General features: G+C 43.1%; 1 protein-coding gene across 1 annotated transcript; it reads left to right on the top strand.

Moving 5' to 3' along the window:
- Positions 1-896: 896 nt before the first annotated feature.
- NOB1 (NIN1 (RPN12) binding protein 1 homolog) lies at positions 897-59,238 on the top strand. Its single transcript, XM_086945609.1, has 9 exons — positions 897-1,313; positions 22,426-22,558; positions 23,718-23,851; positions 23,993-24,064; positions 26,957-27,088; positions 33,145-33,399; positions 39,887-39,984; positions 40,333-40,477; positions 57,934-59,238. The coding sequence occupies exons 1-9, from the start codon at positions 1,245-1,247 to the stop codon at positions 58,201-58,203; spliced, it is 1,308 nt and encodes a 435-aa protein (XP_086801735.1). The 5' UTR covers positions 897-1,244; the 3' UTR covers positions 58,204-59,238.
- Positions 59,239-72,089: the final 12,851 nt, after the last annotated feature.

Below are 72,089 nucleotides of genomic sequence, written 5' to 3' on the forward strand. Positions count from 1 at the left end.
GATTTAAGATGTGAGGCTTTATGAACTGTTTTTATCCTTTTCTATCCATATAAAGACTTAGATGCTGAGTGTTTTTACTTCTTGTGTATCAATTATCGTTCTAAATTGAGAGTCTTGGTAAGTGGTTTAATACTTGTTTTAGGGAATCTTGTGTATGTTTTAACTATTTATTCTAATGTGTTTTAATGGATTTATTTTATTGTTTGTATTTGTCTTTTATGATTCTATAATCGAAATAAAGACTCTATGATATGAATAATAATATCAACGGCTTAATATAGTGTACATACAAAAGTTAAACTTAAAATTGAAATTTTAAGCCATTCTGTAAATGTGAAGGAATTTGAAATTGGAGGAGAAAAACTAAATTGATATGCCCAGATTGATTTGTTGGAGCAGTGCAAGTGCCTCAAACAGATTATCGTAAGTGTCAGTGTAAATTATGGAATTGTGTGGGGGTTGCGTTTTTCAAATGATTATAGATTTGCTGCCACATAATCCACCATCTGCTCCATAATCAGCAAATTTTAACAACAAAAATGTTTTTGTTTCTCCTACAAACAGTTCAAAAGCTAATAAAAGCATAGCAACATGCGTTGCAGCTCTGTAGAAGCCATTTGCAAAGATTGACTGGTCATCATTCTGTTGGTTATTGTTATATTTTAGAGGTAAATTGGAACTAATGGGGTGCAGCCACTGTCCAGGCTGTATTAACAAGAATAAAATTGGCAAAATAATAACATTATTTTCTCATAATATGTGCTGGACTATCTCACATAATTTGTCTTTTCTTGACGCTTAAATTACTTAAAATATATAGGTTATTAAAAATAGGATTAAGGACCACTGCCTTACATTATTCAATGTGTTTTGGAACAACTTCTATCTGAAGAGCCCTTTCTTTGCATCCTCAAATAGAGCCAGATGGCTCCACGACCTGCCCGTAGTAAAGCACTTACATGAACCGCCAGGGACAGTAAGTGCTATATTAATTCAACTACGAATCAATAAATAAAATGAGATTTAAAAGTCTGTTTGCCCAGTAGCACTTTGTACTTCCACACACTCCGTGAAGGACTTTATTATTATTCATCGTATGATACCGCTGGGTGTAGTCCGACTCTTCTATGTCTTTAGAACCGATGTGCGTATTGGGTAACTAATTCTCGTGTAACCAATTGGAAATCTGCCGTCTCCTAACAGTACGCGGCTTTGGATTGGCTGAGTCTCAGGCGAAGGGCAAGATGGCGGCGACCCTGGTGGAGCATGTTGTTGCAGACGCAGGGGCTTTTTTAAGAGGTGCCACGCTTCAGGTATGGGGGTTTCTCTGAGGTGACACAGCAATTGCAATACTTAAGACAATGACTGCATATGTACACTTTCAGGAGCCGCGCTTCAGATATGGGGGTTTCTCTCTGGTGACACATTCGTTGCAATACTTATGACAATGACTGTCTTTTGTAGACTTTCAGGAGTCGTTTACCTGCACGCGTGAGGAAGCCCAGCAATAATCAGGATGTCCAGTGCGGGCAGAACGATCTCAACCTTTACTGTGCATGGCGAGCCCGCACGCCACTGTCTCTGAGCTCTAATATACTCTTCTAGAGCCCCTGCAGTTTGTGTGGATCCCTCCACTTTGAGTTTCAGCACAGTTACTTGCACCTGCGGTCCGAGAATGGCTTCCCAGTCTCTGAAGATCAGAGCGTTATAGCATCTGGGTTTTGCTCTTGCAATCGCCAGGCTCCCCACTGTCTCTAATCGATCACTACACTCTGCCATCAGTCCCATACACTGTAGTTTGCAATCAGTCCCATACACTCTGTAAGGTGGTATGTCCTTTTGGTGTAGACTGAGTATCTATAATGTTATTAAGTGACTCCTACCTTCCGATGCGTTGTGTTATGGTCCTGGTTATTACAATCAAGTGCATGCCGAAGTTGTAGCCCTTGTTCACCCCAATTGCACCAATCTGATGATAGTTCTGAGCAGTAGTTTTGAATATGGTGGACTTTTTGACAATTGCGTCATCCGGCACACTTACTGTGCCCCATCGCATTCTGAGAAGCCCCTTTCCGTAACGTAGAGTCGTCGCTCGTCTGCCTTTGCCGGCCACCGTTTAAGGAGCCTCCAGCGTTCTCTTTGTGTTGCGCCTGCGTTTTATGATGAACACCTGCATTTTGTGACGAGTCCCTCCACCCGAACAGCATTTAACGAGAACCTATCCTGCAACCTGCGAGAGGGACCCCGTGCATATTGTCAGTAGTGCCCCAGCAGTTTGAGGGTTGTTTCCTGGAAGGGTAAACCCAAATGACGTCACTGTGACCTGGGTATAGAACAGTACATTGGAACAGTGGTCCCAGGAAACAATTTATGAACACACAAGCTACAATTATTAAAGATAATCAACAAAAATTAAATAGAAGAAACGTGGTATACTTAATGAACAGTGTTCTTTAATCACACTGAACATATATTGGTTCATAACATTTGTTTCCACAATGTCAAACAAGTACAGTGCCCCAGGAGGAAAAGTGGGGGAGAGAGGGTGAAGGTATTCTGGTTGAAGTGAGGTTAGGAGGGTGAATAAAACAAAGTGCGAATCACAAAATCTGTCGCTTAAAAAGCAAGAGGGCTAATATTTAAAGCCATATTCTTCACAATATATCCAAACGTTATATAGCCATGGTTTAAAACAGTAACACAGTGATAAATCGATGTTGGTCAAGCTGGCTAATAATATGGATGTTTCAACCCCTACAGAGTAGTAGGTTGTTTGCTCCCTTACGCCGGGGTCTTCCTCAGGACAGGAGTGAAAGGAAGGGGGGGGGGGGGTGGTAGCATGAAGAGCCCCTAACAGAGGGCTGGAGAAAGGAGTCATGGCACTTGGGCTCCAGAGTGAAGAGAGAGAGCAAACACTTGAGGGGGGGGGGGAATATCAGTTCATGCAGCGAGGGAAGTCCATGCCGGATTAGTCAGCCGGGCCTTGAATTCCATCCAATTCTGATATATACTCTGAGTCGGGCAAAAAACTCAGTAGATTGTAGTCTCACTGCTCACAGGACACGTCTCCGTTCGTGGTAGGGATTTCTCCTCGGAGAGACCCTTGCCTTTGTCCAAGGGTCTCTGAGCCCAGTCCAAACCAGTTTTGTCCTCACTGGTGCAGTATGACCACAGGGAATGGAGACATCACTGTGCAAGGGAGACAGGCCCTATTCAGGTGCAAGGAAATCTCCTCCCATTACTCAAAATTCAGCCAAGGTCTATTCAGCTTAGCTCTGTGTCATACGGGAAGGGCTAGGCGCACCTTTACCCCCATGGCTGTCTACAGTGAATACACATCCCCAGCCAATCCAAAACCAGACAGTCAATACACAAACAGGCAGCGGGTCACAGGATGATTAAACAAGAAAATCCCCACTTTCTAAAAGTGGCATTTTCAAACACACAATTTTAAAAAAACATATTTACTAAAATATGTATTATTACATTCTGAGTTCAGAGAGCTTACACTTTATTTCCCTATCTTGTCCCAATGGGAAGTTATACTTGTAAGATGTTACAAAGCAATTCCCATTCTATCCTATGGGGCAAGAAAACCTTTCAATAGTGAAAAAGAAAATTGGCAGTATTTCACTATCTGGACATGTCACATATACCAGTACATGTCCTAGCTTTCACATACACTGCACCCTGCCCATGGGGGTGGGGGGCTACCTTAGGCCTACCATAGGGGTGTCTTACATGTATGAAGAGGGAAGGTTAGGGCCTGGCAAGTGGGTGCCCTTGGCAAGTCGACATGGCAATTTAACAACTGCGCACATACACTGCAGTGGCGGGTCTGAAATACCTTTTCAGGGCTACTGATGTGGGTGGCACATTCAGTGCTGCAGGCCCACTGGTAGCATTTCATTTACAGGCCCAGGCACACTTCCGTAAACCCTACTAGGGACTTACCAGAAAATCAAATATGCCAATCATGGAGAACCAATTGTAACAACAATTTACACAGTGAGCACTTGCTTTTTGACACTAATCAGCAGTGGAAAAGTGCCCAAAGCATCTAAGCAAGCAAAAACAAAATCCAGCAAAGCATCAAAAATACAGGCTGTAGAGGCAAAAAGGCAGGGGAAACCACACCAAAGATGCTGAGTCTAACACATGTCCCCTCCAGCTGAAAGATGGGGAGAACATTACTCTTATCGTTCAATGTTGTCTTGTGCTGCACCTGTTCTATTAAAGTGGTTAATGCTAATCCAAGTTGGAAATAAACTAAAGTGCCTGATGCTCTTTTTTACTACACTATGTACCTATAACACATGTTATGTGTCTAACTCCTGAATTTCATGTTTCGTTATTGCACTTTTTACTCTAAAATGAATTTATTCTACTAAAGTGACATGCTAAAAACGTCTAATGATCTTGCACTTGTTACTCTCATTAAACTTACATGTGCATTACTTCTTCACTTCTTCTTTACGGGGTGAGTACTGTCCGTTGACCTTATACTGCCCCATGTACCATTATTGCACGATCCCCTTAAAGAATCTTGTGCTATTACATTTACTCTATTAAAGTGACGTGCTATTCTACACTAAAGGATAAACTATGGTGCTTGATGTCTTTAGTTACACGATTTGTCCTGTGTGACCTATAAGGCGGATTCTTCGCCTGACTTCCATATGCTCTATTTATGAACCTGACCGTAACAAATAGCTGGAACTAAAATGGATCTATTTACACTGCCTGTCATTGCAATTTGCCCCCATGTTCTTTTCATTCTAGTCTCTACCAGATATCTCATTCACCTATCCAATTTATATATTTGTTAAAACTTCCTGTAATCGGGTACACTGATTTCTCATTATAAAGTGCCATAATTACAACCATGTCCAAAGGATCCCAGAACAAATGTGCTTTGTAACCATCCATGGTTTCCAACATTTTGAAAGACTGAATCTTCTCTTTTTTTCTTCTTTCTTATGAGGACTTGTACTCAATAGCTAAAGATGTACATAAAGTTCAGCATCTGTATTATGTCCTGCTGGAATTTCTGTACCCATCATGATTATTAGTTTTGAGACTTCTCTTCTCAATTCTTGCTCCCTGTTCTCTCCTCCAAAAAAGTTTCGGTATCTGCTTAATTCCTAAGTTACCGAAATCTTTCAGGGAGCGATCGTGCACATTCTAGAAATTATTAGCCATTGGGTAACTCATGTCTCCAATTTTGATAGCCCTCATGTTGTAATATTCGTAGTTTCAGTTTGTTAATAGTTCTGCCTACATAATATTTATTGCAGCTACATCCAAGGGCATATTCTATGATTTCAGTCTTTCAAGTAATTCTTCCTTGTATTGTTCTTTCGCCATCTGATGTTGCAAATGTTTTCCTATTGATCCCAAACTGGCAAGCTCTACATGGGCTACATTCTATGAAGCCTTTATGTTGCTTGTTAGCCATTTATTTTCTCTGGTTACTTCTAAATGACGCCTTATCAGAATATGGTTTAAAAAAAGTTATTCTGGGGCTTTGATCCACCACATCTTTGAGATTCTCTTTTCGCAATATGTTCCAATTCTTCTTCAATATTTTCTTTACTGTGGGATGTGCTGAATTATATCCAAAAATAGTCTTTTCGTTTCAATTTTCTTTTTATCTTCTTTTTTTTTCTGTTGGATAGAGTACCTGTGCTTGTGTCTTTTTTCTGACTCTTTTCACTGGCATCCTGTAATACACTTCTCGGGTAGCCCCGTTGGATGAATCTTTCTATTGTTCCTCTTATTTCTTTTTCCAATTGTTCTTCTGTTGACCAGATTCTTTTCACTCTCTAGCATTTGGCTATATGGAATACTCCATTTCAATGCTGCTGGGTGTACACTGTTGGCATGTAAGCCCGAGTTAGTGGCCATGACTTTTCTGTGGATGGTTGCAACCAGATCTCCATCCTGGACATCCAATTTACGTCCAAAAACACGCAGTGTGTCTTACTGATGGGCGAGCTAAGTTTAATGTTGATCTCCTTATTGTTTAATTTCAAGATGAACTCCTCCAGTTCTGTTGTCTCCCCATCCCACAAAATGAATAATTTGTCTATGAAACACCTTTTATATATTCGTTGCTGCCATGCCCACTGCTGATTTTCCCTGTTAAAATATTAAAATAAATATCCTTGGGTATCTTCAGGTGCAGTTGGTTCATTCTGTCCCTGGAAAGTTTCATATCGCTCGCACGCAGCTAAGTTTAATGTTGATCTCCTTATTGTTTAATTTCAAGATGAACTCCTCCAGTTCTGTTGTCTCCCCATCCCACAAAATGAATAATTTGTCTATGAAACACCTTTTATATATTCGTTGCTGCCATGCCCACTGCTGATTTTCCCTGTTAAAATATTAAAATAAATATCCTTGGGTATCTTCAGGTGCAGTTGGTTCATTCTGTCCCTGGAAAGTTTCATATCGCTCGCACGCATCCCTGTGTAAAGATGAGGGTTGCTCGTTTCTCCAACTCCTGTGTTGTCCATATCGCAGTGCAATGAAACAAAAGAGGGACCCTGAAACCTAAACAGGATAATGGGAACAACCCACCAGGGCGAAATAAATATCGAACAACATGGAAAGGGAGTTCCCAGAGTAAAAAGGACAAAAGTTCAGATACTCAGCAAAATACGCCCACAGAACAGCTGAATATTTTTCAATTTTATTTTTTATTTTTAGTCTTATAGAAAAATATATGTCAAATATAAATAGTAAGAGTCAATACATAATACTTTTACCTATCTCATTTGTATATAAAATATATCATATCATATTGTCTGCAAAAATACATATGAAAAGCACAGCATCAGCCCAGGAACACAACAAGCACTAAATAATGGCGAACAGATCAATCACTCATTTTATCAACCGCAAACTCATTCTCAACCCACTACACACAAACAGACTCAGACAGAAACAACAATTCATCAATCATATTAAAAAAAAGCGCCTAAATGGGCTGATGCTGTGCTTTTCATGTGCATTTTTGCAGACAATATATATTTTTTATACCTATGAGATAGGTAAATGTATTATGTATTGACTCTTACTATTTATATTTGACTCATATTTTTCTATAAGAGTAAAAATAAAAATTGAAAAATATTCAGCTGTTCTGTGGGCGTATTTTGCTGAGTATCGGAACTGTTGTCCATATGGCAACCTGTCTTGCAGACATTGCAGCGTGGGGCACAGACGTAAGCAGTTTTTTGCCAGCGCGTAGCGGTGGCACGCGCTGATGCTTCTCTGTGCCCTTCACCTATTTGCAGCCAGGTACACTGATTGTGGTGACCTCTATAGACCCTCTTCCATGAAGTAAAAATATAATTGCAACATTATTGAATTGAACAAGGACAGTCATTGTGAGGCCGGGCCTTTCAATACACGCTATCCGTAGCGTACAAACATTTGCATAAGCAGCTGCACCGTGGTGCAGCTCATCGTCCCTGTCATCTCTCCCCTTCCTCTCGTTGGGCGCCCGGGTGCGTCCCATGTGAGTAACTGTTTGTTTTCACTCTTCACCTCCTGAGGTGCACACGTATCCCGATGACAGGCCATTCATCCTTTCAGAAGTCCCTATATTTTTAGGTCCTGAAGAGACCCCTCATCCCTACAGGGGTCGAAACGCAGTCGGCGAAAACAAAGCGAACCATCCCTACTACAGATTTCTTTGGAAAATATTTGCCTGGAAAACATTTATATTGGTCACAAATTGTTGTAGGCTCCATGTTCCATGTTCACTGGGTACACAATGAACTGTTCATTTTGTAATTATTTTTCATATATATTTATATATGGAAATTATTTTTCATATATATATTCATATAAAAGCTACTATTGTCTACACTTATACCTATACTGAGTTAATATAGATATCACTATAACCCATTTGTTTATTGCGATTCAGCATAATAGTATTACCATTCCCAATGCTCTAAATATTTCCACAGGAACCACTGTTTCTGCTTATAATATACGTACCCTGGTTACGTTGTGAGTAGCGTTCACATGTAACTCATTTTCGACTGTCTTGAGTTTGGGTTCTACTGGCAGTCTCAGTTCAATCCCCGGGGTTGGACAAAGAATGTCTGTGCTCTGCAATTTGTACCTCGGACCTAGTTAGCTGAAATGTGTGACAATGATCTAAGTTTTAGTTCATGACTTAAAATATCAGGCACCTTTTCCTCTGGCTTCAAATGCACTGCCACTTCAAGAACCAGATGCATTTTCCAGTCCTCAAAGTGTCTCCATATTAAACAACTCCCTAGAGACCGGATACTTACCATCTAGCCTCAAAGTGGCAAGAGTCAAACCGCTTTAAAAAAAACCAGGGGCTGATGCAACTAATCTAAAAAAAACTATAGGCCAATCCCCGTTACCCTTTGTTTCGCTAAAGTTTTGGAACAGCATTTTCTGAAAACACTTTAATCTTTTCTGGAAGATTCCCACCTCCTCCAGGGACGCCAAGCTGGGTTTCGAGCACGTCATAGCACTGAGCTGGTTATGCTCTCCGTGCTTGATGAGCTTAGAGTTCTGGCTGACAGGAAAATACCTTGTGCCCTGATATTATTAGACCTATAAGCGGCATTTGATACTGTCCGCCACACCATATTACTGGGCAGACTTGCCACTTTAGGCATCCAAGACCAGGCTCACCAATGGCTTAAATCCTTCCGGTTGGGAAGGCCCCAAAGGATTCAACTGGGCGATGCAGTGTCTGATCTGGGTACACTTGACTGCGGAGTCCCCCAGGGTTCAGCCCTGTCCCCACTCATTTTCAATGTCTACCTACAACCACTGGTAACCGCATTAGCAAATATGGGTTGTAACATTTTCAACTATGCGGATGATACCCAGCTGCTGCTTAGCATTGATAACACCGTATCTGCTCAGCTTCAAGCACAAAAGATCCTCCGTTTTACTGTGAGATGGATGACAGCCAACTCACTAAAAATTAATCCGGATAAGACAGAGGTTCTGGTCATCCCCACAAGTGAATCACCTTGGAGTGACCGGTTCTGGCCCCAAGACCTAGGCCCTACTCCCAGTCCTTGCCCATCGGTAAAAAGTCTTGGCATAAAAATTGATGAGGCACTTTCAATGGCCAACCAAATTTCATTGGTGGTTGGCACTTGTACGAGTCTAATTAGACAGCTTCGTAAACTGGTCCCCCTTCTTTCCACCTCCACGCTTCACACAATTGTTTCAGCTGTCATAATCTCAAGGTTGGACTATGGTAATGCCCTTTACCTAGGTCCCCCCCAGTATCTGGCCCATCGATTACAGGTAGTTTTAAACGATGCAGCCAGATTGATTTTCAGATTGCTTAGGAAAGCGCATGCCACCTTACTGTTACGTAAGCTGCACTGGCTCCCTATAAAACAAAGAGTCAAATTCAAGAGCCTCTGCATAGCTCATAAAGCTATATATGGCTTAGCCCCTGTCTACATAAAAGAACGCCTATAGGTTTACACGCCGGGACGTTCATTGCGATCCTCAGAGGCACAACTCCTGTCATGTCCGCAGTACAAACTCTCCTCTAAAGGGGGGAGATCCTTTTCGGTACTGGTTCCTCAGCTCTGGAATAAGCTACCTGACCAGCTCCGTAAAGAATCCAATTTGCTCCAATTTCGGAAATTACTTAAAACTCTCCTTTTCAGAGAAGTACTAAATACAGTTTAACTTTCTCTTGAACTGGCTTTTACTATCCATGCAGTAAGTTGTTTTCTGGTCTTGAGCGCTAAGAGATCTGTCGGTGATTTAGCGCTATACAAATCCCAAATAACAATAACAATACTGATTCGCAGTTCAAGCATCCAGGTTGTGGAACATACACTCTGAAAGTTCTCCCTGAAAATTAATTTGTCACCTTCAGAAATGGATGTGAAACTCAGCTTTTGTGAATTCTACTCTCATGCACTTCTTCAGACCAGATATTCAGGTCACCAAATACCTTAATTCACCCAGGGTATTACATCAACCAGTGGTGAATGTTTTTGAGTTTTGTACCAGATGTGGTGGTCTGACGTTTTTGATACCATAACCAAGTATCCTATTATTCGGGTCCTGATATTTGTTTTTATGATATACCTCTAATTGATTTGGTGAAGTATCTTAATAACTGCCTTGTTTTCACAAATAAAATGACTTGTACAGACCAAAGTTTAGCATGACGTTTATTCAAATTACACTCCGATGTGCTGACTTGGAGATGGTCAATGAGCATTACCATTTAGATGGATTGCCATTTGCCCTTCCAGTCAACAGTCCTTACCAATGCTTGCCACATATGCATAAGAGAGGCTATTGTCAATCTCCCTTTGTCATGAGAGAACAAAACGTAGTGCACCTTTTCTGTACTGAAAACAACTGTGGTTCGTAAAAATACAAACTAAGTGGTTCAACTTGACTTTCAATTGACAAACTAGTACTTGGTAACTCATCCGGATAAATAGAATAACATGAAACATGTTTGTGGTGTTGTTTGAATTCAGATGGAAAAGCTCAGTTGTGAGTGTGCATGCTGCTACACGTTGATGAACATATGATGTCTGGAAACTATGCTACCTCATTTTAGTTCCTTGATAAGTGTCCACAGAGAAGAGGTACTTCTCTTTATTAACTTATATATGAGATGTCATCAGTGTCTCCAGTCTCACCACACAGGGCAGATCTGACAGATGATGAACATTCTAAATCAACTCCCAAGGAGTGTTCCAACTGCAAGTGGTAAAAGAAGGGAAAGGAAGATACCAAGAGAAAGAAGGAGGGAAGATACCAAGAGAAAGGAGGGAAGTATAATGAATATAGGATAAGGCAATTGGTAATACATAAGCTAAATCACAACACATCTCGTTCCCTAGAGCAGAAGCAAAAAGAAAACCAACATATAACTCTAAAGAGCCAAAGTGTAACACCTAGAGTAAAACACAAAACGTACATAGTGTGCAACCGAACACACTTGGAGCTAAACTAAAACAAGGTAGATAAACTTCACATTGACTTTTATTCATAGTCCGTCAACCAACTAGGAGGACGTGCTTTTTCTCCTTTCTGTTGTTTCCACTTTATTTTGGCTAATATTGTGTTGGTGGTATGAGTTATTTGTAATCTTCCTGGACAACAGGCTAATTTGTTCATGCTTCACGTTTTACCGTCCTATAGGATTACTGATTTGTTTTATCTTACAAATTGTAAATGGATGAGCACATTTGTTAAATGTGTTCTTACTCCTGAAGGTTTTCATTTTACTACTGCTGACTGTCCTATTCTCCATTTTTGATCTCATACCAGGATTTGTATTTTTATTTGTGTTTGTGGACTGAGTCTGTCATAGGTTCTCTGTCTTACCCATACAGGTTGGCCTCCATTGAGCCAGCTGGGGGAACGTTTGGAACTAGGTCTCCTCCTTTTAAGAGCTGTGAGGGGCATAACAACTGTAATGGAGTTAGTGGAAGCGTGGTATGCCCACAGTGTGTCCCTTAATGTCTAGTGTATGGGTTTGCTTGTAGTATAAGCCAATTGGTTGACCTCCTTAATCATTTTATTTGTTCTTGCCATTAACCTGTTGGCCTTGGAACAGTAAAAGAGTGATATGTTGGGGATACCTTCTTGTAAAAAAGCATCATATAGGAATTCTATTAATGACTTTATGCTCGTGTTGCTTACAAATTTGGTGTTGATCCAATGTGAATGGTAGTCAATTAATACAAAGATGAATGTGTGAATAATCCCTGCAATGTTGGACCCTCTAGATCCCAACTTGTCCTATGGTTTAGACTAGATTTTCACTGGGGTAAGTCGTGCTCTGCGTGTCACCTTGGTTGTGTCACTGTACCGACATGCAGAACAATCACTTACTTTGTCTCCCACCATCCTATCCATGTACGGAAACCAGTACTCTGCCCTGATCTTCTTTTTCTTTAGGTTTCTTCCTAAATATCCTACCTGCGTTCCCTTAAACTTTCAGGAGGTATAATTCTGTTAGCTTTTAAAACATACTCTTCCTGAATAGATATCTAATTTCTTATGTTCCTGTATGGTTGTAATTGTTCTGGTAGTGATTTTAATTTTTAAGACCACCCTTGAAAGATTATTTCTTTCACAGATAGAAGGGGCAGCATCCTTGCTGGTATTAACCTCCCATTCTTTTTAGGTCTCGGCTGGCGAAAGTAGCGCGCATGCGCTGCTCTCGTCATACGTGAGCTTCCTGGAATCAATACAGATTCCAAAGCTCTCGGAGGCGGATTTCAAGCCCAGCCCATCTTCCTCATTGGCTGGCGTCATCCTGCATACAAAACGCAGGCTCACAATTGAAAAGGATGCGTCTTAGTCCCTCCTTGTTGCCACCTTGTCTTCTTTTGGCCCCGCCCAGCGGGATTGGATCTTTTACCGGCAGCGTGACACACACACCTTCATTTGTCCCTACGCACTTTTTTTCTTCTCACTCAGCTTTGGAAAAGGCAGCTGCGTGTTTATTTTCGCATTGCGCTTGCACTTAAAGTGAAAGCTGGATGCGAAAGGAAACACGCGGCTGCCTTTGCGGTACAGCGCTTGTTTTTTCGTGGAGTTACTATATAGAAAGAAAGCCAATGCCTAAAATGGAATGACCCACTGCCCCATGCTCTAATTCGGGAAGCAAAATGCACTCGCACCAGCTTTGTCCTTTCCCTTGCTCACTATCTCTGTCTCCCCTTCACTCCACCATTAGCTCTGCCCAGTCTTCAATATTATTTTATAAGAACTCGGAAAGTCGCTACTTTCTAAGTTTGCTAAATGCAACTTTCTAAGGAATTCTCCAATCCTGCCATGCATTGTAATACACTAACAGGCTGCGCGAGGCATGTCGTCTTTGCTGCTCATTAACCTGCTGCGGGCGCTGCCTGCCAGCTGACTGCGACCGTAGGGAAACATTCCACTGCGCTGCTGGGTGTGGGCAGCGTGTCAACAGATCTCTGGGACGCCGGAGCTGGTTTGTCAGGTTCCAAGTCAGGGCTTTCGGGACCCACTGGTCCCTTAACACAGACAGGGAATGGTAGGGTGAACACAAAACAGCATTTTTCTTCCCATTCTAGACGAGGTACGTATGTTTTCCTTTACCTTGCTCGTGCCAGCTCGTGTCCGTGACTGCCGCGTTCATGTTTGTCGCAGTTGCAACATGCCCCCTGCAAGGTCTGTGAGGAAAAAGAAGTTGGTCCAGGTTGGTCCTATTGAGTATTGACAATGTGGTTTTGATCGATGTCTGAAGTTCCATAAAGTGTTTTTATTTTTTATTTTACTTAGTGCTTGAAAACAGCCCTCTCTGGGAGCTCCACTTTTCCTTACATTGAAGCGCTTACAAGTCCATGAAGTGCTTTATAAGTGAAACGGGCACAAGTGCAGTGACTTTATATAGCGCAGAGTAGACGCTCTGTTGTTTTAGGTGCTATAAATACCCGATAGTGCCCGTATAACCGATTTGTGAAGATGAAAGCATGAGTCAGGCCAGGTGTGGCCTGTATGTCCCTAAATTGGTGTAAACCGAATGAACGACCACACTAACATCCTACATCTACCAGGACTTTAAAACGGATGTATGACGTTACAACGCATACTTTTACAACGCCTACCTTTACAACGCGGTTTTTACCACGCATACCATTACAACGCATAATGCTTTTAGGCGCTGGATAGTGAATAGTTTAATTTACTATTCCAACTCCAGTCCCCGTGGATAGTAGGGAAGGTTATTGGATAGTAAATTAACCTATACCCTGTCCTAGAGCGCCCCCCAGAGCAATGCGTTGTAATAGTTTGCGTGGTAAAAGTTGCGTTGTAATGGTAGGTCGTTGTAAAAGTTTCGTTGTAAAGGTTGTATACCCTTTAAAACACACTTTTCCCCTCAGAGTTTTATATAGCGCAAACTTGAAAGGTATCAGAGTGCTTTACATACCACCAGTTGCGTTACATAACAAGCATTGGAAGTGCAATAGGTCTCGCCTTTGATTAAGTTAAAGCTATTTGCTTTGGTAATGGTATTGTATAGCAAAGCAAATGGCTTTACCTTAATGAAAGGCGACACCTATTGTATTTTTAATGCTTGTTCTAGTATAGCAGGGATGGTAATAGATAGGATGGTCTCATCAGGACGTACACATTCATTCATGAGATCAGTAACAGGTAACCTAGATAGACAATCTGCTGCAAGATTCTTTGCTCCTGGTATGTATTCTGCTCGGAAATTATACCCCGGTAGTCCTAGAATCCACTTGGCTATATGTGGGTTAATGTTTTAAGTGCTTTTTGTAAATAGTAATGGTATAAAAGGTTTCTGATTCGTTCTCAACTGGAACGGTAAACCCCATAAGTAGAAGTTGAAATGAATGATGCCCCAGAAGCATACTAATGCTTCCTTTTCTACATTGGAGTAATTAATTTCTGGAGTTTTGAGTTGTCTAGAAACAAAGGCTATAATGCTTTCTGAGTCTTCTACCACTTGAGTTAGGTTAGCCCCCAGGCCGTGGTTACTGGTGTCAGATGTTAAAAGGGTCTCACAGTTAACATTAAGTTTACCAATATTAGGAGCACTCAATATAGCCTCTTTATCTTTTGTGAAAGCTGTGGTGTGAGTATACTTTCATTCATATGATTTACCTTTTTAAGAAGCCAGCTTAAAGGTTGTACTGTGTCAGAGAAATGTCTTACAAATTTGTACATATATTCCTCATGTCCCAAGAAAGACTTTTGTCCTTCTTTGTTAGATGGAGTAGGAGCACTTTTTATGAAATCATATAAGTTGATTTTGGGCTTAAAATCTTCACTGGACATGGCGTGTCCTAAGTAATCATCTGCTGTTACCCCAATTTTGCCATTTTCATTTTTTTAATGGTTGTCAGCTAGTTGGAGTTCCTTGTGGTGTTCTCTCGAAGAACTGTATATCAAAATGTAGTCTTGGAAGTATAGTGTGCCTTTGCAATCTTTTAATATGTGTTGCATCTCCCTTTGGAACACCGCAGAAGCAGATGTTAGCCCAAAGGGCATACTGCGTTTGTGATATGCTCCAAAGGGTGTAATAAAATAAGTAAGTGGTTTAAATAAATTGTTGAGTTCACAAAAAAATTTAGCTTTGTTTATCAAACTTAACATTTAGTTTTTCTGTCCACCCAAAATTTAGAATTTTGGTCCATAAGGTCTACACCTAATCTGATCTCATTGGAATTGTTTTTGTTGGCAATAACTATCGGGGCGAGCCACTTTTAAAACTTGAAATATAATTTGGCAATTTGCTAACCTTTTAACTTCATCGCCGCAATCACCCCTCTCACTCAGCCGAGTAGGCGCTGAGCTGCTACATGCCCACGGAGGCTGCCGGCCAAATTGAGTGGCCATCTTGGGGAGGTACGCAGGGTGGCGGGCTAGACTTTGTGATGCGCTCTGTGCCAGCATTAAAGAAGACTGGCATGCCTCCGCGCAGCGGATGCGCTGACGACGCGCCGAAGGAGGGCCAAAGGAAAGCCCGTCTGCACCCGTCCGATCCCAGACGCCACGGACCCTGCTCAAAACCATGTAATACCTACTCTCCCCACTCATTTATCATGTTCATCTGATTTTCTACTCCACATTAGAGCGGTAGAACTTGCCAACCAACGCTCAACCATTAGCTGACTAAAGACGTTCCCTGACCTACTGGGAGGTCCGGTGGCTTGCAGACATTGCTCTTTCCAGAGCAACCTGCGTATATCTCATGTGTTGCCAGCTCGACTTCAAAGATTCTTCTCCTCGGAGGACACATCTTATATTTTATGCAATGTGCGCTCTCTAGCCAAACGCCCTTTTGAAATCTGGGATACGATCACCTCTCATTCAGAGATCTACTTCCTTACGGAAACATCCCTCAAACTATCCCATCATAGACATTGCCATTCCAGAGAACTATAAATTCATCCATCTCGATCGGGTGGGGAAAATAGGAGGGGGAATAGCCATCGCTTTTAAAAACCATCTTAGCATATCCTGGATATCCACTCTAATAGACGAGAGCCTAGAAATAGGCATCTTTAAAGTTATTATATCCCCCACGGAAAGTTGGCTAGGAGCCTTAGTCTATCGGCCTCCTGGCCCAAGAGCAGATTTTGTGGACACACTAGCAGACTACATAGCGATTCATGTCCTTGCGTCTAATGCATTTCTGATGTTGGGGGAGTTTAACCTCCATTGCTAATCCCATACAACACAGGAGGTCAATCAACTCCTCGCAGATCTGGAGCAGCTAGGCCTCTCCCAAAGATTAAATGGTCCAACTCATCAGGCAGGCCACACCTTGGATTTAATTTTTTCCAATACTGACCGCTCGTATGTGATCCCCGTGGCCTCTCACCTGGACCGACCACTCCATGATCAAGTTCTCTACCCCCAACACCAGCCTTAAATCCACCACACAGATAGCGGCCAGAAAACAATCTTCCCGCAGGCCCTGGCATAAGTTGACGCCAGAGGCCTTCAACAAAGTATTTCATGCTGAGATACTAACACACGACTAAGACGCATCCATCATGCTGGACTCCTTTAATAAGGCTTTTGTAAAATCCTTAGACATGACTATCCCGATAAGTAACAATTCTAGACCAGTCGCCAACCGAAGCTCAGCAAAATGGTATTCCACTGAATTAAGGCAGGAAAAATCTTCCTGCAAACAACTAGAGAGACGTTAGTGAGCGAGTAAGTCCTCTCAAAACAGACGAATATACAAACTAGCCCTAGTATGCAAACAAACGCCTGTAAAATCCCAGGAACTTTGTGATTCCCTAGCCACTTTTTTTCAGGAGAAAATTTCAATCATCTACTCCAACTTCCCCCCACTTGATACGACACATCCACAAGCCCTGCCCTGCCCTGAAAGATGTACAAACAGGACAACCTGCTCACTTGATTGTTTTGCCCCTGCCACACTTGAAGAAATAACCAAAGCACTAAATGTGGCTAAATCAGGTTCCCCTATAGACCCATGTCCCCCTAAAATTATGACTCTCCTGTCCCACAGTTGTGCCCCGGCTATTAAAAAAATATTCAACCAGTCCATCCAATCGGGAATAATCCCTACTTCTTGGAAGAAAGCGTTTGTCCGTCCTATTTTTAAAAAAACCCTGGCAAACCCACAAGAGCTCGGCAATTACCGACCTATTTACGTGCTCCCACTGTTGGCCAAAATGCTGGAAATCATTGTCAACAGACAACTAAGTAGCTATCTGGAAACCAATACCATTTTGGACCCCTCGCAATCAGTGTTCCGCCCGGGCTTCAGCACGGAGACGTCCCTGCTAGCGTAACTGACTCCCTGAGGATGACTGTAGATGCTGGAGGATCAGCCATACTGATTCTTCTTGACCTCTCCGCGGCCTTTGATACCATCTCTCACATGAGGCTTGCGGAGAGGTTAACATCCTATGGCATCCAGGGCTTAGCCCTCAAATGGCTTCAAAACTTTCTGACGGACAGGTCCCAAACAGTCATCATGGGCCCTTTCCATTCGGACAAAATATCTCTGGACAAGGGTGTCCCACAAGGCTCCATTGGCTGAGGTAGTAGAAGCACTGGGTTTTGAAACTACCTACTACGCTGATGACACCCAGTTACTGTTTACCATCGGCCCAAATCCAGAGGCAGATAGGCTCCGTTTTCCCAAAGGCATACTAGCAATATCCAACTGGATGACAAATAATTGCCTCCAATTGAATCCCGGAAAAACGGAAGTAATGTTACTGGGAAAGGCCTCTGCTGTTTGGTCCAACGAATGGTGGCCTTCGCAGTTGGGCGTCCCACCGTCCCAAGACAGTGTCAAAAACCTGGGCGTAAAACTAGATCGCTCACTATCAATGCAGGATCACGTAGCAGCCACCACAGGTTCTTGCTATTATAGCCTCCGATTACTCCGGAAAATCCTCCCATACATACCAACAGACCATTGCAGAACGTTGGTCCAAGCGATGGTGATCAGTCGTTTGGACTACGGGAACACCCTATTTGCTGAGGTGGGGGTAACACTTCTAAACAAACTGCAGATCATTCAAAACACCCCCGCCAGAATGATCTTAAATTGCCTGCAGGCCCTCCATCATTGCCTCTGTTAAAAGCCCTACTCTGGCTACCGATAAAAAAAAAATCCATCTTTAAAATATGTTGTCTGTCCTTTAATGCCTTAAACGGACGTGGCCCTCAATATTTTACAAAAGAAATTGAACAAATACATCCCTGGACGTCTGTTGCGATCCGGCTTAGCGTGGTTGCTCAGCATACCTCGCATCCGTCTCAAACGCACGGGAGGGATGGCCTTTTCATATCTAGCCCCCAAGTACTGGAACAATCTGCCTAAATCTCTGAGGAATACCCCGGTATACGCAACCTTCAGGAAACAATTAAAAGCTTTCCTTTACTAATATTTCACTTCAGCTCAGTTTTCGTTATCAGTGATGTTTCTCTAGGCAGCGCCGAGATGCTCCAGGGTGATTTGTGCGCTATATAAGAGCAGATAACATAACATAACTTTTTATACCTCCAGTTGCAGGTCATATGTGTAGATAGATTAGAGGGCATGGATATTATGCCACAAGACAGGAAGTGCAGAATAAACAGAAGGAGGACAATCTCTACATCTGCCAATGTCCTGGTAGAGATGCAATGCGGTCGAATTTGCAAGGAGGAAATTGAAAACAAGGCTGAATAGCTTAAATTACCACCAATCTTCCTGAGTCAATGGCTGGCTGTCAGCTGGACAATGAGCAAGTGTAGTAGCGTCCTGTACAGCAACCACTGTCGATACAGAGTGAACCAGCGCGGCCTGACACCCGGGGAACTTGAAACGGCAGCAGTCAACACCCACCTGACAAAAAGGCTTTAGTGGCACCAGGAAGCAATAGAAACACCCAAACACCTCCTGCAGCTGAAACCTCCACCTCCGAACAGAAGGCACAGCAGACTAGGAAGCGTCCTAGTTCCTCAGCAATCGCCAACTCCTCAAGATCTACCATAACTCTAACTTCAGCGCAAAGAAAACTGCTCACTTCAGCACAGGGGGCTATGACTCGGTGCTGAGGTTAACAGCAGCAACTGGGATCATATGCAAGATTTAGTTGGGTTCCTCACTCTGCTCCACTCACCTCGGCTTACTTCAGCGCAGAGGGTTACAGCTTCAGTCGTGCTTCTCAGACTCCGCATAGCAAAGCAACAATGCAGCTCACCTGGAGATGTATATATCGATCCTCTGCACAGCTACTTCCAGCTCTGCCAAAAATGTTATGAAGCGACAAATGACCTCCGCTGGCGAACGAAGACTAAAGTTCCTCATGGCGGCATACAGCTGTGTAAATCAATCAATCAATCAATCAATCACAGACATTTATATAGCGCACTACTTACCCGGAGGGTCTCAAGGCGCTAGGGGGGTGGGGGGGGTGCTGCTACTGCTCGAACAGACAGGTCTTGAGCTTCTTCCTGAAGGAGAGGTGGTCTTGGGTCAGGCGCAGGTCCGTCGGAAGGGAGTTCCAAGTCTTGGTGGCCAGGTAGGAGAAGGACCTTCCTCCTGCTGTCGTTCTCCGGATGCGGGGGACGGCGGCGAGGGCGTGGCTGGCTGATCGGAGACGTCGTTTGGGAACGTGGAAGTTGATGCGGTTGTTGAGGTAGCTGGGGCCTTGATCGTGTAGGGCTTTGTGTGCGTGGGTGAGGAGGCGGAAGGTGATTCTTTTGTTGACGGGGAGCCAGTGCAGGTCTCTCAGATGTCCGGAGATGTGGCTGTGTCGTGGGATGTCGAGGATGAGTCTGGCTGAGGCGTTCTGGATTTGCTGGAGTCTCTTCTGGAGCTTGGCGGTGGTTCCGGCGTAGAGGGCGTTGCCGTAGTCCAGTCGGCTGGTGACGAGGGCCTGGGTGACCGTCTTCCTTGTCTCGGTGGGGATCCATTGGAAGATCTTCCATAGCATGCGCAGGGTGTTGAAGCATGACGAGGAGACGGCGTTGACTTGTCTGGTCATGGTGAGGGAGGAGTCCAGGATGAAGCCCAGGTTGCGTGCGTGGTCTGTCGGTTTGGGTGCGCTGCCCAGGGCGGGGGGCCACCAGGAGTCGTCCCAGGCGGAGGGCGAGGAACCCAGGATGAGGACTTCCGTCTTGTCTGAGTTCAGTTTCAGGCGGCTGGTCGTCATCCACTCGGCTACGTCTTTCATCCCTTCGTGAAGGTTGGCTCTGGCGGCGGCGGGGTCGTTGGTCAGGGAGAGGATCAGCTGGGTGTCGTCAGCGTAGGAGATGATGTTGAGGTTGTGTTGGCGTGCGATGGCTGCGAGGGGGCTCATGTAGACATTGAAGAGGGTGGGGCTCAGCGAGGATCCTTGAGGGACGCCGCAGATGACTTCGGTGGCCTCTGACTTGTACGGTGGTAGGCGGACTCTCTGTGTTCTTCCGTTGAGGAAGGAGATGATCCATTCCAGTGCTTTCTCCTGGATTCCGACGTTGCTGAGGCGCCGCACTAGGGTGCGGTGGCAGACAGTGTCGAAAGCCGCGGAGAGGTCTAGGAGGATGAGGGCCGCTGTTTCTCCGTTGTCCATCAGGGCTCGGATGTCATCGGTGGCAGCGATGAGGGCGGTCTCGGTGCTGTGGTTAGCTCGGAAGCCAGACTGCGAGGGGTCGAGGGATCCATTCGTCTCGAGGAAGGCGGCCAGCTGCTTGTTGACAGTCTTCTCAATGACTTTGGCTGGGAACGGGAGGAGCGAGATGGGGCGGTAATTCTTGAGTTCGGTGGGGTCCGCCGTAGGTTTCTTTAGTAAGGCGCTGAGTTCGGCGTGCTTCCAGCTCTCCGGGAAGGTGGCGGTGTCGAAGGAGGTGTTGATGATGTCCCGCAGGTGGGGTGCGATGACCGCGTCAGCCTTGTTGAAGACGTGGTGAGGGCAGGGGTCGGTCGGAGATCCGGAGTGGATGGAGTTCATCATGTGGATGGTGTCTTCGGTGCTGATCGGAGTCCAGGTGCGGAGGGTGGTGGTGGAGGGTGGTGGTTCGGTTGTGGAGTGCGTCGGTTGAGTGCTGAAGCTGTTGTGTATGTCCGCGATCTTGTTGTGGAAGTAGGAGGCGAGGGAGTTGCAGAGGTCTTGCGATGGGGTGATGTCGTTGTTTCCGGCGTTGGAGAGCTCTTTCACGATGTTGAAGAGTTCCTTGCTGTTGTGTGCGCTGTTGTCCAGCCGGTCCTTGAATGCAGTTTTCTTAGTGGCGCGGATGAGTTGGTGGTGCTTCCGGGTGGCAAGCTTGAGGGCGGTCATGTTGTCCGGTGTTGGTTCCCTTCTCCAGGCTTTCTCGAGGGCTCGGCAGTTCTTCTTGGAGCTCTTGAGTTCGTCGGTGAACCAAGGGGCCTTCTTGCTGCCGGGTCTGCTAGGCGGGGTCCTCAGTGGGGCGAGTTCGTCCGCGCAGTTGATGATCCACTTCGTGAGGTTGTCGGCGGCCTGGCTGGGGTTCGCTGGGCTGGCGGGGGGGGTGCTGGCTCAGGGACGCGGCGAGCTGGTCGGCTGTGATCTTGTTCCAGCTTCTTCGAGCAACCGGTTGCTGGTGGTGGATCGTCGTTCTTCTGAAGGTGAAGTGGACGCAGCTGTGGTCCGTCCAGTGGAGTCCAGTGGCGTGGCTGAAGGCGATGTGTTTGCTGGATGAGAAGATGGCGTCGAGTGTGTGTCCGGCGAGGTGGGTGGGGGTGGATACCAGCTGCTTGAGTCCGAGGTTGTCGAGCAGGGTGATGGTGTTGCGGTCGTTGTTGTTCTCCAGGTGGAAGTTGAGGTCCCCCAGGAGGATGTAGTCGGCGGAGGGGAGGGCATGTGGGCAGCTGATTCCTGCAGTCCAAAGCTCTCCAACTACCCAGTTCTCTAAAAAGAGAAAACGGTCATCCGGGAGATAACACTGACTGTCACTGGGCCTCAACAAGGACCGAATTGTTCTCAGAAATTTCAGCATCAATGCATCATGAGTGGCGAGATACACTCACAGAGGTGAAGACAATGTGTTGTCTCCTCCACAGCATCCCGTGATAGTTGCCAAATGGAAAAGAAGATTCCACGAAGAGGTACGGCTCTTTATTAACTTGTATACAAGATATCCTCAAACAGTGACTCCAGTCTCACCACACAGGGCAGATTTGACAGACCATGAGCATTCTAAATCCACTCCCAAGGAATGTTCCAACTGCAAGTGGTAAAAAGGGGGGAAAAGGAAGATACCAAGGGAAAGAAAGAGGGAAGCGTAATAAATATAAGATATGGCAATTGGTAATGCTTAAGGTAAATCACGTCATCCCTCTACTCCTTATTTTAACCAAATGTATATTGTTACTCAATGTTTTTTTCATGGCATTTTATTTCTTTCTCTGAATAATGTTCTCTGAATATGTTTGCCTTTTAGGAAATTGGTAAAAATATTTACACCATCAAGGATGTGGTCAGCGAAATACGTGACAAAGAAACTAAAAGACGTCTTGCTGTCTTGCCATATGAACTCCATTTTAAAGAGCCGCTGCCGGAGAATGTAAAATTAGGTGGATTCTTTTACTCTGAGTTGTATTTTTCTTTCCCCTTTTTGCTAGTCCTATCTTCGCTTTCTTATTTGTGATTTATCTTGTTTTGCTGATAATATCCAATAGCAAAATACATTTTGATATTAATCCCAATTCCCTGCTAAAACGTTTTTTCTAATTGTCCAGCAGGTAAATATGACCAGGTTGTTGTACAGCCAACTAAGATTTTAAGCCTTACACATACAGTGTTGAGAGACCAAACGTTTTAGTTTTGCAGAGAGGCAAGAGTTGATTGGGTAGATGGGTTGGATAAAATGTTAAAAAAGATGTGGAGAGTAAAGGAACATACAAGATAATATAGCAAGGCAGTAAATGGGATTGGAAAGGACAGTGAAGATAGATAAAGATGTAACAAAGCTTGAGAGTACAAGGAAATGAAGGTGTGTGCGTATAGCGGAAGAGGACATCTGATACGAACAGAAAACCGTAGGAGGAATGTAAACTCAGAGCTTTGATATGAGGTACGGAGTAAAGGAAAATGAATAAGAATCTGAGTAGGTAAGTAAAGAGCAAAGGGAGAATTTGTTGAAGGCAGTTAGAGAATACAAGTCAAATTGGAAAAGGAACGTTGATAGTAAGAGTTGGAGAAAGAGACGATGTGAAAGCTAGAGAAGAGTTAAGATAAATGGGGCGAGGAAGGTAGAGGATAATATGAAAAAGACGGTACAGCTGCGGAAAACTGCAGACCAGGGTAGGTAGTGATAGAAAATTGGTTATGGTGCAGAGTCCAGGAAGGTAGGCAGGGAAGATTGGTTGTGGGTAAAGGAAAGTAGGCAGTAGGGGGTAAGGACGAAAGAGGTGGAGGCAGGTAAAAAAATAAGACAAGGAAAGATAAAGTAATGTAGAGTGTGAAGGGAAATGAGTGGGAAAAGGTAGTGGGCCATTGGAAAAAGAAAGTAATATGATGAAGTAGATAGAGTGAAGAACACTGTAAGGAATTACATTAATTACTGAAGGGCTGTTATCACTTCTCTTTGAAGTGACATTTTAAACAAATTGTGATTTTCTTTTATTTGGGGTGCATGTCTTTAAGAAATAACCTTACAAATCGTAATTTTTTTTGTATGCAGCAGTTGTTAGACTTTCCATAGCAAACATGAATATCTTTGTTTCCCCACAGTGACAGAGTTTGCAAAGAAGACAGGTGACTATCCCAGCCTTTCAGCCACTGATCTGAAAGTGCTGGCCTTGGCTTACCAACTGGTGGCTGAACATATTGGTGTTGATCATCTGAGACAAGAACCAGAACAGAAGGTGAGGCAGTGGAGTAAAAAACATCTCAGCTGAAAATGTTTCCCTATATTCACTGCTTGGAAAAGGATCTGTACACTAATTGCAGTTTCCTGCACAGCATTTTCAGTTGCCTTGTAACAACACACTCATTTTTGTTTGCAGATTACAGTGACTTCAACAGTTCAACATCCAGAGGCCCCTGTGAACCTGGCTGGCTTTCACCTCCCTTCCAAGGTAGCAACATTTAGATGTTATTTTTACATTTTGTGTTTATTCACCCTTTTTTCCTTAATTTTTAGTCTTGTGTGAGAATGCCTCAGATCTTGCAAATTTGTGCCTGTGACTTTACCGTGAAAACAAAACTCCGTTGTTGGGTCAAACTGTTGGTCATATTTAAGTTTTTTGTATTTTGAGTTTATCCTTAAAAGTAGTATATTTGCTTTTGGAATGAAATCCCTAGGAATGAACAAAAATATCCTCCTTTTCTCTTACCTTGGGTAAATGGCCTTTTCAGCAGGGGTGTAGAATTTATTAAAATATCTGCTTGTCCATGGGGTAGGTTGCTTCATAAATCTACTTGTCCTGTAACAAAATCCACTTGTCCCTTTGGTGCCATGTAGTGCAGCAACACATTATGGCAGCAATCTCATTATATAAGAGCTGTTATATAGTTTCTCTGACTATGCCAGGGCTCATACCATAGTAGTGTTTGAATACTAGCAATCCCTTTATGTTGCCACGTTTCTGCAGATCTACATACTGGAACTGAAGGTAGTGGTAAGCAATAGTTCCAGGGTTAGAATGCCCTTTTGAGTCTATGCAAACCTACTAACTTGCATGTTTGAAGGGTTTTCAACAACTCTTCCCCAATCTTTTCTAATACTGAGAAATGTTGGAAATTTACTCCTGATAATGGCAGGCTTAAATCGTCTTCCAGAGTTGGGGGAAAAAAGTGGTTGGAGGGAAAATGAACTTGCGAACACTCAGGTTTTCACATGAGCAAAACTACACATGCATATTTGTTCATGCTAAAATGCAGTTCACAAATATTTTTTAGGAGTACAATTTCTTGCTCTACTTCTGTAAATTCTTGTGAATGTACGAAAGCCATGTAGCCAAAAGACTATCAACAAAACCTTCAAGAGAAAAACCAATACTAAAACTTAGTTATAATGCAGTAAGTGACATATCCACGCACAAATATCTGCGCAGAAGGTGGAAAGTCACATAATGGCAAAGCATTATGAAAATCAAAAATAGAATGACCAATAAACAACAGTACAGTAAAACAATAAACAGTATAAAAAGTATATCACATTGATAATACAGTTTTAAAAAGGTGATGATTCATTCCGGGGACGACTTCGCACCCGAAATCCATCTCAAATGCAGGAACCATCTAGAATTCACACTGACATGCCATATACTTGAAACGTTAATAAAAGTCAGTTGAAAGTAATTCAGGAAAGAAAACCAAGCAAGGAAGATGGGAGCAAACTGACATATGTGATATGAACAGCAAAGCGTTCTGGTAATAAAATGGTAACCACATTTTCAGCTTAAAATATTTAAATAACTTAGTAGCTTGACAGAAAGAGCACATTTAAGCCGAGCATCCTTGATTTACCCAAACGATGGAAACGTCATTCCAGCAAATCCATAGTTAGCGTGCATGAAGAATATTGAAACTGACTTCAAATCCGTGTTGAAGGTCAAGAAGGTGTTGGTAAAGAAATATTGATGTAAAAACTCTTCAAGGGTAAACGCTGCAGTGAAGAATCATCGAAGGAAAACATCAATAATGTAACGCTGGACTCCGGTGCCAACTCAAAATGGAGTCACATTTACGACGTCCAAACCGGGTGGCTCAGGTAGGAAGACACTCCAGGAATTGTCATGCAGCTGGGGTGATGCAGAAGGAATTCGTCACACATGCAGGAACATTGAAGCAACGTAAATAATAGGTAAGGCTGTGCGCCGTGTAGAGCTCGTGAGCACATTTGAAAAATGACAGATGCCATTATTTAAACTACCGCATGGCGGTTAAAACGCTCACTGTTATCAAATCTTATCTGGGCTCCTAAAAATATCAAAATTAATCACCAAGAACGCTTGAAGATGGTCCCACAATGTCAATTAAAACACACGCATGTTGAAGTGAAATGCACTTAAAAGTCGGAAAGATAAAACACACTGCCAGATGAGCCCTCTGCCAAATAGCTTTGCCACGTACAGCTCGTTCCTCATACTCAGCAATTAAGTATACTAGTGAAGACAACAAACATAGCTGAGAGGAATACAGTTCTCCTGTCGACCACAGGGAAAAAGTAAAGATGAACTTTAGGCTGAGAGGAACACAGAAAATTTCAAACTTGCAACTGAATATGGCGAATTTTAATTGCAGGAGCAGGAAAGTATGGACATCCGTTCAGAGCTTGCAGGCAGGTAGCAGAAAAAGGCAGGCAGGTAGCAGAAAAAGGAAGGCAGGTAGCAGAAAAAGGAAGGCAGCAGCAGAACAGCAGGCAGTGAAATGAAATGCAGCAGGGACTGGCACGTTTGGGAAGTGGGTGACCGGTGAAGTGGTCCTGGTGGGACTCTCAGGGGTGCCAGTATGTTTTTAGGAGCATAGTAGTAGTTGTAAATTAAACAGTTCATTACCTTAGTTACTTCAGGTTTAAAATTTCAGGAGTCCTTCAGAAGACACATGTAGGTTCTTTAAAACGTCGCCATATGTAATGATGCAAATTAAGTCCATTGATGCCAAGGTATAGATGAGGATGGTATTTATTGAAGATGGTAATAATCAAATAATCAAGTCCTGTAGATTATAGTGCGAGCCCCAACAGTGCAGCTCCCTTGCTTCTCAGCCCATACTCCCAACTGATACTCATCCTCCAAGCATCCCAAACATTCCATTACATCACATGCACCAGCATTCCACAACTCATCCACTCTGGCTGAGCAACAAGGCAGGGAAGTAGGAAAGATGCATGGCACCAAATACAAGATACCACACACTTCATTCCTCAGAAGCCTTCTGTTGTGGGGTTCTGTGTTATGCATTTTTGTTTTCCTAAGTGGTGTTTGAGCCAGACAAAAACCTGAAGTACTCCTCTTATTTCCTAGCCGAAAACAGAATCTCCCTCACTGTTGGGAAAGGACCAGAGGTTTGCTGGACCAGAAAATCCCGAATTTGGATCTTTCATATTCTGGAGAGACCCTCTCCCCAGCATCGAAGAGGATCTACAGGAGTTGCTGGTATGAGTTGAAACTGAAATGTGTTGCCCTGACTGCAGCATTGGGAGTAGTGATAGTTAAGAATTGAACAAAAACCCTCGGAAGGCATTTAAGGCATTTAAATAAACTATGTTGATATTTTGTTCATGGCAGTCAAACCATTTCATTGTTTTTCATTGTTTTTATGTATCACACTTGGATCCACTCTCCAGTGACTGCGGAAAATGATACTTTAACTTCCAGTGCTTTACAAATGTCAGCTGTGATTAGAGCCTCTGCTACACTCCACTCTAGATGTCTTTGCAGATTGTCTTTTCTTTCTTTGCTTTCCACCATTGAAGCCAGTGTGAAAACTACCAGTTAGGTTTGAAATTAAGCACATTGTTGTCTTTAGCAGGTATGCACAACAAAGGTAGAGGGTGGCTCCCAGATTTTACATGGCAGCCAGTGACCATGTACATACCATCCATGGAGTTTCATTGTTTGTAAATTTACTTTACATCGTTGTTCCGAAAATCTAGCAATGAACCCAGAAACCCTTGGTCTGTTGGGTGACTTGTGACAGCCGGAAACTGCTAACTCAGAACAGGCTTCTAAAGTATTCTAATTTGCTCCACTATGCAAGGCCATCAAAAGTAAACGAGACACCTCACATATGGAAAGGAAATTATTTTACAGATAGAAGAATAGATTCACTACATCTGTACGGTAACCTACTGGGGACAACATGAAGGGTATGTCCTGGATTCCTGTTAACATTGTGTCAACAAGAACATAGATGTGCGAAAGAAGTCTTACAACAGAACATCGCACACCCACCAAACAGAGATTGGGTAGGACTTAAAGTGGCTGTTGTGAGCACAACAGCACCCAACACACTAGCACAACCTCCTGCATTTAGCATACATCTGTGCAACCAATGCAGTGTAGACGTGCCATATAGTTTGGTGTCAACGTGCCTCCCTAACCTTTCCACTAAGTATCGGACATGAACATCCAACACAACATCCTAATCAGGATAGATCTCAACATAACCATTCCCAGGTTTAACCAACTATGTCATCAACCTGCCGATTAGATTTGTAGAAGGGTCTATACCCAATGTGTTAGGTTCACCCAAATCGATACAAAAGGGGATGATGGACGGAGCGTTTGAGCAAATCAAACACTCACCCCCAGTCAAATGATCTGGGTTTAATCCATCTAAGTCTAGAGAAAATCCCTGGAATAGTACTAGAGATTGCTGTCTACAGAGGACAGATATACTAATATGTCCACAACACCCATAGGCCCATTATTAGGGGACACACCAACAACCAAAGTATGACGTTTACGATCTTTTATTAAAATAAAAATATGGTATTAAATTTCAGAAAAAATCAATTCTTCTGAAAACATACAATTCTTCTGGGAAAATACAATGTCAACAATGTAAATTACATTTCATACTAATATAAATTATTAAAAAGACACATAAATAACATATTCTAAGTTTTTAAAAAGAAAATTACATAAGGATCTAAACGCGGAACATATTAAATACAGTACAATGATATCAGTAACACAAAATATACAAAACAAAAACCCCACTGGTAATACTCGCTCGAATTTTGTATCAACTGATCTATGGGATCCAATAGCCTTATTAAGTTTGCATTTTTATACCACCATTATTAAATTTACATACAGTTGGTATTTTCTAGGCTTTGTTGGATTCTCAATTTGTTCAGTGCGTCGACGCGTTTCGGTGTTAATACCCTGGATACGGTCACACCTTCCTCAGGACAGTTAATATTGGGGTCCTCAGTTTCGCAAAAAAAGTTTCTTTTTGTGTATTAAAGAGATATCTATCATTATGGTACACCAGAGATTTTGAATTATGTACTAAGCATTAGCATCTGCAATTCCATCCTGACACAATTTTTTTCTTTACATGTCATAAGAAAATTCATATATATCATTAGTTTTACTGTGAATTTACATACTCCTCACTGTGGGTCGGTCTCGCACCTCAGGTAAATCACTATGGTCTCCACATTTTGCTATGTAAATATCACCAAAAAGCGAAATTGCGAGATTGCAAACAATTTCTATGTTGGCATTACCGACATGTGTCGTGCTGATGAATTAATACAACTTCACATTAAAACACAACTTTATAAGCCTCCAAACCTCCGTAATACTTTGGTTAATGATATTTTTGGAAAGGGTATATATAGGGAAACCCCTTGATTCCTAGTATCTTTCTGGATAGTTGAAGGGCTCCACAGCTGATCTGAACTGGTTTTACTTAATAATTGATGTTGACAGCCAAAAGTCTTCTCACACTATGATAAAACAACATTTAGCATGATATTTGATTTTTTTGTTTTTGTTATTTTGTTCTTTGGTTAGATCATATATATTGCTAATCTTTAGGGATCTTGACGAAAAGGCACGATAGTGTACTTAAAGTCTCCCTTGGCAACCAGTTTCCCAGGATTCTGGAAATGTCTCTTTATGTTGCGAGTTATGGATCATTTTTATCTTTCAAACATAATTTATTATGACAATTACTTTTCGGCCTTATCTTGCTTTTTGTTCTAATTATTAGCACTTTTGCCTACTATCTGGCTTACCTTCTACTAGTGAGTTAAGCCTTTTCATTTATTCCATGTGTTAGTGACTATTCTTGTGGTGCCTTCCGCTCTTCGGATTCCACATATAAATACTTCACGGGTATCTGTTGTTTAGAAATGGGTATAAAGCTAACTTAATTTCTATTCATGTGAATTATACCCCACCCCAAGGTTCTTAGCATTTTGTTATTTGGCTTACCTTCTCTTTAGTTTGGAGACGATTTCCCGCACTTGTCCTTGGTTACAGGGGGTGGCTGTTTTGGGCGTTTATCAGCGGTTCCAAAACCGGATATGTTCTATGGAGAAGAGCAAGGTTGTAATAGCTCTACTCCTTTTGATATTATACATTATATTTCCTAATACCGGTAAACTTTTGAGGGAATACGCCAGAAAGCTACTCTCATGTTCGCCTATTTTAGTTAATTTATTTATGCTTCCTGGATTTAAGCTCGACATCTATATACTCATACTTGAGTCATAAAGCTCGCTCGTAGCATGACCTTATCTTTCTACTAGGTTCTTGGCTTTCAAGATTACCTTCAGGTTTAGTTAGGTATGTTCATTCCTTCCATTCTATTAGTATAACCCCCTTGTATTATCTGGTTCCCGTTTCGAATCTAATTGTTAAGTAAAAAACATTATATTGCCGATAACCTTACTACGCCTAACTGCGCCTGACGGATTCCACACTGTCTTAATTATATGAAGTTCCCAGGTTCCTGTAGACACACAGCCTACTTTTAGGGGTCGGGGTCTTACTAAAGACCATTCGGCAGTACCGACCTCACTCCTCTATCACCCCCAGGATTTTTTTACACTCACCTGCCGTCTTTACGCGCCGTGCTTCCCCTCCTGTATACCAGTATTACAAAGATGATCGGACTAGGAATTCTGCCTCTATTTAAACTGAAGACTGTAATATGGCTCAGCTGTGTTGTGCGCGGTAATCCTACGCTACCTTCTCGCGTATGCCTGCTGTTTTGTTAAAAGCACGCAAAACCGCGGCCATCTTTGAATGGGTTTGAAGACATGGTTCACGATGAATTTGAACCAGTCTATGGTATTAAATCTCTTTCATACTGACTACTCTATAGTATATCAATATTATAACTTCTATTTATTTAATGTCCCCCATATCCGCTATTGCTGACACAAACTGGCGTTTATAATTATTTATTTACTCGCACAATTTTCGCGCATGCGTGCTGTTGTTTATTAAAAGCACGCAAAACCGCGGCCATCTTTGAATGGGTTTGAGGTCCTGATTCACGATGAGTTTGAACCTGCCTTTGTTATTGAATCTCTTTCGTGCTGACTACTCTGTAGTATATCAATATTATACCTTCTATTTATTTAATATCGCCCATATCCGCTATTGCTGACACAAACTGGCGTTTATAATTATTTATTTACTCACATAATTTTAACAGATAGTGGAGGTAATTATTTAAATGTTAAAATGGGGTTTTGACAGACTACGGTATAATGTATGTATTATGCCTATGCTTTCTTAACGCTCATGTGTTCTGTTACGTGTTGGCAACCTCTATTTTGTGGCCATCTTTATAAGGTTGTGCTGTCGTGATACATGGAGAGCTTGTTCCACTTGATGTCATTAGGTCTATTTTGCGTTGGCTAGTATGTATGGAACAATTATTTATGCCTTCGTTCGGCTGATTTCCCCTTATCCAGTATTCAGACACCGTTTATTGTTTGTTAATTTTAACTTAGTGCATACACTTTTATAGCCAATTATAATTGTATAATGTACCTCTAAGTCTATGAACATTAAAGGGTATTGCTAGTCTATGTATGACAGGAGTTCTAATTTCGCCTGGATTAAAATTATTAATTTTTCTTATGTATATTAAATCAAAGAGTCCCAGTCCTCTCTTGTGTTCAAACCACTTTTAATGGTATTGAACTTTACCATGTACCACTGTTCTTGTTGTTTCCTTCTTTTTTTACTATCTCCCATTCTGGTCTGTTCTTTGATTTTCTCCACTATGACCCATCTAATATCCTTGTCTATGGGATTTTTTTCTCTCCAGTGGTTCACTAGTGGGGCATTTTCCTTGTTCAGTCTGATTGCTGATTTGTGTTCCCCTATTCTTACTCTAAGTTCTCTTCTGGTTTCCCCTATATATCCTAGGCCGCAGGGGCACAAAATCAAGTAGATCAAATTGAAGGGTATGTCCTGGATTCCTGTTAACATTGTTGTCAACCAGAACATAGATGTGCGAAAGAATTCTTACAACAGAACATCGCACACCCACCAAACCGAGATTGGGTAGGACTTAAAGTGGCTGTTGTGAGCACAACAGCACCCAACACACTAGCACAACCTCCTGCATTTAGCATACAGTGTAGACATGCCATATAGTTTGGTGTCAACGTGCTTCCCTAACCTTTCCACTGAGTATCGGACATGAACATCCAACACAACATCCTAATCAGGATAGATCTCAACATAACCATTCCCAGGTTTAACCAACTATGCCGTCAACCTGCAGATTAGATTTGTAGAAGGGTCTATACCCAATGTGTTTGGTTCACCCAAATCGATACAAAAGGGGATGATGGACGGAGCGTTTGAGCAAATCAAACACTCACCCCAAGTCAAATGATCTGGGTTTAATCCATCACCATTCTTTAGCTCACTCAGCCACCCCAGTTCAGACATGGCCATTTGCAAATCAGTCTGACCCTGTGCCTCATGGGAACAGTCCAGCCCGAACTGCCAAGCCATGTCTTCCCTGGACCGGAAACAAGCATCCTGGGACCGGTTTCGGTTTCATAATCCTCATCAGCCTGGCTATCTTGAATCCAGTGGCCAAGTGAGCAAGGGACTCACGTCTGAGGCACAGGGTCAGACTGATTTGCATATGGCCATGTCTGAACTGGGGTGGCGGAGTGAGCTAAATAACGGTGATGGATTAAACCCAGATCAGTTGACTGGAGGTGAGTGTTTGTATTGTCAACGCTCCGTCCATCATCCACTTTGGTTCACCCAACACAGCCCAAATAAGGAAGGTGATGCCTATCTAGACCTCAGAACTTGCGTTTAGTTTGCACACAAACAAACCTGCCAGGCAGTGTGCGAGACCGATATCTCCAGGATGGAAACATCCTTGCGAGACCTATTGCTGACCCTAACTCATTTATAATCTAACTAAGATATCTTTACAGTGCTAGCTACTTAACACAGCTCCGAATAGACATCAGGCTTTGGTCAGCCATGGAATCTGTTTGTGGTGTGAAAGGTACCAAACTCGATCAACGCTATGAAGCCATCTCAAAGGCAGAAGATTTGCAATACAAATACATAGGCCATGTCTTTTTCAGAGGATAATGAAGAATAAAAACTGATGGAAGGTGTAGATTGGAGAGGAGATATGATAAATGCTTCTATATGCACGAGTCCCTCTGGCATTTACCCTCTTTTCCGTCCATAAACAGAGCTCTCCAAGTGCAGCAGTGAGTGTGGCGATCCGCAGGGAGCCACAGGAAACAACCGATGACCTTGGCACAGTTCTGGATACAACAGGCACTGACAGCGAGGAAGAAGACAACGAGGAGGAGGAGGAGGAAGATGATGATGGGGGAGGATGGATCACTCCCAGTAACATTAAGCAGGTCCAGCAAGATATGAGATCTGGGGAACCACCCATAAATGTCAAGGTCGGCTGCCTCACTACTGACTTTGCTATGCAGGTAAATGGACCTTAATTATGAACGTCATTCGGGGAGATTACTGTTGAATGTGTTACCCTTGTTGGAAAGCCTTTTGGGAGCGTGGTTGTGACTTGAACAAAACTTGGATATATTTTTTTATTCTTTCTCCTATTTGTTGCATGTGATAAATGTGTACATTTGTATTTTGCAGCCTTGCTCAGTTGAACTCAAAGTAATAATGTTCTGTTGCTACCCCTAGTTTTACGTGTGAACTAGAAAGAAATGCTGCTTCTGCACAGAAAAGTACATTAACATTTCACCATTATACTAGATTTGTTTGTTGAAATGTGCCTGCAGAGAAGCCCAGTATATTACATATTTGCAGAATATTCATTCAGTAAAAACGACTGCTCCTATTCAAGATCTTAGTGACGTTCTGTACACCAAAAGGGGTAATATCTCACAATTCTAGGCCTGATAACTGGGGAATATGTTGAGTGGTCCTGGTCATTACATCTCATAGGCTGTGTAACCCTTTCACTGTAATGTTTTCTCTGTTTTCCCATACATTTTATGACAATTATTTATGTCATAAGGGCAGCGAAAGGGCTACAAAATGCTATCAAGCTATAATAAATACTACCTACTCTGGGAACTATTATTTGCTTACAGAGACATATCTCACAGCACGACTCGCAAGGATACACTTCACTTTGGTTACACTTCTCATTGTGTACAAGTACATTGATAAGGAGCTTTGAATCGGTTGAGTGTAGTGGTTATTTAAATTAAAACATGATTGTGAACAGCTATCAGATTGTCCCATCCTCCATCAAGGGTATTGTATTCTATAATACTATTAATGTAGTTTTTACTACCCCGCGTGGGGCTGCTGAAGCTCGAGAGCTAACGCCGATATCACTTTATACCATGCAGACTGTGTGGTTTGTAGAGTGTTGTCTTTGTTATAACCCTTTATAGGAAGGGTTTCCATGTTGTGCGATATAACCACTGAGATCTGGTTATTATGTTATGGGGTGTTGGCCATGTGATGAAGAAGTGTCAGAGAGAGAGCAAGAGGTAACTTATTGACCTGCGGTACACAGTCTGCTGGCAGCTTTGATCAACTTTATAATTCCACACAGGGATGTTTGGGGAATAGCTTTGGAGATCTGTCTGGTTGGATTGCATTAGAGTCAACTCTCATATCATGGTGATAAAAAGTGTAGTAGATGTATAACTGAGATCTGCAGGGTGGACTATGTTTGTCCTTCGGTTGTTAGTGTGTAAAAGACCGTACCAGTTATTACATCTCTTCTAGTAAGTATGCAATGGACAGTTGCTGTAGGCAGACAGGCGTATAACCCTGGATGAAAATTACATTTATAGTGGTTCTGACTTAAGTCTGAACATCCCGGTCCATATGATATAAATGTTCATTATGTAGCCTTGCTTGAAGTATGTTTCACTGTGGGGCATTGGAGTGCAGGATGATAGTGCGGTAAAAGACCAAAGGAGATAAACGGTCAGAGGCTAGACAGTAGGAGAGCATAATGTAATGTGCAGCTAGGGAGTACTATTTCTTTACTCTGCCGAATTGTCATGTCTGCTGTTGCATTCCGGGTGGTGTTCAGTTAGTACATTTTACATTGTGACTCTAGAACAGATGTAAGTGAGGGTCGTGTTACAAGTGTAACCTCGCAACTACAGAATCTTTATTGGTCACTCGCTGCTATAACTTAGCGATTTGAATCTCACAGATTTTTCACCTTGACAATGAAGAATCTGCCTTCCATTGTTCTCAGGTTAGTAAATCGAATAACATTCATGGTGTAACATTAGCACCTGGCTTTACAACACGATAGACAACAGTGTTGTATGAAGAACTATGTAAAAATAAGTTGTTACTATTATTGCTGGTCTAATTCTCTTGTCACCTAGTATCAATGACAAGAACAATGTCTCTTTCATGCCTTTTGAAGTTACCCCACTACCTGTGATATTCCCACCTCAACATTTTCAGCAAAAGCTGCTGTGGCATTGCTGTTGCTCATACGGGGAGGGCTGTGCACTAGAGACAGGCCGCCACCCTTACTGCAGTGCGCTCAGAGACCTTGGAATATCCATGTTAATGGCGTTGATAAGCAGGGTCAGAAGGAATGTGTGGTCCTTTGACAAAACCGTAATGTCCAGAATCCGTCTATAAGAGAGCGCACAGATGCTGTTCAGCAGACAGGACAATCATTACGATAGAAAAATGCAGTAATATATAGCTCCTCTACTTAGCCAACAAGAGGACATAAATCCAGTCAAGTGGGCCATCAGCAACGTCCCCTTCATGTTTTATCTACACACTTCAAGCTACAGTTTCAAATCAACCAGGGGCTCATATGCCAGGAGATCTACTTTTTGTGTCACCAGCCCCGCTAGTCCACCCATGTTTGGGGGCAACAGCTTCCATTGTGAGAATGAGGCTGTATCTAGTGAAAGTGGTATATCTGTGCCAGATTTCAACAGCCAGAGGATACCCAGCAGGGATAGGGACACCTAGTTAAGGGGCTAGCCCACATAGGGACCTGTGATTGCCAGGAGAAGCAATAAGATATTTGTCGCACTCTGCCTATGAGCTTATTATGTTCTGTTCATGTTCCTTCTTACCTTTTTTTCTTTTTTTGCACATAGGTTCCCCTTTACATACAATGATGTAGTACTGGAGGCCAAAATGTAGATGTTAGTATTGTGTAGTCAGTGAAGGCGTTATGCTTCTCATTGTGCTGTGAGCCCACGCTTGCTTATTTTTAAAAAAATAATAATAATAATAATAAACATTGACCACTTACCTTTTCCTCTGGTTCTCTTCCTCCATCATGTAACGAGTCACTGTCGTCATCTTCTGGGCCACCCGATCTCATGAGTAGACCCATTGATGGTTGCTGTGTTGTGCAAAATGGCTCAGGGTGCAATAGGTTTGCAGCTTGTTGTAGAGTCCTGCAGGAATTCTACTCTGAAGACATCAGAATCCCGAGTCGGGGATTTCAAAGACCCTATCTGATAACAAGCTCCATTGAACATTCAAAATCTAGCGCTGATGTGGGTAAAAAATGGTGCCCTAATACTTGGACACATGGCAAATGTACCTAAATGAAAAACCCATCTGGTTAGTCTTGGCACCCGTCATTTTTTGTGTTGTACATATCCAGAGTCTTTTTTTTTTCCCCCCAGCACCTGCACATAATTTTACTTTTGTACGTAAGGCCATAAATGACCACAAAAATAAATGGATGTAGCTTCGCAATGAGGTACAACAATAACTGGGCCATGAACAGTGACCGCACTTGCATGTACAAATGTCAAGATGTTCATGCATAAGGGAGCCTACCATAGAGATGTTTATTATGGCTGCTTCCTTGAAGGCCTCTGCTTCTGAATTCAGTTAGAGGCGGACAGGCTGTTCGTGGACTCCTGGGACTTATGGGACTGTGTACAGGAGAAATTATGTGGTGGGTGATACTATCAATTTCAATTTTCTTACTCCGAAAACGCACACTGAGGAGGGAACAGAGGATAGGTTTCTAAGATTGGTAGCCATTGTTTGGAGCAGTGACTAGACTTATGTCTGTGGATGTTAAGATGCTCCGCTTCTGCTGTTTGATACCGGTACCTAAAAAACAAAGATGCTTCAAATGTGGGGAAAAAACATTGCTTTGAAAACACTTTTTGTTGGCACTGCTTGCTTAGTAAAGATATTGTCATTTGTGTTTTTTTTAATTGGCATTTGCTTTAAATTATTTATGCGGGGCCAATAAAATTCAAGAACTTGAGAATAAACTTGCCCTCGCAGATATCTGGACATTGAACCTTTGACTGTGGTTTGTATTTCTTATCCTCGATCACCTAAATGGGACTTTTTCCCTTCAGTGTCGTAGAGCCATAGGGAAATGCTGTTATTGAGTCTCATTGGAGCATCTTCCAGACTTACCTGTGGTACTACAAAATATGGTTTGGGATAGCAAGAAACGTGAAGGGCTGGCTTAAAAATAGCGTTGGGATGGTGAGGGGCGACCTTTGACCACTCATTGAGTAGTGGTAGTGGTTCTGTGAGTTTTGGTTTCGGTAGTATTGCATGCATTTCTGTGTTGATCTGGAATCTTTTTCAAGCACTGTGTGCACCTCTTAAAAAGTGAGGAAAATTCAGTTTCACATAAAGGATTCAAAGGAAGGATGTTTTTTTTGTCTACACATGGAAAATACACAGCTGAGACCATTAGGTAACAGCTCTGTAGTTGAAAATGCAGAAAAACATGTGGGCTACCCTCTCTGGGAACTTCTTCAATGCAATCGAACAAAGACAATATGGATCTAATCAGACAAATGATTAAATTGATATTGCGTTCTCTTGTGATGAAACAAATGTGTGCTGTTCGATGCCCCATATGGAGAAATTACACAAAACAGCAGATATGCTTTCTTTATATCCAGAGGCAAAACTTCTGATGAATTTCGTTGTGTAATTGCTCAATTTCACTTACCTACATTTCAATGGTGTGGACTTCATAATGACCAACTCCCAGACCATATCGTCTTTATGGCTTTACTACACTTACAGTGTCTAAGAATGGGCTTAGACACTGTAGGGGTACAGTACTCATGCCACTGTACCCTCACCTCAGGGCTAGTGTATCTTGCAAGATTCGTGACTTACCTAGGCCTCAGGCAGTGGGTTGTAGGCATGGCACACGGAAATGTGTGCCATGTCGACTTCACTTTTCTCTGCACCAAAATACTCAACCTGGAATGGTAGTGTGTGGGTGTTAAGGTACAGGGCCTCTAAGGGTGGCACAATAGGTGCTGCAGCCCTTAGAAGCCTTCATTGGTCACAGTGCCCTTGGTACCTTTTGCAAGGGGCTTACCTGTGGCCAGAGATGTGCCAATTGTGGGTACAAAGGTAAATCTTTTGGGAAGAACACAGGCCCTGGAGGCCTGATTGGCAGGGAACCAGGGCACATCAAGTCAGGTTACATCAGAGGTCAGGCAAACAAGGGGGGGGGGGGGTAACCATGTAAATAGGGGGCACTTACCTACAAATTACATTTGTTTTTTTTCAAATTGCAATAAAGAAATTTACAATAATGCAATACAAGTAAATTAAAGACATGATTAATACACAAGATCAAATGGAACTGTTTCACCAAATCGTGCACCCGTACTACAAGTTGTCTTTCTTCCGAAGTGGGGTTGCTCTTGGCTGTACAGATCAGTGAGATTTGAGACGCTAACTACCTATCAAATCAACTATAACTGGTGCATAGCGCGTTAGGGTTCTAGACAGTGGTGAGGGAATGGAGATAGTACCATAATCCAAGTTTGTTGCAAGCTAAATGCAGTTCACATATGTATCGACACTAGGTATCAGTGAGTGTATTATAACTAGAAACAACAAAGGGGGACTCGATCATATATTACAGGCTGTTGTAAGGGGGTCTTTCTATGCCTTTAGTGCATGGTAGTAGCGGTATCATGGTATCCCACTGTGCCAGGGAGGTGCTACCCTATTGTTTCATCTGCTGAGATTACATAGCTGCCCCATTACCCATTATTCTAATTCGCTTTACCATCGTTCATGGGTGAGGGGATTTCCAATTCTGGGTTTTCAAGGTGTTTTCCTAACAATAGCATCAGGTCTACTATCCTGTTCTGGTATTAACATGTATTTGAACATGGCATCAAACCAAGGAGTAAGGCAGGATTTGGTGTGTGCATTATTAGTTCATCATTTCAGTGAGCAGACTTCATTGATCAATTGTGAGTCACATAAGGGCTTTAATGGAATAAGAGACCTCTTCTACCCTTCAGATAGAAGTAGCAGCCAATTTGAAAAGGCCATCACATGACCATGATGGTCAGTAGCTAGTGAAACCTTTTACTGTTCAAGCTACAGATGTGAGCTTTATTTGAATTTGCTTCTGTATTCTTTTATACAGTAATAGTGTACTTTCAGCATAGAAGTAGGTGCTGCCTGTTTATCAGTTAAATACAAGTGCCTGGATAACTGAAAATTAAATACTCATTTTGCCCCCCACCTTCATAGACAGGCACAAATTTAATGAAAAACTGCTGCCTGCTTATTGATATTGGCCTTTGAAAAAAGTTTATTAGAGGAGACCTCAAAGTCCTTACCAACATGAGACCTAGCTTCCTACTCCAATGACTCCAAATCTAAGTTGACCATGAACCATTAGATTTTAAATAAACCTCTTTATGTGATATAGAACGCTTTGAATTTAATGTTTTATGTTTTTAGGGCCAACAGTTTAAGACCACAGTAAGGAGTAATAAAAAAAAATTCAGGAGGAAAGCATGCTTCCCCTTAACCCTGCCTCATATGGACCCTTTTAAACAAAAGAGCATCATTGTATTGACTGATAATGTTCAGAACCCTGCCAGCCTAAATCCACTGGTCTGATTCACTTGCTGTCTCTAAGATCGCTGTTTTCAACTTTTCTTGTTGAATCTCTGTATTTTTCAGAATGTGCTTATTCAGATGGGTATCCACGTGCTAGCTGTGAGTGGCATGCTGATCCGGCAAACGAGGAATTATATCCTGCGCTGCCATGGCTGTTTCAGGTGAGGGTGCCATTGGTAAAATGCATGTGCTGATCGTGTTCATTTATATGGCCTACCTCCTCCTTTCTTGTAAGGAGATTCAGTGCAGATGTGGAATGGCTGGCTGTTAATGCTGACCTGCTTCTGACCAATTCGTTGTATACCTTAGTGTTGGAAAGCAAATTTCCTTGTTTATTTACATTTACAACCAGTTTTCTGATCTATAATTTTGTTTATTCAAATCTATTTTATGCATGGTGGATTTGACCAGAGGGAGGGAGAGACATTGAGATATTATTTTCTCGAAGGTTGTGGGACTGAAGTGATAATGTCATTATCCAAACCACTTAATGTGATCTGTTCTTCCAGGACAACGTCCAACATGACCAAAGTGTTCTGCCCCAGCTGCGGGAACAGAACTCTGAAAAAGGTAGCCGTAACCGTGAACAAGGACGGCAGTACACAGATGCATTTATCACGAAATCCCAAGGTGCTGAACACTCGAGGACTCCGGGTAAGAGGTTGCTCCTGACTTCAGGTTTCATGTTGTGCTGGTTAAATCTAACCCCCCAGCCAGTTAATTTGCAGTGTTGGATTGCATTGTTGTGTGCGCCAGTGCTTACAACAGCTTTTTATTAATCACTCGAAGGGATGGTAAGTCATGACATCATACAACTGCTTATGATGGGGTAGGTCCTGTGACTTGCATTTGAGCAGCACACAATGACTGAGGCATTTCACCACAAAAGAGTAAAAGATTGACATGCTGCCAACCAAGGAACGGAAGTCGGCAGGCAGAATTTGCAATTGGAGTAATGTATTTTCCCATGCAGTTAACTGTTCAATCAATATATTTTATAAAGTTTTGTCAATTCAACAATGGCTACAGCCTTATACATCTTGGTTTAGGCATGGTAATGAGACATTGCCAGCAAAATCATACCATTTGGGTCATTTGTTTGCTTGAAGTCTTGTGCATTTGTGGTTAAGTTCTGAAGGCTCCAAATTGGCCCCAAATTCTGCGGGTGGATCAAACTACTGTACACAGCGCCCCTAGCACATGTGGTAGCGAATGGATGTATATCAAGGGAGTTCGCATTGGGAAGAGGGACGAGGCAAGGCTGCCCACTGTCCACGCCCCTCTTCGCTCTAATATTAGAACCGCTTGCTGCATTGATACAGCACGATTCGTCGCTCCACGGGATAAAATGGGAGGCAGACTGGGAGGACCGGATCTCGCTTTATGCGGACGACGTACTAATTTATTTAACGTCCCCGACAGAGTCCCTGAAGGTCCTGCTGGACATCCTTACGGCATACGGAACAGTATCGGGATACACTATCAATTGGACAAAATCATTGCTATACGTATTACATGGCCCTATACCCAGGCTCCCTCCGGACTGCGCATTACAAATTGCGACCAGAGGATTTAAATACTTAGGAATATATGTGACCCCACAAGACTCTATATTTATGGAAGAAAACCTAATGAGACCCCTAGAGAGACTTAAAGCAGACGTTAAACACTGGAGATCCCTCCCGTTGCGCTTTTGGGACGAGCAGCACTATTCAAAGTGCTGGCACTCCTCAGGTTCCTTTATGCACTCCAGAATACCCCTTTCCCGGTCCCCCTTTCCTATTTTAAAGCAATTGACGTAGAAATTTCCTCCTTACTATGGGACGGGAAACCAGCCCGTATAGCACAACATAAATTAGTACGTAGCTGGTATGATGGGGGAATTGCCTTATCAAGCGTTAAATTATATTACTGGGCCGCACAACTGACTATCATAAATCAATGGCTACATGTCCCGCAGGATGACCCAGCATTCAGATTAGACAGAAATATACTACCCGTAGATCGTTTGATGAAGGCCCTCTACACTAACAAGAGACGACATGCACTCACAGGTCCCACGGACCACACGATTAAAATTTGGCCCACTGCACAAAGAGCGCTGGGTTGGGAGGGAGTGCTAACACTGGCCGCCCCACTCTGGTAGACCAGACGCCTGGGCACCCTGGCGAACACTAAAGGATTCAGGCAATGGGACCTCATTGGCATCACGAAAATCAGTGATCTTTGGGTGAGGAGAGAAATCCTTCCATTTGCAACTCTACAAGAAAAGTACGGGATGGCAGAAATTGAACTATACTGTTATGTCCAAATCAGACACGCCCTCCAGAATGCCATCCCCCTAGGCACCAAATTAGCAGACTCTTCGCCCCTTGAAGACAGACTCCTCACAGGCTACATGGACAAAAAAGCCATATCAGACCTACAGTGAGCTAGTAAATAATCAACCGGACCCCATGGTAGTCTTGAGAGACAAATGGCAAACAGAATTAAGAAACATAGAGGACTCAGACTGGATGAACGCACTAGCGTCGGCGAGGGAGACAGCGATCCCATCTCGGCTAAAACGTATACAACTTAAAGTGCTACATCGCTTAAACTACCTTCGCACCACACTACATAAACTCGGGGACACACTTGATCCACTCTGCCTCAGGGGGTGTGGGCAAGTCGGAACATTCTTTCATATAATATGGGAATGTCCAAAGATACAAGCCTACTGGGAACAAGTGCTGAATGAGATCTCGGAGGTGGGTGGGGTAGAGGTCCAGCGAGATCCTGGATGCTGCCTACTAAATATTTGGCAACCTACTGACCTTAACCTGGGCCTACAGAATTGGGCAACGCTTGGGATGACGATGGCTAAGCGAAATATAGCCAGGAACTGGGGCTCCGGGGTGGTGCCTACACAGCAGCAGTGGGAGAATGACATGGATGCCGCTATGGTGGCTGAAAGAGCGGTTTATACACACAGGGGATGTCCCAAAAAATGGTCCAGAATATGGAGGAAGTGGAATGAATCCCGGGGGAATGTCTGTGAATCTCCGCGAGCGACATCAACCCCTGAAGATAGCCCATGAATAGAGACGAGGCCTGGTGATCTGTTTACACTAAAAACTCATATGTAGCAATGTGGGAGGGATACTGCAGGAATGTTGTCATCTGTTAGTCAATACGAAATATGTGTCGAGGTAAATTGTTATGTACGCAGTGGAACGTGTAATGTTCTAAGTAATCACAAATGGAGACAATTCATGTTTATTGCTGTATGTGAATCTATGACAACGAACTAACAATAAAAACGTTTTTCAAAAAAAGAATGCAGCAAAAGCTATCCTGCATTTGTGTACGATTATACAGACGATAGCCTGAGTATTTGAATTCACAATGAACTGGCCTAAACAAATTTTATATCCATTCCTGGTTAAGCATATTATAACGTTAACCACATTGCCCCAAAACAACTAAGCACAATGGTTTAAACAGGTGTTTGCATACGTGAATCATGATTCTATTCATGTATATGAAAATGTATTATCTCTTTTAGACTAGAAGGCTCTGTCACCCAGTGGCTTCAATTCCCACTGGCCCTGATGGGTCACGTTGCATTATCAAAAATAAATATAGACCTGAGATTGATTTATAAAGTACCAAATAAGCTCATGGATATTCCTGGTGATTGTTTACAATGATTAGACTCCGCCATTGAAGCAGTTTCTAAAGGGTAGTGGGAGTATATGAATAGCCTTCGTTATTTTGAGGTTGCTTTGGATGAGGATTGTGTGGTTAAAGAGATTTATGAAATACTCTATGACTGAGATACAGCTTGTGGTGCTTTGGTTCCCACTTCTTAAACAATCTACTTAAAGCTGTAATAGACTTGATTCAGTTAATATCTGTACCATTGTGTTTTACCCCACACAAGGGGCTCTCCCGCAGACTGGATCTACTAACTTAGGAACAGGGCAAAATCAGGTTTCTGGACCACAGACCACTCAATCTAGCATTTTGGTTACCCAGTTCTCCTAAAATAATGCATGTACATTTTCCAGGAAGCTCTCAGACCTAGTACTCTGGCCTACTATGCAGCAAAATGCAGGAATGATTTGTGAACTATTGTAACTCCAATAATATAGATCTCCTTAAACCAGCAGCCCACAGCATTGCCTGCTGTTTGCTACAGAAATCGGGACTAGCATATACTTCCATATGACTACATCTTACAGCCATTGTTGCTTATATGCAAAATAGAGAGCACCCCTCTTGCTCCACAATTGCTGTGTTTAAAACCTTTATGAAAGCCCTTTAAAGAGTGATTCCACCCAGAGAGCCACCTGTGTGGCTCAAGATAGTCCTCTCAACACTCCTGGGTCCCAAAACCGTGCCATTGCATTCCTGTCTGTTGCTATTTCTTTATTGAAAAATTGCTTTTCCCAGAGCTGTCACCTAACTAAGGCACATAAGTGAGGTTTAAGTCCTCATTTTACTGGAGCGTATGCTTGTTTTTAGGATAGACCCTGAATTCCTTTGTAAGGTGGTTTCTCCTTTGCACTTCAATAAAACAATTGAGCTACCAATCCTTTTCCCCTTCACTCAGACTGCAAAGGTCCTTCATTCTCTAGAGGTTTAGAGCCTTAATGTACTACATAGAGAGAAACAAGCCTGCTCAGAAAACTCAACAGCTGTTAGTCACTTTTGCTAAACCTCATAAAGGTCACCCAGTATCAAAAGCTGGCATAGCTAGATGAATTGTTATTTATTTCCAAACATGTTACCTTAAAGCCAAATGGTTTCGTCCCTCTAACCCTAGGCCACACTCTACTAGGAAGAAAGACGCAACCGTGGCATTTCTGAGGAATATTCCCATAGCTGACATCTGCAAAGGAGTTACATGGTTCACTTCATATACTTTTAACAAACCCTATTGTGCAGATATTTTTGCCTCCCAACAGGCTAGTGTAGGAAGATGAATCTTTATATAGTGAAAAACGAGGTACACTGTGTAAAGAGTCCAGGCAACCCTTATTAGTTTACAAAGGCAAAAATGATAACACTAAATGCTCTCTTTTTGTGGTAGTGTGGGCGAGCAGTTTAAGCTTGTCAGAGGGTAGTTCTAAGCATTTGTTGTATGCAGAGGCAATAAATGAGACACACATTCAAGAATAAATTCAAGACCAATTTAGACAAATAACTTGTGAAGCATTGATGCGCCTCACGGTGAGTAGCACACTACTCCAGAACCCAAGGTTAGCAGTTACTGTAGTGGTTATCGTAGGTTTCTGTGATTAGTCATATGCTCTCAAGAAAGAATTGCATGCAATTTACTCAGTTACTTTGTGATATTTTAATACCAGGAAGTTATGATGATTATTTGGGCTACGTGAATGGGACAAACTAAAACGGGAAGATCGGCCAGAGAGTCTGAACCAGAATAAGCATAGGAGAGTGATACTCTGAATTGAAATGAGACGGGAACTGAAAGAGAGTCCGGAATTTAGAGACTCACTGCAAGAGGCAGTATGTCTGAAAATGAGAGGTTCTGGGAGAGAGAGCTTGAAACTGAGAAAGGAACAGATAGAGCATGTCTAAACTAATACTACTGCACTTCTAGGACACCGCTTGGAAGGCAGTTGGAAATTGGGAAACTGGCAGGAGGTAGGGACTTACAAAAGCAGCTTGAAGCTGTGACAAGAAAATGGCAACCATATCTGAAATTGGAAGAACAAATATAGGACAGGAACTTGGAGAAACGGTATAAAAGCAGGAGAGGGATTCTGAAAGCCTATCTGTGTTGGATAGTGTTCTAGGAGAGACAGTCTAAAACTGGGAAAAGAACCAAGAGATGCAATTTCGAGTATAGACGAAACGAGTTTTAGTCCCCAGCAATCTCAGGGAAAAAGTTGAAAGCCTGCATCTGGAATAGAAGAGGAGACAGACCGTCTACAGTTTGTACTGGAGCGTGTGACGCAAGGCGCAGCTTGCAGCTTGGTGAGGGAAAGGAGACAGTCTATGCTTGGAGCAGAAAGTGAGACAATGGGTTATGGGGTTAAACTTGGTGGGTTTGAGCTTTGCCTCCCCTCACCACCCCAAGAGGATGAACAGACAGACTCATCAGTCTATAGGAAGACCATTTTAAGCTATACCAGAAACGACTCTGCAAGAAAACATCCTTTTAACCCTAAGATAGCTCCTAAGGTTAACCACGTTCTGCAAGAATCTCTGAGCGCCTGTAGGCCATATGTTGAAATCTCAGGAGATATAATAAAGTAAAGACTTGTTCCATCTGAAATGACATCAGTTAAAGTTGAGTTTATATTTGTTGATTTGTGATAAGTAGTGCTAAAACAGCAATATAAAAAGGTTTATGGAAATCCATAATTTGGGAAAATGCTATTAATACTGCTGTGTTACTGACTTAAACAATTTGCCTGTTAGACAGTGGTAGGTCATTATTCGTAAAGTCTTTCTGATGGCTAAGAATACCTGCAAACCTCTCACCTTTTGAATATTAAGGGCAAGACTGATTACAGAAAACTTTACAGCAGTATCTTCCAGCGTCGCCATGTAGCCAATTCACAGTTCTGCCCCATCCTGGGTTTGGGATTGTGCCATAATTATTCTATTGTTTGAACATTGTTTTAAGAATGTTAAAGTTTAATCCCTGTAACCCCTGTGGAATCCGATATGCATCTCTGATCCCCCTGAAATCTCAATGTGGTGCTTGGGCCTTTAACCAGGCCCTCTTAACTTGCAGTAAATGTGCCCTGAAGGCGATCAGGCAATGGTGTGCCACGCTGAGACTGGCTGAGGCCCATCATTGTGCACTGTGCACTTTCCGCTGCTGGCCTTAGGTAAATCTCCATAATAGAGCTCGCCTTGAAAGTTTCCTGCCACCATTACAAATACAAGACGTTTTTGTCCTCTGTCTTCTTCTAAGAAAAGGTCCTGTTTGCAGAATAGGTCAGGTTTGAAATTACTGTTCAGAGACAGGAATCTTCCTCTTCCTCTAAACCAGTTCTGGGTTTTTAAAAAGTGTTCCTGGAATTCTCTCTGCTGTCAGGTTTTGCTTCAGGGCTGCCAGCCTTCAGGCAGACCATATTTGATCACTATATGTTGCCCTCCATTCTTTGGGCTTCCATTCAACTCCCTGCAAAACTCTGGACCGGCCTCTAACTATGTCACTTCTGACAGAGATGCCTCTGGTGCCAATTGACCACATGTAAAGCGGAGCTGCTGCAGTGGTGCCGCCTCCCAAATCTGTACAAAAGGGGGTGGTGATGGACGGAGCATCTGAATCAATCAAACACTCACACCCAGTCAAAAGATCTGGGTTTGATCCATCACCGTTCTTTAGCCCACTCTGCCACCCCAGTTCAGACATGGCTATATTCAAATCAGTCTGACCCTGTGCCTCATGGGAACAGCCCAGCCCGAACTGCCAAGCCATGTCTTCCCTGGACCGGAAACAAGCTTCAGAGGACCGGTTTCTGGCATTCCAGCCGTCTTCAGCCCGGCTTGCTTGAATCTTTTGACTGGGTGTGAGTGTTTGATTGATTCAGATGCTCCGTCCATCACCACCCCCTTTTGTACCGCCTCCAAAATCTGACACCTTGAGGATTCCAGTGGGAGAAATTTGTATAAATGTCTTTGATGCGTTGTTGCTAATGGATCCACAGAATGCCAGTGACATGGGTACTTCACAAGAGATGGAGACCCAGTGATGCCTATCTCAGAAGTCCGCTCCTTCCGGTCAGTTGTTAGGAAGGTAGAAAAGCTGTTCTAATCGTCATTATTACCTTCGAGATCGTGGCTAATTTATTGATTGGTAACTTTTAGGTTAAGGCAGCTGCTTCAAGCAATTCTTGCTCTTTAATGAGGCATTACTAGGTTGTGTTGCTGTGTCCTGTGAGCAGGCCTTTTCCAGGCCAAAGATTAGCAAGCAAGTAGCTAGATTGAATACACATACTCTGCTGACCCTTATTTGCTCTTGGCGCTGCAGTCACCAGAAATATCGGTGGGGCAAGTGCAACTTCTTCGAACCAAACCCCAGTGCTTTCTCCACAACTACTCCATATCGAGATCTGAAGTATTTATGCACCACAAGTGCCAATGCTTCTGCTTCCAGCAGTCTCTTCCTCCACAGGGCTAATACTAGTTAGTTACCAGCACATTGTACGCATCTTTTGCGAAATGCCTTCCTGTGCCATGAGTAAATTACCTGAGCACATTCAAAGGCCAATTAGTTAAGGACGGCAAGTTATTGATTCTGTTTTGAGCGAGAGAAGTCTGTGTCTGGATGCAGCAAAGGAGAAAAGTGCCTCAGCTAAGGGGGTGCCAAGAGGCACAGGAAGGTGCTTCGGGACAGCATCTAGGGCGTCCCCAAGCCTGCCATTCACCACCTAGCGCGCCGTGGAGAGTCAAGCACATCCCTGGCCTAATCTGTGAGGAGACCTGCGCTGTGCTCAAGGATTTTCTGTAGAATATGATAATGGACGCAGTCACCTACACCCAGCACGCTAAGAGAAAGGCTGCTGCATCAATGTGGTTTATGCCCTGAAATGCCAGGGGTGCACTCTGAATGAATTTGGTGGATACATTCTCTACTTACTCCCAAAGACTCTACTTATTCAGGCCCTAGCCAAGCAAATACTCAAATACACGTTCTTAACATCTGATCATCTGATCTGTGTCTACTGTCGGGTGTTCTTTTTTTATGCCTGCATGCTCTCCTCTGGCTTTTACCACTGTGTGCAAACCAACCTGATGGATTTGTCCTTTGGCAGGCACTGGTATTCAGAAAAAAGACTGGTCCCTGTGGAGTGCTTTAAACAAAGCAGGGTTACGATGAGGTGTCTGGGCTTGGCTTCTCCTACTTGTAAGTTTTGTGGGTACTCCGGAACATTAATGTCTCCACAAGGGCAGACTTTCCAACCCTACAACATATTTTTAGTCAGGAGTGTAGTTAGGCTGGCCAAAAACCAGCAGCACCAGTCATGCCCCCCAACCCATCTCCCCCTCAAATGGCCCCTATTGCAAAGTTCTTTAGTTTGTCCTCTATGGAAGGATGCTCTTCCCTTTTTAGGTCTCGCTGGTGTTAGCAGCGCGTAGCGCTCCGTCCAGCGAAAGACCTATTGTTGTTGGTTTGCCGGGAATGGAGGACAGGGGATGGTTAGGCGCTTTACCTCTGCGATTTCACCTTGGACGCGCTTCTGCTGGCGGGCTTGCATCACGTGTACAGCTGCTGCTCGGCGCCGTCGCTGTGCTACAGGCAATTTTTGTGGGCGTTCTTCCGAAGACGTGCTAGGCTATAGTTCATGTTAATTACTTTTCTGTTTTGTTTCAGACAATCGGCAATTGTGATTCGGCGCCCGTGTTACTGGTGTAAGTCGCATTTACGTTAGATGTTAGCATTTCAAGTTTAAATACTTAAGTGCTGGCTTATTCTATCACATACTTCATTTGCAAGCAGTTATAAACATGCGTTAGCGTCCAGTATGCAATCAACAATTGGGCTTCGGCGCCCGTCTTACTGGCGCTCGTCACCTTTATAAAGTCGCATTTACATTAGGTGTTAGCCTTCTTTTACCACATACTTCACTCGCAAGCACGCTCATAAAGACGCGTTAGCATCCAGTATTTACAAAAAGAGCATATGTTAAACTTGCGCCAAGCATCATGCTGTGTTAATTGGTTCCCTGCTCTGTTGTTCACCACAAGTGTTACAGCTTTTGAATAACTTGGGTGGTCGACTCGCTGGCGTCTTAGGTGCTTCGTGTTTTCGCAAACAATACTAAATGTACAGTTCCCTCACCCTCTCCTTACACACACACACACACACACACCATGCCCCACTTCCACACATACAGCATGCTACGCACTTCACACATACAGCATGCCCCACTTACCGTGCGGGGTGGGCTTCCATAGGACTTCTCTCTGCGGGCTTCAGCAGGCGGGGCTCCCTCAGCTCACAGGAGCCCTGGACACTGCCATGTTCCAGGCAAGGTTGGCAGCACGCATGCTCAGTAGATAAGCGTGTGTGCACGAGCAGCTATTGTGCCATGCGCTTTCAGTTTCTCTCCCCGCCCGCTTGTTTACAATATCGATTGCGAGTGCTTGTTGCTTTCCCTTTCCGAGCCAAATCTACGTGCATTCGAGCTTGTGTACGCATGCGCTTGCGACGGCCATGATTTTTTTTGTGTCTGAGTACCTGTGTGTTTTTGGCCGGTTGAACTCTGTCATTAGAGTATCTCAGGATTAGAGTAATTCCGGAACCATGGTGAGTTTTGTGCTTGATGCAACATTTCTTTTTCTGCGGAAGTTATTGGGTTTTCGGTGGAATGTTGTGACTGGCTTCAGGGCCCATGCAGTAATGGAATACGAGGAAGGGATTGTGACTGTGCACTCTTCAAGGATCCTTATAGCAAATTGCCCAGCCTTTGTATCGGCCGTAAATCTAAAGCCTCTCTCTATTCCCATGTCGCTGGATGTCATCATTGCGTTTTTCTTTGCAGAAACACAAAATTCAACCCATTTAGACGATTAGAGTTTTCTGTGGTGCCAGCCATGCGGCGCTAGTGACAGACTTTATGTATATAGTATTGAACTCCAGTAAGGTCACGCGCACTCTGCTCCCTTTTATTTAGCTGGGCGCCGTGGAGGAGGGATGGGTGTAAGCAAGTGTAGGGGATAACTCTCTTTGGAGAGTGAGTTGCCCAGTGATGTGTCCTGATGTTCATTGCGTTCTTCGCAATGAAAAGTCCACTGTGATAGATGTGGACACCTGGACAGCTGGCTGCAGATGGACGTCATTGCTAGTGTTCATTGTTTAAGTTGCTGGTAAGTCAGTGAGCGGAAACGTATACAGACGCGATCAGGAGCTTACATGACAAGCCTTTAAGAGTTCTCAGATGGTCCATCTTGCTGAAGCTTTTAATGATTAATGGTCGTTGTCCAAGAGATTAGACTACGATTTAGGAAAGGAGGGTTGCCAAAGTCATGTTGTTTGTGATGTTTAACCTTTAAAGGCAGTCTTCAGTAGAGCCCCTCAGAGTCCATCACCTGTCTTGGATTAATTTGTTGATTTCAAATGGAAACTCTGCCATCATGAGTGACGCATGACTTTCTGTTAAAGTCTATGGCTGAACGACAATTATATTCTTGCCAGTTTCAGACCATTGCAAGCACGGGCCCGGCAGAACCTATAGTACTTCAGTAACTAATTCTAATATCGTGTCTAATTTTAACAACAAACACCAATAAAATACTCCATACTGACTGTGATTTGTAATGCAGCACCACAAATAAACTACTATGCTACTGTAATCATGCATCTGTTTATTCAAATATTGTACATGTAAGTAGATAGGTGACGTGGATCAAATTAACTGGGACATTTTAACCTGTGCTGTTCGATTTCACAGACTGCGTGTGAGTGATTGTGCTATAAAAGTACTGAATATTTCTTTTACCTGGGACCCTTCCTTCTGGCTAATCTACATTTGTGTTAAAGTACAATATTTATATGCAAATAAAGGTTTGCTCGCTAAGACAGAGCCTTTCATAAGCCTCAGCGGTGTAGGCAGTTAATCAATTGTTCATCAACTACATTATGCTTCATAACATTGTAAGCATCAGGAAGTCTAGCCAAAGCAAGCTGTTTTTTTAATGCTGCTCCGCCTACTTCATCACACTGAGGGTGGAACTTTTTTCTGCTAATGCTGTTCAGTAAAAGTGAGCTCATTGTAACACAGGAAAAGGCAGCTGTGTGGGCCCAAAACCATCTCCAAAACGCGTGGGTGCCAAAAGCTCAATTTCACAGCCTCTATCCGACAGGTGCTCTTCTATTGCGACTTTCCAGATTAAAATATAAAAAAACATTTAGGCATTGAGGCAGAGTGAAGAAATCTATTTCAGCAGCTGTGGAGAATGAGTTCACCTGACAGCAGCTGACCTCAGATGTGAGGGTTATAGGTGCGGATTAAGAGAAGGATCAGAAATCGTTCACATGGGTGCCATTCTCACCTCCTTGACCCAGAGAGCAGACGAGCACTAGAACGAGCAGGCCATCAAATATCAGTCCTCTGAACTGTGCAATCCAGCGGCTGGGATCTATTCCTAGGAAATTTTAACGGTGGCTTTGCATCTCTCTCAGTGCCACATAATTACATGCCACACAATTACACTCTACTGAATCCAACATACACTCAACACGATACCACTCAGTGCCACATAATAATATGCTACATAATTACACTGCGCTCAACGCAACATACACTCCAAATACCAGTCAGTGCCACATAATTACACACTACATAATTACACTTTACTGAATGCAACACACACTCCACACAATGCCACTCAGTGCCACATAATTATATGCTACATAATTACAATGCAACATACACTCCAAACAATACCACTCAGTGCCACATAATTACACGCCACACAATTACACTCTACTGAATACAACATAAACTCCTCATAATACCATTCAGTGCCACATTATTATTTGCTACATAACTACACTGCACTCAACGCAACATACGCTCCAAATACCACTCAGTGCCACATAATTATCCGCCACATAATTACACTACACTCAATGCAACATACACTCCAAATACCACTCAGTGCCACATAGTTACACGCCACATTATTACACTGCACTCAATGCAACATACACTCCAAATACCACTCAGTGCCACATAGTTACACGCCACATAATTACACTGCACTCAATGCAACATACACTCCAAATACCACTCAGTGCCACATAGTTACACTATCTATCTATCGCCCTCATTTTATCTATCTATCGCCCTCACTCTATCTATCGCCCTCCCTCTATCTATCGCACTCACTTTATCGCATCACCACAGCATCACTCAGCACCACCACAGCATCACTCAGGGGCACCACTACATCACTATGCGCTACCACAGCATCACTGAACGCCACAGCATCACTCGTTGCCACCACATCACTCAGCGCCACCACATCACTCAGCGCCACCACAGCATCAATCTGTGCAACCATTCAACAACAACTGGTTCAAATATGTTCTCTCAATGTTTCAAGCTTTATTACAAGTGTCACAAAAAAAGTTAATATTTCACTTCTGTTCTTGGATTTTCATCACAATAAAATACACTGAACATAATCTTCACAAAAGTTATTTACAAAAGTTTAAGGTATTGCCATTATAAATTACAATAACTTTTATTTAAGTATGAATTATTTTAAAACAATTAAAAGCCATTGTTATTTGTAATATCAATACATCTAAGTTACGTAAATACAACACATATTGCATTACAAATGCTATAGGTGTCACATTTGCGAAAGTTATAACTTGGCATTGTAAATGACAAAGCTATTAATTTCGCTATTTTCAAAACCAACACATAAATACAAAAATTGTCATTTACAATACCAATAGCTCAGACTTTCCTAATGCGAGACCTATTGCATTGCAAATGCTTGTTGGATATTCCACCTTCTATACCACCATATCTACAGTAGTGATGTGCAAAATCCACATTTTTTCCTTTTGTGTAATTATGTGAAATCTCAGGAAAAATTACACAAAAATTACATGAAACTCAAATCTAATTTTGGTCTGAAGTGCCTCTCTCATTGCAAAATTGATGCACGGACGACCTCCCCACAAAACAAATGGGTCCAAAAAAGCGCAGATACAAATAAGCGCTGCTTGCGTCCTGTCTGTTTACTTTGTTCTTGTGCTCTTTTGATACATATTTTTACCCTCTCATAGCCCATTCTTTCTGGTCTGATATTTTCCATAAGACCCATTTCTTGGATGGTTGGTCTAGGGCTTCTTTGAAAATGGGAGGAATAAATGGGAAGAAGCATCCAACTAAAGAACAAGTTACTTACCTCTATGCCACCTTTTCTTGTTAATACTTCCCCGTAGCTTACTCACGCTCTGCCATCCTCTCAGTTTTGAGTTTTATTTTGGGTTTCTAAAAAGGATCCCTGAGGTGTTACTTTTTCATTTGGTTTTGTCTGTCAATTTTCCTTGGTGGCTGTTATTACGTTATTTCTTGGTGCCAAAAGTTTGTGCAACTGTGATGCCACAATGGAAGATGTTTTCAGATAGAGGCCACATCATGTCTTGGTCGGTATGGTGCCCTGGCATGAAGCACCTTGTGGCACTGGAAGATATTAAAATATATTGCCGTGAATTTCTGTATTCAGCTGGGCCCCAGAAAGTATTGAAAACTTGAGAAATCTCCTGGAAGATCAGATCGAGTTTCCATCAGAAACAGCTTTACTGGAGGTATGTAACAATCTTTTGCTCCACACTAACAGGGCAGTTGTGGAATCTCCTGTGTTAGGGCACATAATCACATACTCAACTCCTCCAAATGAAAATTACTTTATTTAATGGTGAAAACTTAGCAGATCAAATTTGCAGTACTTTTGTTCAGTTTGGGTTTGGAAAGAAAAACAATGTATCCTTTCAGAAAACTATTAAAATGTATGTGCCATTTAAGAATTCCAACTCTAAAAGACATTTTCCTCTGAGAGATCCTCAGCCTTAAAATAAATACACTGCTTCAACACAACTATACACAAAATGATAAAGCTGTAGCTTGTACCATTGTTACGGTTTAAAGAAAACTTCTGCTTTCCACCATTTATTTTTATAATGAATCTTGGGATTTGGTTGTACTTGAGTGTCCGGTGCCGGTCAAACAACCTGTGGAACGTGTGTTTCAGCTGTTCAGTGTGTTGCAGAATGATGTACGTTTTTTTGTTACAGGTAAGATGCAGTTCCATAGGGTCTTACAGTGCATGGTTTTAAATTATGACAATTTTTTAAATAATGGTTATGTTAACTGGTGTTTTTTTTTTTTTTTTTTTTTTTGAGGGACAGGTTAAATTCCTGATTGAATGCCTACTATGAAATTACAGATGGCAGGTTAAATATTTCTTATGGGAAGGCTCGATCTAGATAGAAGGCATTAATTTGAAAGCAATATAGGCTATGTGAAGAAAACTGTTCCCTGGGGTTCTGGTAATAATCCACGGCAAATTACAAAGCAGAATTGAAGACTGCAACTATAATGGTTTAGTTGGATGCACATTAATTCCCCACATCAGTGCCGATCAGAGCAATTGAAATATTTTATTTTAGTGACATAAATACATACACAACCACTCACACATTTTAAATCCGATAAATGGCTTGAGGGATAATCGTTGATTCTTTATAAAAAGATGGCCTTTGGTATTTTTTTTAGGGCCTTATTTCGAGTACGGTGGTCCTAGGACTGCCGTACTCGCAGTGGCGGTCCGACCACCACCACTGTGAGTCCGTCCGCAGTATTTCAAGTGTGGCGGTCGGACCACCACAGGACAGCCACGTCCACCAGGATCCAGGATCCCGTGGTGGTGGTGCAGCAGTAAGGGGCAGGAATATTCTGGCGGTGCTGCTGCGGCACTGCTGAGCATATTCAGAGTTGCCTATCCACCACCCATTCCATGACGGTGAGCTCGCCATGAAAAATATAGCGGGGATTCAACTATTGGGGCCCTAACATAGCACCCTGCCTTTTCTGGGACCGGGGATGCATGCAGGAGGGTGGCAATATATGTTGTGCCACCGTGGAATTGCACCCCTGTTCCTGCATGGTGTGGCATGCACGACATGGTGCATGCCACACAGTTGCAGGAATGTGCTGCAGGCGCGGTCATGACGGTGGTCTACTGTTAAGGCTCCACTTTGAGCCTAATACAGCCGCTGCCATGAAACCGCTGCAGCACCGCTGGATTAAACTAAAAATCCGGCGAGCGGGTGCACCGCTGGCCTGGCGATTCTCCTGCAAGCGCAGCAGTGACGGTGCTGCAGGAGGACTGCCAAACTCGTAATAAGGCCCTTGATCTTTTGGGTAGCTTGTGTGTCATGGTCCCTTAGAGACAAGCTTGTTTCCTGTTTGAAAATCTGTAATCTGAAACCTGTTCTAAACACACTAAACTAATACAGATCTTGACCATTGCTGTGTCACTGAAAAGTAGGGCTGGGAGATATTTATTTAAAGTTTTTCCTTTCTTTTCTACATGGAAATAATATACCCTTGTGATTTCGGAGCACTTCAAAGCAAACACAATAGCGAACACAATTTTATATAAACAGTTAAAAAGTAACAATTCAGAAAATTGAAACGTTCAAGTAATACGATATTCATTCGTTTAGTGGGGGGGGGGGGAGAAAAGTATAAGCTACTTATTGGTTTCACCAACCATTCTAGTTATGTTTGTCAAGATCATTTATTATATCTATTAGAGCAATATTTGGTGTTCTGCTCAGACTTCTTGTTTCAGTAAATCTGTACCCTATAATTTTCAGTCGAGGTTCTTTCTCCCTTTATAAAGAAGCAATTTTTCTGCTCTGTTTAAATTAAGTAAGGATTTTGGACCAAGTCCCTTAAATCAATGACATCTCACTCTTTCCCAAGAATCTGTCATCAAAAGGTCAGAGAAACCAAAACTTATTTTGCGTAACATGTCAACTCTCATGGCCTGTTTTTCCTTTTTATGAGGGCAACTTATAATTCTAATGTGTGTGTGTGTCTTTGTATGAAAGTGAACTTTTAAAAGACTGGCCACAATCTACTTGGACGAACAGGCTTTTTGTTCCAGCCTTTTTTGTGTAAGAACTCTGTACGCAATATTCTTTGAGCATGCTCTGTACATATATATTTACATATGAATATACTCTTGCTGAATTTGAAATCCTGTATCTTAAACTGCTTCTTATCCCTGTGGGACACTGATATTGACTGTTAATATAGAGGCTTAAATGCCTGAACTAATCAAAAGGTGCAATATTGTCAAACATTCTTCAATCTCTCTTGTATTGAACATTATCTGAAATAATGCATCATTTTTATCCTGATTGTATTGTATGTTTTTTCAGGGTACGTTTTTGGACTGAAATGCCTTTTGTAATGTTTTACTCATTATCCTTTCTGATTCTAGCATTTGTGTGAACACAGAAATACAGCTGCTAAGACTATTGATTCAGCTAATTCACAGTTATAAGTCCATTTATTATACAATACAAATTTACCATAATATTTGTCTAGACTTTGAATTATGATTTTACACAAATTATTCCGAAGGATAAGTGCAGGGTGCTGAGCTGGATCAGGTGTGAGCATTTGATTTCTGTCACTTCATATTTTTAACATGGTGAAACTAGGCTCCCATAGGTTCTGGGCTGTTAATCGGCTTGTTGATGATTGGTATGGACTAAACGTGTTATTTTAAGTTTGATTTATCACCATTGTGATTCATCTAGGATGTGGTGGCTAGGATCAGATGTGCAACCATTGACTTAATAGTTATTTAATCTATAAAATGTATCTAATTGAGATATAGCCACCAATTGACCAAAATTGGTTTCTTCTTTCACATTCCCTCTAACAACTGGATACATTTGCTTTATTTTGGTTCACATGGATTCAAATTGTCTGGTTCTAGTAAAGTTTGCGTATCTGTTCATAGTGAGTAGTGTAATGTGGGCTCTTCTTGTCCACATAGTTTGCTAATGTCAATTTTGTCCTTATTCCAGGTGAGGATGGGGTGTTTATTCCCATTTCTGGTTCATTCAGACTCTTAAGTCCCTCGATTGCACTTGTTCTACTAGCATGAAATGTCATGCTGCAAATTTTGTATTTCAAGGTCTCCCTCCTAATGTTGGAGCCGCCAGATAGTGCCTAATTTAAATTTTTGTAGCATTTCGGTTCAGACTGTTCAAAAGTTATTTAGATACTACTCTGCTGTGTTGTACTGATATTTAATTTCTACTGGTCACTTAGCGAGACTTGAAACTCTGTGCAGCAGTTGCCTGCCACAAGGACTGTAGAGACTGTTTCAGATAGATCTAGCATAATATCTGCATAACTCATTTGCTGAATGGAATAAGCAGATATGATCCACTGTTGCTAAATAAGTATATGTTCAAATATGACTGCATTCTGCTTCCAGTACACACTGCATGATGCAATTGATTTAAGGGGCACACAGCATGAAAAGACATGTTCTTCATGCGCAATCTTTTCTTTCTGTCTTTCTCGTAGTATTCCTTACCCATCCCAAAGGGTGGAAAGCATGCACACAACCCGCAGCTGGTTGATGACCAGCACTTCCCCCAGCAGAGACTGTCCAAAAAAGCCAAACAGAAGACTGATGCTCTCGACCCAGACTACATTGCAGGTGTTTCTCCTTTTGCTGAAAATGATATTTACAGCCGTGCAGCCAACCTACAGATCCGAGACGGTGCTCTGGGTGCAGGAAGACGGCGGGTGAACCCAAACACAGCCAAGAAGAAGTTTGTAAAGAAAAGATAAAAAAAAAGTGAGATGTGTGAACTTTCAGCCTCACTTCTGTGTGATTACTTAGTGACAAAGCAGAAGAGTACACTTCTGTGCCACGTTCAAGTGCTAATATAAGGTGCAATGCAGTGCTGTCACAAAGTCGACGAAACGCTTTGAAAAAGCAATTCTTCCTCAGTGGTAGGATCATTATTATAGTATACCCAACACCCTGTTATTCAGAAGAGAGCTCTGCCCATTTAAGCCCACAATTAGCAATTTGGTGTCCTTGCTGTGCCATTGAGAGGCCAGTTTTCTCTTCAATATCAAAACTACATAAACACAAATTGAATGGAATCCTCTATGGGCTACTTTAGCACAAACCTCCTTCTTGAGCATGGATCCGAAAGAAAATTGCCAGGCCAGCTCCAGTGCCTCCGTTTTTTAGCTTCTCTAACACAATGATTGTTTAGATGTTGGAGCTTTATAAGCAATAACTCTCTGGCTTTTACTGATTTCTCCTTCACAAACTCATCTAAGATAGCCTCTGACTAAGATGTTTTTCAATTAGTTTCACACTAATGCACTAAGCTGTGTTGTCTACACAAACGCAAGATTATAATATTCATTTCCTGCAAAGTTAACCTAATCTTTCAGGTAAAATAACAGCATTATCCATGAAGACGTGGATAATATTCAGGTGTGGCTTTTTAAGTGTGTGTAGGGGTAATGATATTAACTTGGAACATGGTTCCCTGCCTGTGTTTGTCATGCGCCACTGAAACAGCTTTGAACCCTTCCCTCTTTAAGGAAATCAAAAGATCCCTTTGACAATTCTGGAACTGGTTTCCATGAGGACAGCATATGTAAGGTCCCATTTTGGCAAGCTGCCTGCCAGTCAACGTGTTTCAGTATGAATGGACACCTTGTTCATAAGGTGTAGGTGTTACCTTTCGGGGGAAGAAGCTTAATTTTGACATTTATATTCCATCAATATTATTAACAAAGGGGTAGAAGCTACCTTTGCATTTATTGTTACCATCAGTGAAAAATAAATGCAATTCAGCACCATCATCAGTTTATTTATTTGTAACCTAACTTGTTAGACACAATGTGATGTTTGTCAAATGCTCGAGGTTTCCTGTATGTGCTTTGAATTTTGCTCCCCTTTTACATCCACTTTTATGGGCACCGACCTCAAGACCACGTAGAAAGGGAATTAAGCTTCTGCTATACCCTTCAGATATGCTCCAGCAGACCAGTGTCCTGATGGCTTGCTGTGTTATTCCTCTAGTTAGCATATAAGGAGGTTTGAGCACAGATGCTACTTTTATGTTTTGAGAACATTATATAAAGAATTTCAGTAAGTCCTTTCTGTGAGAGTGGTTCACTTTGAATACTTGGTATGATTAGCGATAAAATTGACTGGAAAAGGGATCCCCTACTATAAACTCCACATCTGATCAAATAACCTCCTCTCATAGTTAAAACTGGGTGAGATTTATGGGATGAGAGGTAAATATAAGGGTTCAGAGAGAGAGCGAGAGATGTTCAATCTTGGAATTAAAATGTTTACATCATCTTTAGATCCTTAATTGCAACGGTCTTTGAGGAGCAGCTGTTTTGGGGATTGCAGATATTTGACAACAAATGTCCAGCTTTTGGTTTTCCACTGAAGTCCATATATGGTAATTTGATTCAATGGTCACACCACACTTCACCTCAGCTCATGCTATGTAAGTTTAACCTCCCCTTCTCACCCTCCAACTCAACTTCACCATCACCTCACTTTACCTTCAATCCTTTTTAACTTTACTGATCGCCCTCCCACTTACACCCCACTCCTCACTGTTCCTTCTTTACCCTCTCACTCAGGTTTCTAAAGGTTTAAAGACTGGGGCTGATGTGTTTCATTGGTGAAGCATAACATTTGTGTTCATGGTCTGTTCATGTTTCACTTGTCTAAAACGGTCTATGAATAACTTTCCTCAAAGCATTTGTGTTTTGACATTTGAATTTTTAATTGGTACACTTCAGGTGGATAATTGTAAAGTTCTGAAACAGCAAGTTCAATTTAAGGCTGAAGCAAGTAACCCCTATATTGCAACGTAACTCTAATGGATTCACATGCTATAATGTATTCCTCCTGCTAATGGTTGGATACATAAAGTCTGTTTCGCTTTTTTCACCTTCATTTTGAGTAGGTGTTTCTCCCCTCTTATCACTGTTTTGTTTGGAAGCAAATTCCCACCGCTCTGAGTCAACTGCACCAAAGAATTGGAGGTAGGCATAGAAGAGGACAGAGAAGACGTTGAAAAAGAAATCAATATTATTGCTCATGAAGAGAAACCGAAAGAGAAGGAAATTGCCCTGTCAGTGCCTCTGAAGGCTGGAATTACGAACTGTCAAGGACTTCTTTGGATTCCATCTCACCTCTTTCTGTCTGACTGTCGTGCGCAGGCTGGATTCACAGTTGCACCTAAGCTCTCACACCTGAGGAGGCGGAGCCGCGTGCCGCGGGGAGCTGCAGGGACCGCCGCGTTATGAGCCGCAAGGAACTACCGCAAGGAACCACCACACTGTGAGCCACGGTGGGGGGGGTCATGAGTTGAGATTGCGGTTGCCGCGAGTTGTGGTTACTGCGGTTACTGTGAGTCGTCTTAATTACTGTGACTCCCGCTCGCTGCCGGTTTCTGCTGGTTGTTGCTGCCGGCTTCAGGGGTCTGCTAAGCTCTGGCTGCCCAAGGTGAGGCGAGACGGACAGACGGCTGGAGCAGAGCAGACCTGGCCTGCTGGAGCAGAGCAGGACATAGCTGACAGGCAGTCAGTGCCAGAGCTGAGGCAGCTGTGACTGTGGTAGTGAGAGGTGCGGGGGAGTAAGCGGGCAAATAGGAAATTCAAGCAAGTTCTGCGATGCTCCCCGATCCCACCCTCCCCCTTGGCCCTTAACAGGCTGTTTCCATGCTATTGCCAGGCTGTTTCCAAAAAATAAGGACTCTTCTGAGTGTCTCGCAGTCCAAAAGAGCCAAGGGTTTGAAGGAATAAAGGAGGCCAGCGCATAGTGCCCACATAGAGCACACATAGAGCGCAGTGTTGGAGTGCTCTTCTCTGTCTCTGTCACTACACCGTTTCTACTTTCCTTCGGACCTACCCTCTACTTACCCTCTTCTTTTTGGGACATGGATTGAATAACCTCAAAGTAAAATAGTCCTTGCGCAATGAGGTCTGGTAAGATTAGAGGCATGGCAGGAAAATCACAAGGGAAACCTGAAAAAGAGAAAGGAGACCAACAAGTGGCAGACAGCACCAGTCCCAGTGGAATCCAGGAACTGGGAGTAGAAACTAATCCACACAAGGATATGAACAAAGAGACTGACACAAACATTGACACTGCCATTGACGTGGATATCGTCAAGGAAAGCTTAATGAGCCCCACTATCACGGTCAGTTCGATCCCCCCAACTAATGTTAAAACCAGTAAGTGGGCACTTATAACCGACTTTTTAAAAGTATGCCACAGACCACCTTTGGAGAAACAAGAGATAAATAAAGTAGCTAAGGAAGCTAAAGGAGCCAGGAAAATCAACATAATCACAAGCAACGTCCCCAATGACATCTACTCTAATGAAACAGACGATCTTGATCAGACATTCCGAGATCGCAATAATAAAATAGCAAAAGATCAAAGAATGGGACAAGGGGATCATACGCCATTCTTAGGAGACGATAAAAGCTATAATAGCCTCATTCATATTTGTTTGAATCCAACAGCAAACCATCTTCATCTTCAGGTTGCCGAGCCATTAGTTCATACAGAGTCCGGCACAAACTGGGAGATTACATTCAATCCGTTGATGAGCCCAGCACAATTAGGTCAACTAAGTCCACATCACCAATCCCAACAACAACAAAAAGTAATACAGCGCCACAATGAAGATCTTGTGTGCTGGAATTTCAGTCCTTCAAATCTCTCAGGCCCTAGTGTCCCAGCTAGTTCACCAGCTGTTCTACAAACACTACCAGTCGACCAACCTGAGGTTCAAACTGATCTCGAATAAAAACAGCTTTTCCGCATGTTTGAGACCTGTCCGAATGCACCCTCCAAAGCATCTCAGCCCACCAACCAGACGGAACGGGGACACCATGAGGATACGTTGGCCCCTCCCTTAGAACAACAGGGTTTCCCTGGAAACGAGCATCAAATAATTGCTGAAGAACAAGGAGATAAGTCCATGATGGAAGCACAAACACACCCACTATCCAGCACTGTTTGGCCATTATTACTAAACACAATGGAAACTATTGGATCTGCTATCACATACCACGCCAACAAGTTAGACACCCAAGTTGAGCTATTAAATGTCTTGGCAAAATATGTTCAAGGGATTGAACAGAAGTTGCAAGATTTAAACACCATGATAACAAAGGTTCAACATAAAAAGGACATTACATATCATAACTGTTACTGACCCCAAATAATTGACAAACTCACAAGGGTTCCTACAATAATGTCTGAGTTGCTGGGGGCAGTCAGGGGAAAACAAATAACCCCCACATCATCATTCGAGGAAAAAATACCTAGGGAAATAGAAAGAGTTGGCGGAGAAAGCCCAAGTGGCAATGGCCCATGTGCAACAGTGATAAACAAGCTCCAGGACCACGAAAGTATAAACACACTCGACTCAAATCACGAGACAGAACAACGAGAAGGACTAGCCTCAATCCCCACTCAAGTTCACTTACAGAAGGATGCAGTGGGAACCAAGGAACATACAAGTCCGAGAACCTCACTTACAAAGAGAGAATGAAAACGCTTGAGGAAAGCAAGGAAAAGTAAATTATATAAGACGTGCCTACAAATATCAGCGGTACCTAAAGAGAATGATCACGAAAAAGGAGTTGAAATCAACATAAGGGACAACACACCGAAGCATAACATTTCAATAGGGAAAGAAACCGCTGTCTTAAGAAACCTTGAAACAGAAAGCACCAAAATTTTAGAAGCAACCAAAATATATTACATATTCAAACCTTCGGTTAAGAAGGAACCCAACAATTCGCTTAACAACAAAACTCATAAAACCAGTACAAGTCAATCTTCTCAGGAATTCAGAACAAAATCAAACGATATTTCCACTCAGGATGAGTCAGCCAGGCAATCGGAAGTCCCAGAGGGTTGTAGGGTCATCAAAGAAGTGAACAAAAGCTCTCCCTGCAGGGAGGGCAGCGAGTCCATTGAACAAATCCAACAAAATCAGGTTGGAGTAAATCACCAATGGGTGCTACTCAGTCAACGTATACCTGAAGTATCAAAAAGGTCCATGATCAATGGAAAGAAGACAGAACCGAATGTTCCTCATACGAAAGGCAATGACCAGATAGAGCTGATCCCACATTACACCTCAAGAGGATCCCACAATATATTAAATAGGAGTGCAATAATAAGGCTATTAGAGACCCTTCCAGCCCTGAATCACATTAAATCGAGGGATCTGGAAAGAATTGAATTCAAACCCAATCCGAATCAAATGGGGTCTGAACTAACAATAGCAACTTGGATAGATGGCCTCATCCCAGATCAGATATCCTAAGGCATAAGGAGGCCTTCGCGGCATGGGGCAGAGAATAAAAAAAAGAGGAATCACTGCGTTATCCAAGCCCATTACAACAACTGCAAGGCACAGGGGGTGTATTAAAAGGAGCTGAGGTCCGACAATTCAGATCAAGCAAAAGGTGCTGGTCAATCAATCAGGCATATCCCAATTACACTCTTACCACTTGAAACATCTACCTTTGAGGACCATTTACAATCGAGCTCTACAAACATAAAATATGATGCACCATGAACATATTCATATAATAATTCCAAAAAAGGCTGCACGTTTTGTTCCTGGAATGTGAATGGTTTATCTTTTAAACTAGATGAAATAGACTTCGTAAATTTCATCTTACAGTATGATATACTGTTATTCCAAGAAACATGGCAAACCATAAATACTCCTATAGTAGGTTATAAAGAACACCTTAACCCAGCAGTAAAGGAGGCAAATCATGGTAGACCAAAAGGTGGTTTATCGACTTACATCTCAACCGACATTTTATGGAAAGTTGAGGACATTGATTTGGATTCCCCTGGATGCAATGCACAAAACTAGAGGCTCAGTGATCTTGCACTTTGTTAATTTTGAACATCTACATCCATCCAGCTTACAAGCAGAAGGGGAGAAATATCCAACAATTGGCTGCAGCACTCGGAGTTTTAAAACGTACCTACTCGCATGCCAACATCCTATTATCCGGGGTCTTTATTATGAATCTAATGCAGGCCCAAGAAGACAACCTACCATCATACATGCAAGCCAGACAGGGCAATTCTTCTAGATGCGATACATCCGGCAAGAAATGCGCCGCATTAATGGGCAAACTTTCACTGTTCACCTTATAAAAGGAAGAAGCCCACAGGATAGCCCGGCAGCCTTCATAAGAGTAACAGTTGAATCAAGAGTAACTATTGACTTCACACTAGTGGATCCTGACCTTTTTCCTCTTATTTCAAATTTCCAAATAAAGGAAAGAGCAGATAGTGATCATTATCTTCAATCGTTCAGATTAAACATCAAGCAAGAAAGAACACAGCCAGCAAGTGCCCTCACACTAGCAACCCAACCACATAATCTAAAACGGCTAACATGGAATAACAAGCATTTACAATGCAATGGTTTCGCCTTTGGAAAAGTTAGAGCTATTGGCATTTTAAATGACAAAATTTGTAATTATGTGTTGGTTTTGAAAACAGATAAATAAATGGCATTGTCATTTACATTGCCATTAGCTTAATCTCTCGCAAATGTGAGACCTATTGTACCCTCCGGACGAGCTCAGCAGACAGCAATTACTACCACACACACCCAGAGCCACACCCACACACACAGAGCCACACACACACCCAGAGCCACACACACACCCAGAGCCACACCCACCCAGAGCCACACCCACCCAGAGCCACACCCACCCAGAGCCACACCCACCCAGAGCCACACACACACACACCCACCCACACCCAGAGCCACACACACCCACCCAGAGCCACACAAACCCACCCAGAGCCACACAAACCCACCCAGAGCCACACACACCCACCCAGAGCCACACACACCCACCCAGAGCCACACACACACACACACTCAGGGGGCAGGGAAGCAAGCACAGCGAGGGGGCAGGGAAGCAAACAAAGCCAGGTGGCAGAGAAGCAAGCACAGCCAGGTTGCAGGGGAGCAAGCACAGCCAGGGGCGGGGAAGCAAGCACAGCCAGGGGGCGGGGAAGCAAACAAAGCCAGGGGGCGGGGAAGCAAACAAAGCCAGGTGGCAGAGAAGCAAGCACAGCCAGGTTGCAGGGGAGCAAGCACAGCCAGGGGCGGGGAAGCAAGCACAGCCAGGGGGCGGGGAAGCAAGCACAGCCAGGGGGCGGGAAAGCAAGCACAGCCAGGGGGCGGGAAAGCAAGCACAGCCAGGGGCCGGGAAAGCAAGCACAGCCAGGGGCCGGGAAAGCAAGCACAGCCAGGGGCCGGGAAAGCAAGCACAGCCAGGGGGCGGGAAAGCAAGCATAGCCATGTTTCCAGTGCTTGGCTATTGTGAACAAACCATTGGTATACGGCCTGCCACTCAAACGAAAACAACTCCCAGAATACCTTAAATAGCTAAATGAAACTTCAGAAGTAGAAACATTATGTCCTGACTACACGAGAGAGGCTGCAATTGTAACTGCGAGGGACAAATACCACCTGAACCACACAGCGCGGATCCCCTACAAAACGACAAAGTTAAATTGCCCCTGTCCAACTACCTTGCCAAGTAGCGATATTTGCTTAAAATGTTATAAGTGACTTAGCATGTCAGAGTGTATTGCTAAATATCTAAATATAACAAGTTGCTGGCATAAATCCAGACAGAGCCCTCTCAGCCTTTCACCGGACGTGGTCCGTTGATAAAATCCATACCTAATTGGTTTAAATGCAATATCCGTGAAAAGGCGTGCTGTGTGGTTTTGCCGGATGGCTTGACACAACTTAGTGATGGGTGAAGACGACGCGATCCCCTTAGGTGTCTCAACATTACACTTCTCCTGTTAAAAATCGGAACATACGAGTTCCTAATTTCCAACCAGCTTTGGGCGAGTCCACAGTAAGGAGTTTATCTGCTATTATCATTATACAGTGGAAAGAAACACTTTATAGATGTTACATGAACCGTCAGAAATAAAAATGCCACTTCATGTGGTGTGAGCACACACACACACACACAGTTCCTGCTTCCTCATGGAAAAATTGTCCCCTTAGGACGGAGGCAGAAAGGAACTGGATGCGATAGTCACAAGATGAGGTCTAACTATAAATGTCTAGAGTTAGAATCCCAGCTACTCCTACCCGACCAAAGTCTGATCTTGGGCAAATTGGTAAACATCCCCCATCAGTACGAAAGTAACGGATGCGCTTTTGGCAGAATGAGCTGTCGAGACCAAAGGAATCAGCTCCCTTAAACATTCAATAGTACTGACAGGGGGAGGAGACATAAGGTTGTGCCACTGTCTGAAATGCATATCATGGGAGCAGGGGGCCAGTCACCAATGCAGCCAATTCACACAGCCATCAGCCTGGCAGCATTCAAGCTTCGTGGAAGGAGGGGGCAGGGGGTATTGTGCAGACCCAGAACGCATTAAGCAGTAGAGACTAAAGCCCTTTGTGTTCCAGATGTGTGTGTATGTAGGTTGTGGCTTATGTTAGTGCACACCACAAATCACCTATAGCGTGCATACTGCTCTGCACTAGAAGCGTTTAACACCAAAATATACAAGTACTGCTTTTCAAGGAACGGGTCTACCGAGTTGAGAGCCGGCACTCTTTGGAGACCAGGCAAGATGGCACGGAAGAAGCGGACAAGGGCAGCCTGCTGGGCATTGCTGTCGAGCCCAAAGCTTCTTGAAGTGCCGTATATGTTTAGGTAGGCGCAATAAATCTACTAGCCCCCCAATCACAAGCTCCAACAACTCTAAATGATGAGAGGATACAGAAAGGGGCAGTTTGGCTTTTTTCACGACATTTAATTTTCAAGTGGGGACAGCACAGTACATTTCTTGGGCAAAAAATGCCAACAAAATACTGCAGAGACTAAACAAAATCCCCGACGAATGCACATGTGATGCTTAGAGGGAGGTCTTTTCGAGAGGGGAAGGGGCAGTAACAATCCCAAACTCCCAGCGGTCATGAAAGGCAAAAACCAGGCGAAACCTAAAAAGGGAGGACGTGAAACACAAATTGCCCCATATTGTGAGTCACTGGATCGACATTTTAAGTGGGTCAAAGTAACTTTTATTTTGAAAACGCATTGACAATGATTCTGATGGCATTTCAGAAACCCAGAAACAGAAGGATGCAATGTTTTTATTTACTGTGGGAGCAGAAATAGTCTCCAGTGAGGGTGTTGTGTTGTTTACGTTCGTTAACAATGTTTTTGTGGCAGGGACTCGAGGTCACTTCAGCGCAGGGCTCCGTCTCCTGCTGCTGGATGTAAATAGAGGTAATTGCATCAGAGAAAGTGTATTTTCTCGTGACGAAGTGAAGAGCAAACTGGCAGGAAGGGGTCTTCTGGTCCCATTAAGCAGCTTGAACGGATTGAGAGCCGCAGGCGTTGGGCTGAAGCCAGGCAGATTGGGGGTGCTTCCTGCAATAAAGACCGCACTGTGTGATGTGCCTGACAGGTCTCAGGGTACCCCCCGCGCGGCAGGGAGGTGGGGGCCATGCTGATGAGAGCCCCCCCCCACTCCCGCAATATATCCATCTGCGACATTAAATGGTCCCTATTTCGCCGAATTATTGATGAAACTCCATTTATCACTGAAAGTGACATTTTGAAGTGCATTGCTATAAATTCCACTGCATGGTTAGTTTTCTTTAATATTTCTCTCCTGTTGACGTCATACTCATCATTCTTCTCTGCTCTTACTTCACAGTGACGTCTTCCTGTGTTTCGCGCCGCCTCACCAGCTGTGCTGCTAGGGGTTAAACACTGTAGTGTTCCTCGTTAAATTCGGAATGATTGCAATTATGTACAGTTAATTTATTGAAAGGCAACAAGGTGTAATCCACGCTGCGTGGCCTCGTCGCCAGGCTCAGCGGCCCTAGACTGCCAAGAACCTTTTTTCCTCAGCGTCATAGCGTGTAGATAGACAACTGTCCATCAAGCGAGCACCACGATTTTCCAAAATCTGACTGCAAAGAGTTACAATTATACACGCAAATAATTAAACATACTCACCCCTGCGTGGGTAAATATAAACACGCACAGTATAATTTGACGTCAATTCTTGCTTCTGAGCGTGGCTTTTTCTTCGCAAAGCGCCTACAATGGAGTGAGATTTTGAGAGGCACTGGACTGCCTATTAGTGCTTGAAGCATCTGCCAGGCTGCTTGGATTGTCACGCTGTGGTCGTGTGGATTACACCGTGTTTGCCACGGTTGCATAATGTGTTGGGGGCATGTGCGGTCACCAGTGAGTGCACAGCACGCACAGCTAGGTTAGGTACATGCGGACAGAGACTTCCGCACGCACAAATACACACACAAACACACAGGCACCTTCAAAGAAATGAGATGAGCAAACACATGCAAGGATACGACACACAAAGACATACAGACACAAAGACATACATACACATAGATAAACGTGCAAGCTCATATACACAACTACACACAGGCACACACATAAGCGGAAGCACACAGGCACGCGCAAACACAAACCGAAGATAGTCACTTAAAATTAAACACAATAACACGAACCGATAATCACACGCACCAACACGCACACAACCAGAAAAGATCGTACTAAGTAGGCCCCTCCCACACACGACGCACAGACATAAAAATATATCACGTGCATACAGCACACAGATAAACACAGACACACAAACACACCCGCATAAAAAACATGCTCACAGATTGTTACACACCAAGACGCGCGGCCACTTAAAAACAAAAACACACATACGACACACTGAAATATACAAACACACAGGTAAACACAAAACAATTGACAACTAGCGCATAAGGCCACGCACAAGCCTGGAAGCAAGTATCACAGGGTGACTGTTCATTCCGTGCACCTTTGTTCTATAAGGTGCTCACAGGACGCATTGGGGATATATAACTGTTTGGGGTTCTGATGAGTATTAATGTTCCTAACAGAAAATTCCAGCCTTGCCCACTTCGAGAACGGACCCAACTTCCGACTCACCTGAAAAACACACAATGGGGTGTTCAGAGGGGCGGCGGAGAGTGTAAATTACACTTGTATTTCCAATTGGCGAGAGGGGTTCATTATAAGACGCACTTCGTGAACGGACCTACACTTCCGACTCACCTGAAAAACACACAATGGGGTGTTGAGAGGGGCAGCGGAGAGTGTAAATTACACGTGTATTCCCAATTGGCAAGAGGGGTTCATTAGAAGACTCACGTAAAAGAAACCGGTGATTTAAAAAATAATAATAACATACCATTTTTGAGAAACAAAAGAACGTTTTTCCTGGTGCTCGCGTCCACCGGTGGCACACACCCACACCCTCCCACTGCCGCTCGCTCCTCTGTCTCTACGTGCAGTCTATCTGCCTCGGTCCCTTCCCCCTTTTGTCCTGGAGACTGCCACTGGCGAAGACTTTTCAGGATCCGTGCAACCCCGGTTCTGCCCCCCGCCCTCCTCCTGTGTATGCTGATTCTTCCCCCCGGGCTGCGGGGGCGGGCACTTCCGGCCAACCACTTCCGGGTCGCTGCGGGCAGCGCAGCGGCCCTTCTCCTTAGGCAGGCAGGCGGGGGCTGATTTTATCGGGCAAATGCCGGGTGGGCACCGGCTCTTTAAAGATAACCATCAATCGAGGTGGGCACTCGATCGGCCCACAAGTCCGCCACAAAACGGTCCAGATGCCGGGTGGGCGAGGGGGGGCGTGGTCGAATGACGAAAATAAACCCAGGGGGCGGGAAAGGGGGGAGGAGAGACGCAGAAGTGCCGGCAATGCCGGAACAGACTCGGGGGCGTTCCTGGCTTTCGGCTGACGTCGCGTGACGTCGGCAAAAGCCAAAGATTCTCGGGAACGCCCCCGAGTCTCCTCCGGCCATGACGGACGCCTCTCTGTTCCAATGGCTAGCCTCCATTTATGGAGCTAGCCAATGAAGCAGAGGGGCGTGTTCCAGAGTCACTACTGCAATCAAGAGATTTCTCTGGAGGCGGAGCCTAAAGGCTCCGTTCCCCAGCGAAACCTAAAAACAACATGGATGCAATTATGGAGTCATGTTTTGAGCTATTGACTCCATATGAGACAAAACCCCTAGGGACAGAAGCCTGGGAGACTGTTGTCAAAAGATTAAACACAACATTATCAAACAAATCTAAAATCAAAAAATGATCACTCCAACCTGGGCAGCTTGGTACACACCCACCTTAAGGACAAAAAAAAAAAGACAACTAAATAAACTTCACAGACTTTTGAGAACTCCGGGCCCCCAACATGCCAGAGAGACTTTGACAACAATCGAACAGAGGAAAAGAGACCTAAAAAGGATATCAGAGCGGCAAAGCGATCTTAGCAGGAGCAATTTTGGACAAAATTGCTTTATGTAAGCAAGCAACACAATTCAAAACAGTTCTGGGCACTCATCAATCTCCTAATAAATGGAAGAATAGGCACTTCAACTCAGAAATAACGGAACATACTTGGAGAGTGCACATAGAGGCCACATTTAACACTCAGACCCTCTCAGGGACTGGTGTCAAAAACAAAACATTAAATGAGACAATGATCCATAAGACCACTTTAAACAAAGGGACCCGGAGAACCAGCACCCAGGGATCGACCACCCAGGCGCTAACATCAAGAAGCAATCAAATACTAGACACTATGATCTATACATCAAGACCAAAATCCTCCCCCACCCTCAAATCAACCAGCGAGAAGGCAATTCGCTTCTATGCCTGCTTGAAACATCAAGCCCCGACCCCCAAGACTACCAACTACAGCTCACACAAAAACAGGTTTTGTACGCAATTAAGAAGCAAAGATCTGATGGAGCCCTGGGACCAAATGGTGTACCCAATGCTTTATTAAAAAAAGATCCAGAATTCTGGTCACTGCGCTTAACCTCGCTGTTTGCATATACACTAGAGACCAGCACCATTCCAGATTCGTGGAGAGGAAGTATCCTGCAACCAATACATAAATCAGGGGCTCGTTCCGATCCTTCCAACTACAGATTAATTGCACTTATCGATATTGAGGCCAAAATTTACGCAACAAATCTGCTGAAAGATCTAGAGGATTGAGTCAACCATACAAAACTGATCCCTAATACCCAAACAGGATTTCGAGCAGGGATGGGCACCCTAGCAAACTTATCAGCTGTCACGCTCCTGGCCAACCAGGCAATAGTTAATTCAAAAGTTTTGTATACCAGCTTTGTAGACCCTTACTATGGGCTAAACTGAAATCTTGGGGAGCCCCCACAAAATTGTTAGACGCAACCATTAACCTATACTCAAAAACATGGGTCCAAATCAAAATGGGGGATGGTCGAAGTCTAACTAATAAAATCTCGATGGTAAATGGCTTAAAACAGGGGTGTGTTTTGGCTCCCTGCTTATTCAACATCTATACAGCCGACTTAGACAATAACCTTCGCCTAGCACAAGGGGACCCCCCAAAACTGGGTAATGTTCAAACAAGAAGTTTACAAAATGCGGACGACATAGTGCTGCTATCACAAACGCCCAGAGGTCTACAGCGCTTTTTTTTTCAAACTTTTATTGTGGGTAATGACCATGGACACAGCTCAGTGCCTACAATCACATAGTGGCCAGCAGCGACACAAATCTGATACATG

This window comes from Lissotriton vulgaris, chromosome 12 (assembly GCF_964263255.1).
Source record: "Lissotriton vulgaris chromosome 12, aLisVul1.2, whole genome shotgun sequence".
NCBI classification, from domain to species: domain Eukaryota; kingdom Metazoa; phylum Chordata; class Amphibia; order Caudata; family Salamandridae; genus Lissotriton; species Lissotriton vulgaris.

What these genes read in the sequence shown, in the direction of transcription:
- NOB1 (XM_086945609.1), top strand. Translation starts at nt 1,245, where the DNA reads ATGGCGGCGACCCTGGTGGAGCATGTTGTTGCAGACGCAGGGGCTTTT. An exon ending in GCCGGAGAATGTAAAATTAG is followed by an intron (nt 22,559 to 23,717) that starts GTGGATTCTTTT and finishes GTTTCCCCACAG; the next exon opens with TGACAGAGTTTGCAAAGAAG. An exon ending in GCTTTCACCTCCCTTCCAAG is followed by an intron (nt 24,065 to 26,956) that starts GTAGCAACATTT and finishes CTTATTTCCTAG; the next exon opens with CCGAAAACAGAATCTCCCTC.